Genomic DNA, 68,486 nt, shown 5'->3' with positions numbered 1-68,486 from the left:
TATCATGTTTTTATCTGTGTACCGTGAACTTCCAGGTAATATGAATTTTACTGAATAAATCTTTGAATTTTCTGTCATTGTGTAAGGTATGATATTTTGTAAAACTTTAGTTTCTACGACTTGGATCTTTACCTTTTATTTGAATAAAAGTTTTCTTATTATTGATTCCTGATCATTGAATTCTATATTATTCTGTTTCTATTTTGTCTAGGAATTTTGGAAAATATCAGATAAATGATAAAAGAACAAAATAAACTTTATTCTGTTCTTTATCCCTACTCATTCAACTTCTAAAATATGACGCTAGAGATTTCTTCGGTTAGTTTTTACGGTCAAAGTCACAAACTTTTGCAAAAAGTGGAAAAAATCCACCAAAAACTTGTGTCGGGGAGTTAAGCTGAAGATATTCCTTACACCAAGTGGAAAAGTTAGAACATCAGTAAATTTTGTTCTGTAATACAGATGTACAAAAGTTGATATAGCGGGTCCTTTTTATGTGAGGGCAATTACGGTCCGTGACCAATATAAATAACACTGAAACGTTTATAAAGTTGTTGTGAGATGTGTGAGTTGAAATGAAATGAAATGAAATATATTTATGTTGTATAGGCCAACGACGGCACTTACAAATTGTCAGTTACAATATTTTCTTAAACTTCTACCAGATCGGAACATGACCTCTACTGAGAAGATCCGGTAAGAAACTCAGTGGGTTTGTCTTTTTTTTAATAATAATTATTCTCTTTTTTTTAATGCTATCATTTTTACAAATAATTAATAAAGCATTAGCTCCAGTATCTTGCTTTACATTTATCTAAAAAAGAAGTTTGTTTAGTAAGATACGCTACACTTTGATATTTTCTTAATTAACTAATAATTTTGTTATTGATCAGTCCCAAGCGGTTTTATCGTCAATATAATCAGAAATTTTATAATAAGCTTTACAACTAAGTTTGATTTTGATTATGGTTTTAAATTTATTAATAGTATAATTATGGTAACATTTATAAAATAAACTTTGACAGAATATGGATTAAAATTGATAGGTCTGAGCTCAGCCACAGATCCACACTACCCAGAGAAGTAAGCTGGAATGCCTCGGAAATAAAAACAAACAACCGCTAGTTGTGTTGCTTTTAAAATTACATGCCATTGCAACAAAAATAGATCAATATGCTTCGGTAATGCGTCATTTAAGAACTTTAAAGTTGTTCTTTATTTATAAACTTCTCAGTAGGTAAGTAATATAATTGAAGGTGGTAGAACCTTTTGTGGTTCGCCTCCGGCGGCACCACAGCCACACCTATTTCTACCTAATAACAGCAGTGATAGGCGCTGCTGTGTTCAGGTTTGAAGTGTGTGGTAAGGGAGACAGACTTTTCCGAGGCGTTCCAGCTTAGTCCTCAGGGGTAGCGGCGCATCTGTGGCCGACCTCAGGTAGGAATATCTAATGCTGGGGTCGATTACAGATGTCCATGGGCGGCAGTAGCCACTTACCATCAGGTGGACTGTATGCTCGTCCTATATTATAAATAAATATATATGTATTTCTTATAAAAGATTACAACTGTACTGTAATTTTACACTATGATACGTCGCTTCCGTCACATGTCGCGTGTAACTTGTTCATGCCATACTGTCATAAAAGAGTCTTTACTTTATAGATAAAGTATTTTTATGTAGATTCATTGTTCCGGTATAAGTAGTCTATTTAGGCGAAGGTTAACGAAGGAACAAACGTAATACTTACCACAGTAGACGTCTTTTACTTAATAAATCTTTAAAAAGACAATTTTCTTGTAACAGTAAAACTACTAAGTAAAACAAAACCAATCTATAAGGCAATACGTAATTTTTGTTCCATTTCAAACATTTCAAAGTTAAGTAGAAATAACGAATGTCAGAAAGAGAAATAGCGCGTTCATTTAATTTCAGAGGGAAGGGATATTCAAAATAGTAGCAGTTTGTGGCTCGGGGAAAATAGAGCGAGCTACAATGGCAACCGAATAAGATAGAAAGATCCTTCAGTGAACAACTCTCTCTGCATGACGCAAATGATTGCAATCCAATTTACATAGGTACATTTTACAATGATATTATAAAATAAACGCTTTCTACACTCACAGGCCCACACTAGGATTCCCTGTATCATGGGTGTCATTAACACACAGAAAGATGAGTACACGAACACCCAGACCCGATAAATGATGAATTTAGATATCTGTCTGGCCGGGGATCGAATCCGGAACCCTTTGCGCGTCAGACCGGTATGGTGACCGATCCGTTACTCGGGTCGTCGTATCAAGCGGGATTTTATTTTAGCAATTAATCTCAATATAAATCGTCAGCAATTGGGATTCAAATGGGAACAAATTCAGTAAATTCAGAGCTGAAATCACTTAAGTGGATTCAAAAGAAATGACGCATTAATTCTCCGGAAAGGGATATTCAAACTAGGAGTTGTCGGTTTGTGTTTTGGGGAAAATAGAACCAGTAACAAATGGCAGCCCAACTAAGATAAAAGGGGCCGTCATTTTGTAGAACAGCTCCGGTTCCGAGGTCGGCGCAAATGCCGACCGCAGTCTGCTCCAATAATATTAATTTGATTGATAGTAATTAAGTATTGGTTTTATTTTAACTAATAGTAAGTATATTTCATTTAATATAACTTTAGACAATAGAGTTTTCTTGATAACCAGTATTTTTCACGTTTTACTTTTTTTTGGCGCAAATCAAGGCACAGCCGCGCATGTACCTAATACTTTAAGAAAAAAGTTTGATTCAATACAACAGTGAATACTTAGTTGAACGGGCCAAAATTCAATTGACTAATTGTGTAATTGTTAAAACTGTTTCAAATTAACAATCTCGACCTTTAGAAAACGAGAATCTTTTTCAGAAGTTTTAGTTGTTGGAAAAGAAATTGGACGAACATTTAATTTCGAAGGAAAGGATATTCAAAATAGTAGCGGTTTGTGGTTCTGCGAAAATAGAGCGAGCAACAAATGGCAGCCCGACTAAGATAAAAAGGGCCGTCATTTTGTTGAACGACTCCCGCTCCGAAGCCGGCGCAAATAACCAGACCGATTTAACATGTACTCCCTAAGACCGTTTGTCCACCGCCATCGTCACCGAACCGATACCGAGAACGAGATTATTTCGGACCGATTTTAATATGAAATGACGGCGATAGTTTGTCCACCGCGACCGATATCGTTTTATTTATTTTTTTGCTGTCACGCGTGTGATGGCAGTGTATGGACAAGTTCCAACGTGTTTTGTATTGCCGGCATATCGGCCCGTCAAAATCTCGGTGCCGATTTAGCTTTCACGCCGATCTACTCGAAATATCGGCGACCGGGATGACGGTGCTCGGGTGACGGACGTGCGGTGGACAAGCGGCTATAGTAAATGTAGGTTTGTACCGCTACTTCGGCGCCGTCATTAATTATCGGTATCGGCTCGGTGACGGTGGCGGTGGACAAACGGCGTACCAGTATAATAGAAAGCTGGAAACTAAAATATGGTACCACTAGGGCGGGTAAATTATTCATTAGCAATTAATTTTATCTATCCCATGCTGATCCGGGAAGTTACAGAATGTGTTGTTCTAATGCATATTGTAACAGGGAACGGATTAAGTTCCTTTGAAAGATTGAATTGTTAAAATTGTTGTTTGTATCTTGAGTTTAATAAATTTACTAAAATTTAAGGTTTCATACATGTACCTACCTATTTTATGGTTATATACTTTCCGTGATACAAAAGACATCTGCAAATTTTGTCTACAGAATACACACATAAACGGTTTCTATGTGCAGTGTGCTACATGAAAACAAAAACAGGTATTATAGATGAAAACAATTGCGGAAATCCTGAATCTGTAATGCGCTGAGCGGAGGTCTCATTAATACCTGATCAGAAATTGATTTTTAAATGTAACAGGGCAATAACAGAGTGTTAAATTTTTTGAATGTTTGCGACTTATAGACCACATTCCATCATATTATGGAAGTAGGTATGAAATGAAATGTTGGAAGGTGGTAGAACCCTTTGTGGTTCGTCTCCGGCGACACCACAAAGGTGTGGCGACACATAGATGTAGGGCAGAAATAGTTCTGCCCCATAACAGCAGTGTTAAGCGCTGCTGTGTTCTGGTTTGAAAGGTGTGGCTAGGGCATACTTTTCCGAGGCATAAATATATTTTATCGTTTGTGTAATAATGTTGTGCAAATCCTAATTTTAGCATTCAGTGTAATAACCACACCTTCCTAAAATAACAAATTTATACTATCCAATGAAAATACCCTAGTTGCTAAAGCGAACTTGTTATAAGCGCATTACCGGTCAGATATCGATATCAAATTCAGACGATACCCAATAATGATGATATCGGCTAAGCTTCCTCAACAAACTTTCCGATCTAATCGTTTCCTCGATAGCTTAAATGGGCGCCAACAAAATGTATACACATAGCACATAGATCATTATCGTCGCATATGCCATAGGTTTGGCAGGGCCGGCGATTCCCTATTGTGCCGACTTTCGTATCGGATCGGCGTTCGGCACTGATATGGGATGTTTTTGTTTGTTCGTATGTGACGATATACTTTTTTGTGTTTTCATTAAGGTAAGTGATAATATTGTAAGAATGAACTAAAGGTCGCACAATCTATATTATTTCATATTGCTAAATGATAATTTTAACGCCATGCGACAAATATTTGTATTAACGACTGACGTACGTGAGTACCTACTAAAAGTTGCATCAAGGACATCAGAATGTATTATCTCCAAAATTTAAAATATTACATTATTTTGATTTATAGTTCACGCCTATCTTTACTATGTAAATCCTAGGCATCCTAGGTTACAAATTTATTTAACTTGATTTATTTGTGACGAAAATCATCGTGATGATAGTGTCTTTAAATATATAGTGAAAACTTGCTCCTTTATTCTTCACCTAACAGAATAGTTAAAAAAGTAATGGGTGTCAGTAGCATAACTAAATTCGATATTCCAATACTGGTGTATTTGAATGTCGAAACTGTTAAAGTAGGCCGTACAAACTCAGAAAGGTAAAGCGGTGTCATCGCTACTGTTCGAGGTAACTTTGAAACTGGTTAGAAAATTTCGTTCAGTCCAACTGGACTGAACGAAATTTTCTAACTAATAGTAACTAACAGTAATGGTAACTACCATTACTGTATTTTACAAAGTTTTTGTAAATGGTTTTGAAATACTGAAACACCTTAACATTTAACTGTAGTTTTCTTACTTGCATTGCTACTACTTTTTATATCCTGAGCATTTTTTTTTAACTATAATAGTATGTCACCAGTAGTCACCTGGTCTTTGTGACTACTCTAAATGTAATAGGAGTCATGCCTAAAGTCGACATAAATAATTAATAATACTTTTATTGGTTTCTGCTTTACTTAATGTATAGATGTGTACCCAATGTCTTCGGTACGATAGACTCAAATCGTAGACGGCATGCCCGGACATCGAACTGTCATTCGTAATCTTTATGCGATACTACCCCAAAGGACTAAGCTAGAACCCTTTACATAAACCTGTCATATATCATTCAAATAATATAGACATACACTACACATATATTGCATATTGATATATAGCATTAAGTCCGCCTTTTGTTTTGCTCAATTTAGAATAAATAAATAAATATACACTCGAGAAAATTCGACATTACGCAATGACCTTTCAATAATTGTATATTACAATACTACTGAGAAATGCGAACAAGAACTGAGTTCAAAATACTACCGAACCGCTGTGAGCGCTCGATGAAACTCTCTTTCAGCGGGCACTCTATATATATTATGGGCCCTGAATGTATAGGGTTTCAACCTTTTCTAAGTTAAATTTAGGACATCTTTTACCAATGTCCCTTGTTGGATATTTAAGGTATATTTTGTGAAATTGTAGTTAATGTGAAATAGTTATATATTTCCTCTTTGTCTTTCTAAAATATTAAAGTAAATTAAAATGTGTGACATTTTAAAAAATAGGCCTTGCAAAATGAGTTGAGTAAATCATGGTATTATTTTTATTATTACTACGCATACACATACTCACGTAAACACGCAATATATATAGCAAATTTCAGATAATAGTGGGACGAAGACAGTGCCGGATCTTCCAGCACACGTCCGCTGCCCGCTCGCGCTACAACTAACTAAACCTGCGCACAACAACTTCAGAGTGGACTAGAAGTTTGGCGCGGACTTTCCTTTAAATTATATTCACACCTAGCTTTCAATACGTCTTGTAAAATTAGTGAAGTAAATAATGGTATCATTATTTCGTTAATTTTTCATGTGATCGAAATATACGCATACTCACACATACACACGCATTAGCATACAATACCGACTGTATTATATTACAAACATCTATTAGAAAAATATTAATCTTGGCTTTAAGGTAAATATTAAGTAACATTAATAATGAATAGACTGTGGATATTCCTAAAAAAACCAAATAAATAAAATGGTCACTGCAGGATTGTTCCGTAAAAAGCGTTTGTGGGAGGCATCCTTCGCAACAATAAAGTATAAACCATACACTCGTAAGTAATAACAGGGATACACGGCGGGAACTAAATACATATATTATGTTTCTCCGCGCCTAAATGAAAGGCAACCTATTGTTTTGTTTCTTAATTAATTTTGTTGTAATTTAGGGGGGAAACTGAGGAAAATTCGCCCAATTATGAATTATTCACACGGGGATTTAGGTAGCGTTTGGATGTAGGGCGCTTTCATATATTGTTTGATGCTCACGTGTAAACAGAATCGTAATACAATATTTACGTTATTCGCTTAGTTATGGGAGCTGGGCGTCGAGGAAATAATTGCAGTCTATTTCGCGAACAAATTAAATTTTTATTTAAATTTAACACAAATTTTACACAAGTTTTAACAAAAATGAAATTAAAAAAATAAATTGATGGGATAGGTCGAGTCACTTTCCGCGATGGAGGTGAACTGATTCCATGGTGGACGGCCACCTGTACGTGGGACGGCCACCCGCGCGTGGGACGGCCACCTGCGCGCCTCGTCAGCGTTGGCCGTTCCGCGAAGGCCCGATGCAGCGCAAGCACGATGCAGCGTGAGAACGGTGTAGGGCTGGCGCGATGCAGCCTTAACGTGTAGGGCTGTCCCTTACACGTAACTTCTCCCGCCCCAGCTGAGCAACTATTTGCCTACGTTTAGTGCAAATATTGCGGCCTTCTTGTCCTCTCGATTGAGGTCGGTGAAGCAGAAGCGATCTGGTCGGCGATGTGTCGCCAGGAGTTCTTCTTGCCGGCGCCCTCGATGCCGGCGCGCAGCTGCGTGCGCATCGCGATGATGCGGTCCACTATCAGCTCCACGTCCGGTAACCACTGCTTCCTGAGGTCAGGCGCGGTGAGGATCTCCTGCACGAGACATGCGCCGTGCAGCGGCGGGCTGGAGTACATGGTGTGCACCATTATTAATGAATTTCGGGTCGACGCCGGTGGGTTTGCGGGCACACGCGTGAAGCAGGATTTTTCGGGGGTTTTGGAGATATCTTAGTTGCCCCACATGGGCGTGGGCATCCAGATCTCCTTTTTCCTCGCATAATGCTTCGTGATGAATTCTAGGCGTAGACGGAGGGTGCCAATGCGGGACAATGTAGTACTAGCTCCATCTCGTACTTGCACATCGTATTTCGGATGTAGCGAGCTGAGCAGGGTTCCCCGACGTCCGGATCTCGTTCAATGGTTCGGTTTCCCGTTTAATTGCGATAGTCCGAAACACGCACAAACCGGGAACTTTCGACTGCGCCAGTTATGGGAGCTGGGCGTCGAGGAAATAATTGCAGTCTATTTCGCGAACAAATTAAATTTTTATTTAAATTTAACACAAATTTTACACAAGTTTTAACAAAAATGAAATTAAAAAAATAAATTGATGGGATAGGTCGAGTCACTTTCCGCGATGGAGGTGAACTGATTCCATGGTGGACGGCCACCTGTACGTGGGACGGCCACCCGCGCGTGGGACGGCCACCTGCGCGCCTCGTCAGCGTTGGCCGTTCCGCGAAGGCCCGATGCAGCGCAAGCACGATGCAGCGTGAGAACGGTGTAGGGCTGGCGCGATGCAGCCTTAACGTGTAGGGCTGTCCCTTACACGTAACTGCTTCCGTCATTCCTAAAGACCATGCTTGTTTTGATAACCCTTGTTGAATGATCTGATGAGTCACTTCCATTAAAATAAGTAAAAACAGGGGTAGTGATGATGAATTCCACCCCATATCTAAAAGATCTCATTATCAGATCATACTTTTTTTTTTGTTGACGAGGAGGAAACCTTCAAAAGGTACCCGACGCCGGGTTATGTGGGATTTTTACCGCACTAAAACCCCCCCGGTGGCCGTCCTCAGCGTTTGGTGGAGAACTCCGGGATCTCCAACGGAACACAACCGGAGTCCTCCTAACGCGATGCCCTTCTTTCGGGCTCTGCCCTGGGGGGAGCAATATACGCCGATGATTACAGCGATATGCGACCACACAAAGCGCTGTCCTTCCCGGGATCGCTTGCTGGACGATTTGAGCTCCCACTCTTGCCGCCCGCAACCCCGGAAGCTCCTTTTAGTCGCCTCTTACGACAGGCAGAGGATACCGTAGCCCTATTCTGGTCCCGGTACTACAGGGACAATCAGATCATACCTATGGCAAGGTATAAAAGTACCACAGTGACACACCCTTACAAATAAAAAAAATTAAACTGGTCCAAGAACGCAAGTTATTCAAGTATTTAACAAAGCATGATTTTCCAAGTTGGCAGGAAAACTAGCGAACATTTTCCTTTTTTTTTCGAAATGGGACCCCTGTGAAACTAACCTCATACTAAAATAGCGTTTAAATCATGTCGATCGGTCGCGGCATCGCGAAATAATCGACTCGACGAGATAACCTCTTTCCTATGGGAAGTCGGCTAATAAATGGTCATATTTTACGATGAAATACACATAATTTGCTTTATTGAACATCGATGATTATTACAGCGCACCGCAAATGGCAATGGGCGGGGCATGTCTGCCGGAGGGATGATGGCAGATGGACCCGAAAAGTCCTCGAGTGGAGACCAAGACGAGGCAAAAGGAATGTTGGGAGGCAACCCGCACGATGGACCGACGACCTGGTCAAAATAGCAGGCCGCCATTGGATAAGAATGGCGAGCGATCGAGCAACATGGAAACACCATGAGAAGACCTATACCCAGCATTGGGTGAATAATGGTTGAAGAAGAAGAAGAAGATGATTACAGTTATATCGCTGTTAGAAATAAGTATGCCTATAATAGGACTTTTCTTACAATGGCAAGGACTAAAGTTTAAGTGTATCGCTTGCCAGAATAGAGCACCGTTTAATTATACCTATTCTATGCCGCTTCGCCATTCTGTTGTATTAGTAATTAGTAGAAACTTCATTAATAGATGGGCTTCGTTTAAACAGTAGTGTAATTGGTTATCGTTATTGGTTGTTTCAGAAATTGTAAAAAATACGAGGAGAGCTTTTAACATTATGAAGAAAATTCACAATATTTTATTTATTATGTTGGTTGCGTAACACAAATAGCTATTAAACTTTTCTTGTATTAGTATTGTGACATGCTGTCATATGAAACTAATTAAAAAATTGATAGTTTTATTTTAATATATCAAATTAGAGTCAATAAATAATTATTAGTTAATTATCTACATGTATGCCGGTATCTTAATGAAAATTTCCGATGTTAATGAATGCTGGGATATCTGTCAACTACCCCAAATAGAACAGGAAACCCATGTCAGGTCGATAATGACTTTGCTGTCCTTGAGGTCTTAGTTGAAAGGCAATTAACAATTTATCCTACACAAGTTTCAAGGTAGAGTAGTATCAGTGCTACCGAAGAAGAATTCTACCTTTTTATAATATAGGAGTACCTAACAGACGAGCATGCAGTCCACCTGATGGTAAGTGGCTACTGCCGCCCATGGATATCTGTAATCAACCCCAGATAGGATTAGATATTTCTACCTGAGGTCGGCCACAGATGCGCCGCTACCCCTGAGGACTAAGCTGGAACGCCTCGGAAAAGTATGTCTCCCTTACCACACCACCACAAACCACAACCACACAGGAACCACAAAGGGTTCTACCACCTTCAAAACCTACTACCATTCAAAACCCGAGACCCTCTAAATCTTATGATCCCTGCTTTGCCACGCCACGTCACTTTCTGGAGACGTCTCCCTAAATGTAATTACGATTCCTAATAACGTCTAATCGTAATGAAACCCGACTTAAAAATTTCATTTACTTTCTACGAAACGAGTATTCAAAGTTCGTCTAGTAAGTGAGTGCAAAAAATCTTCTTTAAAACGACGGCTAGACTTGCACTTATGTATCTACGAAATGAGAGCTTTTATGCGTGTTATAAAAAGGATGTAAGCTGGAATTTTATTCAGCTTAGAGTATTCTCTTCATGCATCTCGTAGATATTGCGAGCCAATTCTGATGTCTTGCTAAATCTTATTAGGAATAACCTTTGTTGGAATGTTATGGAATTTTGAAATCAAAACGTTATATTCGTTTGTTTATTTTTATACAGTAGCATTACCATGAGTTGGCATAGAGACGCCACTATAGAAATGGTAAATAGAAAACTATTGTCATTTTGCTAGTGAATAACATAACTACTATCGTTACGGTATTTCTTGACAACGTCTGTCAAATTAATGACTCATGGGACCGAATTTGTATGGCAATAGATCATAATGACATTCGCTAGCGATTTGATTTCGATAGGTTTTTTACGTATCGAGTTACGTCACTACGGATTTTAGTTCTACGAGTAATCACCAGAGGCGCTGTACAATTTTTCATACATTTATTTTACGCAGTCGCTAGCGAGTAATACTTTTGTAAACTCATGGTAGTCCTACAGAACTGTATGTACCCTTACCATGAGTTTTTACGTTTTGACAAATATGGCTGTTTTGGTATTTGTTTACGTATTGGCCAATACAATTTCCAAGTTCTCATATAATACGCTAGGGGCGCTGATTGGAAATTGGATTAATTAGATAAGTATAGCACTAAGGAATCGAAACCATCGTGGTTTGAACCTGAGGATCCGAGGTTCGAGTACCAGATCGGCCAGGATCCCTGATATCTGGAAGTTATATGCGTATTACGAATTAATTATTAATTGATTCAACGTTGAAAGAAAACATTGTGAGGAAACTTTTACCTGAGACAGTAATGGGTTGATGACATCGTGTTATTACGTCCGAAATCTATTGCAAAGTATTATAAGGTGACTTCCTTAAAATTTACATATTCAACCACATATGTTGTAGATATGACAAGTAAATATAACACTTTTAATTTAAGTCTTATATTTTCCCATCTTATTTTATTGTTGACCAAATTTAGATATATAAGATTTATGTAGCCAATGGGAGCCAAATCAGACAGTACGTGACAGGTAACAGTGCCAACATCCAAATGAGGATCTGGCACGCGCCTAGATATTTTCAAGTTCAATTAACAATGCCTTTCACAAATAATTTTATCGTCTGTGATGGCTAAGAATCCATTAAAATTATTTTGAAGTTGACTGAATGTATTTAGAGTTTAATTAATAATCATATTTCTCATTTGTTTTTACAGCATATTTATCTTGCCTTGTTCGTATGTACTCGTATGTAAGGGTAAATATTTGCAACTAAAATTTTAATAAGTTAATCCCAAGGAATTAAGCTAAAAATTTGAGGTGAAAATTGTTAATTGGTCACAATACAAACTTCTATAATTTTATTTAGATTATCTGTGTAACAATAGTCACCTTTTGTATGTTAGGTGTCCTATTTGATCGCCTGATAGTATCTCAATGGTTTAGAATCTAGGTTTATCTCTGTGCTTGTGAATTCCAAGGAGATCAAGAATCTTCGTTGCGTCTGAACAGACGTCTTTGGAGATCACGAGTCATTGGAGATCGAATACCAATAGGTAAATACTCTCGTTAAATTACTCGGTTAATCCCTAACGATATCCGGACTAGAGAAAACATATAAGCTTAAAGTAATAATTGATATTAGAAATTCATTAGGAATCGCTTGCTTTAATACTGAAGAAAAGCATTGTTAGAAAATCTATTGGTATGCCTGAGAGGCATGTAAAAAAGCTCTTAAATATTCTTTAAGTTTACCAGTTTGCAATTGGCCAGTACAGTGGATTATGCCGTAAACTTACTTTAAGGCGATCCATCCTGATCCTGTCTCGGCAATGGGACAGTAATATGTTGACGACAGAAAGCGCTATTCACAGTAATTTCAGTTATCCAAATGGACATATATTCTCCAGAAACAAGATAGTATTATCCACATTTCCAAGATGCATTGTTAGCAAATAACTTAATACGCGTAACACAACATGACACAACATTATTATCAAGTAAAGCATTTAGGTTACGTGGAATTCAAATGAGGACTTGTTTCTAAGGCAGAACTGTTTTAACCGAAATTCATAGCTGCATTTTGTGTGTAAAGTTGTACGTAGCTTGCTTGCAAGGGCCTTATCAGAGTCGCGATTTGCTATGTTCTAGCGTGGTGATCCGTCAACGTAGTCGTAACAACGTGTATTGCTTACTGAGCGGTGTTTACATTGCGGTGAATGAAGCTGCGTTTCCGTAAAGTGAACAATAATGAGTGAACATACTCGTAGTTATTACGATGTGTTTTGCGTTTTATTATTTGCTTACATGTGACGCTGTAGCTGCAAGTAGGCAAATTATAAGAGTCGCGATTTGCTATGTTTCTAGCGTGGTGATCCGTCAACGTAGTCGTAACAACGTGTATTGCTTACTGAGCGGTGTTTACATTGCGGTGAATGAAGCTGCATTTCCGTAAAGTGAACAATATTGAGTGAACATACTCGTGGATGTTACGATGCGTTTTGCGTTTTATTATTTGCTTACATATGACGCTGTAGCTGCAAGAAGGCAAATAATAAAAAGCGTACTTTCTTCGGTACGAAGCGTGATAGGCGAGTTTATACTCGTAACATTGAGTCAGGAAGGCGCCACATTGTTTTTTAATTTAAATTACGTTAGCTTACATGTAACGGTTCATTTGCACGCAGATTAACTGATTATCTGACACTAATGCATATATGTGTGTTTTATTATGTGCAGGGTAGCAAGTGTGAAATATACAGGAGTATACAATTTTGAGTGATTGCAGCTGTCACGACATTGTCACAACGTACTTAATGCGTTTGACGCGCTACGTGTACCTTTAAAAACAATCAGAAATCGTCGCTGTACATGTGATTACGCCCTAACATTGCACAAGACGAACGAACGCCACTAAAAATAAGGAAGTACTCCTTCATTGTAACTACGACTTGTATACGAAACTTTTCTTTTAAAAATACTGCCTCGAAACTGGAATGGAGGTGGGGAGGTACTAACTATACTTTTTTTTCTAACATATGAGGAAGCTTTCTTGCAATCTAGGAGAAAATATTTAAAGCTCGTAAAGATATTATGACGTTGACTTCTCCCAGTAATTAATATATAAATAATATATAAGACATTAAGCCGATTAATGAAGCAATAACTAAAAGTAAAAATAAATATTACAAATACATATATAGTTTAGTAATCAATTAGTCTTTCTTTTTTTAGGACATTTCAGTTTATTTACAGGGAGCCAATGATATTAAGATCGTAGTGTTCTTTATTTAAAAACATAGTTTCAAAAGTAGCAGCACTTTTAGGTGGATAAAAGCTCACAGCTTCCATGGGACCGCCCCAAGCAAAGCTATTTAGAGCGATATTGCATTTTTTAACAATTTTTGTGAGCTGCATGGCCGAGATTATGTAATCTAAAACTTTCCTGCAGTGAATACTTAGTTGACCTTTTATTTTTATTAAACGACTACCTAAAAGAATACCTACTTAGTAAGTAATTTTGTTACAGGATAAGTTTTGATTTGTTTTTCTTTTATTTTAGTCAATTGTATGTTTTTCATATCGTTTGTAATAGACACACTAACGTAATGACTATATCTAAATACTCATATTGAGTTTGAATCGGTGTCCGTCTAAAAGTTTTCAAGGGTGTGAAACCTGTCAATACGGACCTGTCAACCTGTCAATACTTCATCAACGCGGTAATCTTTGACCCAAACCTCTCTCACTCTGAGAGGACACCCATGCCCAGTACCCTTACCATGAGTTTTCAAAACATCCCACAATTTTACGTTACGTTTACTCAATTCATTATTCTGTTCCGCTTGCTTCAGTAGACTGAGTAAACGTAACAATAAGTAAGTGCTCAAGTCTTTTTGTCTGCCTCACATGTTCGCAAAAAAGAGTGACAAAACATAAAGTGCCATTTTGTCAATTTAGACATTTAATTTTACGTTTCTGACACTATAGTTCTGATACAATCCGCTAGGGGCGCTGATTGGAATTTGTATGGACAAATACGTAAACAAATACCAAAACAGTCATATTTGTCAAAACGTAAAAACTCATGGTAAGGGTACAGAAGTGGGACAATAATAAGTAGTAATGGTATAAGGGTTCACGATGACTTACATTAGTGAATTTCGAGTTCATTTTAAAACGACGATGAGGATGATCGTATTATTGAACAATCCTCGTTTAAGTATCATCTAGCTCATTGCTAAGAAATCTTTGTATTGTGCTAAAGAACACATTGAGTAGGGCCATTGTACCCGGCGAATAGGGATGGCGATCTGAGATCGATTAATCGAAGAATCTATCTTTTGGGACAACTATTCGAATATTTTAATCGATCTCCAGTAATTGATCGGTTCAATGAATGGATCCTTCATCCTAGAAAATCGAAAGTCGATCTTTTCAAAATTGGTGGACTATGTTATAGACATTATTTTGCTGATGGATACGTATTTCATTGCTTGTTTGGTCCTGATGATTTTTTTTCGCTATCTTCGCCCATTTTAGTTGAAAAGGTCATATCGATTTTTGGAGAATCGATTCTTTGGACCTCGATTTTTTTGTGATTTTTCGATGATCGATTTATTACACTTCGATTCGAATCGATTCAAGAATCGATATTTTTCGAAAATAATCGCCATCCCTATCGGCGAATACAAGATTTATTTTATTACGAGAGAAGAACCCGAGTGATTTATAGATTACTAATAGAATAATGGCTTTTATACGTTTTATACCGTGTTAACGTTGCGATGGCGATAGGCCATTTATTGCAAATTTATTGGCAATAAATGTAGCCGGCAATATCCTTATAATTATATTAATCGTATCAGCATAACGGTTTGAGTTGTCATTATTTTTATGAAAGTTAAGTATCAAACCGGAAATCGGTTAATGTATAAAAGTCAAATGTGATGTAATAAGTTTATTTTATTCTTCAGGATGTCGATGGAGTGCATACAGCATAGTGCTACAATTACCTTTATATATAGCCTTTGAAAGTCTATTGGGCGTAGGCCTCCACTAACCGCCCTTTAAATGTTGAGAGCTACGTCTATAAATTTTTAATCATCGTAAATCGGAATCGCAAAGGTAAAATTTTGATGTGTAGAGCGGAAATTGTTAAGATTTTCATACAAAAATAATAATAATCCCGCTTCACACTTACCCTATCGAATAACAATTGATAATATGTCGTGGATAACATTTTTCCTATCCATATCCGGTCTACTACTAATATACGAGCAATATAGCATTATGTATATGTATATTATTATTATGTTTATGTATATTATAATATTATTATTTATGTGTATGTATATTATTATTATGCTAATTGTAGTACCCTTTTTTTTTCTTTTTTTTTTTACGAGGGGGAAACCTAAAAAAGGTACCCAGTGTCGTGGGAGCAACACGGGGTTATGTGGGGGTATCTTCCCGCACTAACTCCCCAGGTGGCCGTTGCCAAGAGGACTCCGGGGGATCTCGTACGGAACGCAACCGGAGTCCTCTGAACGCGTTGCCCCTTCGGGTTCCTCCTAGGTGAGCTTCAGGACTCACCATACCATCTGGTGTTTTCGACGATATGCGACCACACATACCCCCGTCCTTCCCGGAGTTGCTTGCTGGACGGCTCGACCTCCCAATCTTCCGCAACCCCGGAATCCCCCTTTTAGTCGCCTCTTACGACAGGCAGGGGATACCGTAGCCCTATTCTAGTCCCGGGACTACAGGGACAGCTAATTGTAGTACCTAGTGGTGTTTTGCTCTAATGGGTTGGTAATGCTGAAATGCATACATAACACATGTCATCTTAATCCTCAAGGGTATCGCCTAGATAGTGTAATCGACAAGGCATAACTCACGTCCCATTAACAGTTATAAATGCTAATTCAGAGGCAGGAGTGATCAATCAATATTAGATAGATTCGAAGTTTGTAGAATATTTTGAAACCTAAAAAGTATTTTTATTTGCTATATAATACTTTTTAAAGAGTAATAATCTTATGTTATTAACGAGTTTATGTTGATGTCCAGGATTCGAGTCCCACGGCTCAGATTTTTGTAGGTCTTTTGGTTTTGAAAAATAATTAACATTAGCAATTTTATTTATTGTATAATAACAAAAAGAAGAAGTTTAGTTATGTAATTGTATAGGTGTTTTTACTCTTGAAATTATTTAAGGATTATTTTCTAAATTGATTGATTATATTATTAAATTGTATCATAACCATGCAGTTTGTTTATTTACTTTGTCAATTTGCAATTGCACTGTGTGTTGCAATTTTCCTGAATTTTATTTATTTTCTTTTTTCTTTCAATTACAATTAAAACATTAGAAAATTATTATGATTCAGAACTAACGGAGGATTTTTTCACAAAAACGCTCCATGAGTTTTGAGTCTAACTGTGTCACTACATATGAGTTCAGTCTGTTAAAAGGACAAAGAAAAGAGTAACAATTCTTCAGCCAATACCGGAAATTGGAAAAGTATGAAAGCCACTATAATGCGTCTACCGTGAGACCTATTCATTGCTTTGTTGTGTTCTGACTTACACGCCATTTTCTTTTTACTTTCAGATTATCAGATTTATAAGAAGTGGCATCTGTATCGAACTATACGAGAACTATGAAAGTGAAACACGCGTATAAGAATGATTCTTAAGACTAAGCTAATATTTATTTATTATAGGTTATGGGAAAACATTGAGACTAATTTTTTTTTACCTCCTTTCAACAGCGGGATGGGCTGACAACTAATGTTGTTATTATAAAAATATTATATCATTATAAGACAATATCAGCATCCTCGGGAGAGTATTTAGCTATTTGAGAACTGCCGAGCAAAGAGGACCCTCGGGACACGAATCTTCCCAATGCTACTCTCCCTAACCTCCATATTCGAAGTCAAATCAGTCACAATTCTTGGAGTTTTCACAACTTAGAAAAACAAACATAGGCTCTTAAACATATTTCAACTATTTCATTGTATTATCATCATATCCTGTTTGAAGCTCGAGTCTCTTTTCAGAATACAGTACACATTCTGAAAGGAGACTCGAGCTTCCAGTTTAACAGGTAAATAGTAAAGCCTCTACTAACTTCCTATCAAACTGGCGCTGTAAGTAGAAGCTCTATAAGTAAGTAGCTTAGATAAGGAACTTTATCAAAGTTCTCTATTCAAAGCTAAGTATCTGCTAATATGAGGGTATGTATATGTATGTAATATTATAGTACTCAAATTATTGTTTGTATAACACCCGCATTTTGAGTTATACAGTGAAATTGACTGACAAAACGGTGTGGTCTGAAGTAGTTCCAGCTCCATTTGTACCATTAGGTTAAGCTTAACATTGTATAAAACATTTTTTAAAAAGATGTGTGTTATGTAGTTTCTTTCGCCACTTCTTCTCCATAACGAAACACCTTGTGAAGTGGTGGTAGTTGTATTGACACTCAAAAAGTGCTCTGTAAAGAACCTATTTTGAATTAAAAAAATGTGAGCCGTCACGGGACGCCTGGCAGATGTGAAACATCGACATTATTTTGTAAAAGTAATATGCAGAAAAGAACATATTGTGATAGGAACTAAATATGTCATAATGATAAAATAAAATATTACGATTGCGCATGCCGACGCGTCGCCACACCGTACACACTACTGCATATAGACTGTATATATATGTTATAGTCAAAGTCCGATACACAGTCTCTTCGCGGAAGGACTGGTTTATCCTAGGTTTGGCCAAAGCCATCAGGCAATCCCCGAAATACATTTCAATTTCGCCCTTTGCCTGAAGTATTTTTAGTCAAACCCAGGAAACTCCTAACTTTTCCGTCAAACGTCGAAAGTAAATTATTCTGTTTCGGTTTTGGCCTAGTCAATCCTAGAAGCGACTGCAAAACTCGGTCAAACGTTGATCTGAACATGTTTAAACAGGTTCATAATGTCTCTCGCGGTGTTCCGACCGATTGTTTTGTCATTTCATGTTCGTTCATTGAGCGTGCGGGCGTGTAATTGTGTAAAATTCCAGATGAGTGAGGTTAGTTTAGGTTAGGTTAGGTTAGGTTTTTTTAAATTATTAAAACAATAAACATCAAAATTTTAAAAATGTTATTTTTTTATACCTAATCTTACAAACTAACCTCCGTATATTCCAAAGCATTTATTTATTTATTTTATACTTTATTGCACATCGTACAAAAGGTGGGCCTAATGCCACACGGCATTCTCTCAAAGCATCTCAAATATAAAAGTGAAAATCACGTAAGCTGACCAATCAGGTGTCAGAACTGGCAGAGTTAAGCGGTTCTTAAGACTTGAAAGCTGCTTAAATGATAAAATGCTTCCAAATATACGAAGATAAGACACTTCATACCTATATCGGAGTTTGACTCGTCAAACCCCGATTTAATAAAATTGTGATTTGACGTTTGCCTGACCAAATTAGTCTCTCCCAGGTTTGACGAAAATTGTTTAGTCAAGGGCCGAAAATTTACATTTGTTTGGGCTTTGACTAAGTCATTCAGTCTGACCTGAGGATTGACCAGTCCAACCTAGGAGCGCCGGAGCTTCGGAGTTTGCCTATAACATATACACTACACTGTCGCCACGGCATGCGTCGCCACGCCAGAAATCGGTTTTACGTGCGGCTATAGATGTTTCACATCAAAAATAATTAACTTACTGATGACTTGATGGTGTGTCATAGTGTGATTTTGCTTTCTTTGCAGGAGGCTGATCACTTTCACTCTCTAAATTATCACGGTCAGACATTTTATTATTAGAAAAACAATGACATTTTATACTTATAGACAGGTTATACCCGTACTAACTTGACCGAAAACTTGAGCGAAACTCCATTGATAGCACACATGCACGTTTTTTATTTTACTTACCTTTCACTACTTAGACAAATGTTCCCTAAGGGACAGAGCTATTAGAACAATGTGATAAAAAAAGACAACTAGTGTTTGACATTGCGTTTAAAGTGTACGCCAACGTAAATATTGACCATGGAATATAGTGACCAATGATTACTTCAGTCAAAACGGGACATCGATTTTTTTATGTCAACTACTTTTTATTTGAAAAAATATGGTTTAAAAAACTAAAAACACGTTATTATGATAAAATCAACTAAAAAGTAGAAAATAATTTTCAATCTAGGGATTATTTAAGGAACAGTAAATAGTATAATTGAGGAAAAAGTGTGGGGCGCTTTTCGAAAACTGATAAATGGAGCACCCCATGCTTTTTTCACAATTTTACTATTTATTGTTATTTAATTAGAAGTTACTTAATTAAACGTTACTAATAATTCAAGATGGCGGAAATTTGCTTTTAAAACATTGTTATTTTAAATTTATGGATTTTAATATTTAGTTATCATTACTGTTATTTGGGAAAACGGACCAATTTTGTGTCCCGAGGTTCTTTTCGGAGACAACGGGACGAAGCATCGAAAAAAGGGACTGTACCGTTCAAAACAGGACATATGGTCACTTATCCATTGATCCGCATGCTTGTCAAAGACAAAGAAATAATGGGACAGAAGGTAAAAAATATACAAAACTGTTGATATGTTTTAGTGCGCCGTTTACGTAGAAATTTTATAGTACATTTTAACTAAATAATTTATTATATAAATATATAATTTAAAAGTCTGATACAAAATATGTAGATTTTATGGTTTATTCTATTTTATCTTTAAATAATGTATCTATACAGATCGATTGGTTTAAAATAGACAATTTAAAAATATAATCAATTTTTTATTCAAAATAGGTTTTTTTATTCTTTTTTAATGTAATTGCATCTACCACCACTTCACAAGGTGTTTCGATATGGAGAAGAAGCGAAAAATTTCTGGCTATACAAAGATTGTTTATCAAGTTCAATAAAGACGTAGATAGGTTACTTACAAAACAACCAGCGCTTGTTAGTGGCACTCATCGGGAGAAATACACACTACTTTATAAATATTATATTTAAACAACACACTAATAAATAGTTAAGAGTTAAGAGGAGCAAGTAGGACGGCATGTTCGCCTCTTAATGTGCGGGCGATAGGTGCGCCGGCGGTGGCATCCGCGGCGCGCGGCCAGTCGCCCCACTCCTCGACCACTTGGCCTACGGCGGTGGGCAGAGACGGACGCTCGCGATAATTTGTAACCGATCCCAATTAAACAGTTAAAAAACAGTCCACTTCTTTTATTTCGAGCCCTATGCATATTAGGTTGTCCCTGTAGTTCCGGGACTAGAATAGGGCTACGGTATCCCCTGCCTGTCGTAAGAGGCGACTAAAAGGGGGCTTCCGGGGTTGCGGGCGGCAAGAGTGGGAGCTCGAACCGCCCGACCAGCGGCCCCGGGAAGGACGACGGTATGTGTGGTCGCATACCGTCGTACACACCAGATGGTGTGGCGAGCGTCAAGCTCGCCTGGGCGGAGCCCGACGGGGCAACGCGCTAAGAGGACTCCGGTTGTGTGGAGATCCCGAAGCCCTCTACGCAGCGCAGAGGACGGCCACCGAGGGGGTTTTAGTGCGGTAAAAATCCCACATAACCCGGCGTCGCTCCCACGTTGTCGGGTACCTTTTGAAGGTTTCCCCTTCGATAACAAAAAAAAAAAATAGGCATATTAGGTGCTCTAACACGGCACGTCTAACTGAATATGCAAAAAAAGGATAAACATATAACTTTATGCGTGGCAATCATGATGACTATTCGTTAAAGATGAGTTTAAGTCTGATCCGTCTATATGAATTAATTGAATAGCTACCTATAATGTGCTTGGTATAGAGAGAATAAATTCGTATATGCATTAATTTAATATGGTATTAGTATTAAGGGAAAAATACGTAATTCAGTGCGTGTCTCTGCGTGAATGTTGCATGGAATGGAGAAGGGTGTTCAAGAGTGTTTTATGATTAACTACTAGTATGATTTTTGGATGCAGGCAAAATAAAAAATAAATTCTTTGGTTTTGTAAGATTTAATTATCATCGTCCATGGTATGTTCAGAGCAAGTCCGACTCTAATAATTTGGATGCGAATCGTCTTCCCTTCTTACCTTGCGAACAATGTCCAACCACTTTAGTCGCCCTATTTCATTTAATGGGAACCTAAAACATACACAGAAATACAATCACTACACAGAAATAGTATTAGAAAAAATATCGACTTAAACATCAAATTAATAAATATAACTTTCAAATTAGTAAATGATTTGTGTAGTTTCTTACGATATATATACCAATAATGTACCTTCTGGACTATTTATTAATTTAATCTATGATACATGGATACGCACAATTCATAACGCTTCTCTTTTACACTTAGTAATATGCCCATCTTTTTATTCGCTCTATTATCTGTGACATATATTTACGCTAAATTTAATTTGAATTATTGAAAAATCGATAATAACTTCTTGAAATTGAAATACTTACGAATGATAAGTGATTCCACCACCTTGGGTGATTTTTCCGCTGTAGTTTGTGCAAAATATCATGACACAAGACGGCATTTTTAATCACTTTTCAACACAGAAACTTTGACATAGACACGACCATTCTGAGAGGCGCGCGGCCCGTGACTAAGTTGTCATAGGCCAATTAGCCCATGAATCATGTGCCAAATTTCGAACGTGTATGACTCATCTACGTCTTTATTAGTAGTATATCGATGTAGAAAAATAATTTGTTTTCAAGCATTGATCTATAACCTGAAGTTACGCCGCAAGCGGGCAAAACTTGAAACATACAAAATACGTCAAGTGGTGTAAAACGAGTTAAAACGACTCCAGTCGCTCTCGCGCGGCGTAGTAATACACACTAATGTCACTGAACACGTTAAACGTCATTATTTTGAATTTTAAGCCTCAAAATGCAAGCAATGCGTAAATGCAAAAATTATGCTCGAAAAAGAAACAAGCTTCATGGAATCACCTATCACACGTAAATAAAGAGATATTATTAAATTTTGTTTATTTTTCGTGTTCGATCCGCCATGATTACGTGAGTAACCAGAAAGAGACAAATTATGTTTTTGTCAATGAAAGTGATAAAGACGCAAAATGCATGGTCATAGATCAACAGAACAGAAGTGACATTTTATGGAAGCTCACGATGTTCATATGTCGTATGTTATAGTTTAAGATCCCACTGCTTAATTTTTATATTAGTGTGTTTTTAGTCAAAATATAACTTTTTATAGTTTATTTTAATAAAATAAAAGCGATATATGGGAAATTCTGTATCCTAATCTCTAAATTTTCTTCGATACCTGTGGTAAATAATAAAAAATATTACCATAAAATTTATATAGGATAGTATACGGTATTTTAAAATTTCTTTAATTGAATAAATTAACCTAAACATAATTTAATAAACAATCTTTGTATAGCCAGAAATTAGTCCTCAAAAAGACCACGGTAAGATTCGAATCTTATATATAAAATTCGCATGTCACGATGTTAGTTACTTTACTCCTGCGAAACGGCTTTACTGATTTTCATCAACATTTATATGCATATTCAGTAAGTCTGAGAATTGGCTACTATCTATTTTTCATATCTCTTAAGTGATAAGGGTTGTTCACCCTTAAATTTTTTTTTATTTATATGGCAACACAATGTTTGCTGGGTCAGCTAGTACATAACATTTATAAAATGTACACAACTTTGCAATTAATGGTCGTGTGTAAAATAAAACTGAAAATAATAAACATAAATTAGTAAAGATACTTCGCCGCCTTGAAATTGAATGAAGCCACAAACGGCTTATTAGTAAGTTCTTTTTTTTAATTCTTGACAAATAAAAACATTTTTAGAGAAAATTTACAAATAAATAACTAATACTGCGTAATTTACATAATAAATAAATAATTATTTCAAATATTTTAGGGACATTTTAGCACGGAGACGTGGCAAAACTTTTTTACGCAACTATTTCAATTCTCAAAACTGGGTACATTTTCTTGTTAGGAGTGAGTAATCTTTACTAATCTATGATAATAAATATAAACAATTTTTAAATCGTATATTTTGAACCAGTCGATACATCTGTATGCATTCTTTCAAATTATATATTTATATAATAATATTTAGTTAAACTGTACTATAACATTTCTACGTAAACGATGTACTAAAACTATTATCGACAGTTTTGGACAATTTTTACCTTCTGTTCCATTATTTTATTGTCTTTGACAAGCATGCGTATCAATGGGAAAACCACCATACGTCCCGTTTTTAACGGGACAGTCCCTTTTTTCGATGCTTCGTGCCGTTGTCTCCGAAATGAACCGTTGCCATTGTCAATTAAGTAACAGTAAATATTATAATTATGAAAAAAACATGGGGTGCTCCATTTATCAGTTTTCATAAAGCGCCCCACATTTATTGCACAATTATACTATTTACTTTTCCTTAAATGATTCCTAGATTGAAAATTATTTTCTACTTTTTAGTTAATTTTATCATAAAATCGTGTTTTTTATTATTTTTAACTATATTTTTTCAAGTAAATAGTATTTGACATAAAAAAATCGATGTCCCGTTTTGACTGAAGTAATCATTGGTCACTATATTCCATTGTCAATATTTACGTTTGCGTACACTTGAAACGCAAGGTCAAACACAAGTTGTCTTTTTTTATCACATTGTTCTAATAGCTCTGTCCCTTATAGAACATTTGTCTATGTAGTTAAAGGTAAGCGTCGCCACGCCAGAAATCTTTTTTACGTGCGGCTATAGATGTTTCACATCAAAAAATGATTTGATTTGATTTGAAATCTTTAATCCACGTAGTGTTCATCTAAGTTAAGATTTTAGGTATATCTGGGTCTATATTTACTGTAAATAATATTACCATGAATTTATATTCTATGCAAAGCGAAAAATAATTACATATATCCAATTAGTGAACATATTTAACTTTATTTAAACACACAAATAAAGTAGTGGATCATCTTTAATAGATGAAAATAAAGTTGAAGTTACATTGAGTCAAAGCTTAGTACTGAGTATAAGTTACTGTGTCATTAGAATGATAGATATAAATCGAGGTTCAAGTGTACATGTTCCTAAACCCAAAATAAAAAAAAAAAACAACAAAAAATTCTAAAATAAATTTGAAATGCATGAAAGTCAAGTGAACACTTGACATCTTTATTTGTGTTTTAGAATAACGCGGCTGGCAGACTGACGCCGTAATAATTAAACGCGCGTGTCCCTGCATAACAAATGGCTATGTTAATTCATGCGCCGATCTTATGAGTGGGACATTAAAAGATCCTTCGGGAAACTTTGCCCTAATTTAATTTAATTATCAAACAAATGCATAAATTGTTCCCCGCTTTGTGTCGTAACCGAATTATTGTGTTAATTACTTTTTTTTAATATGTGCGAACATTTTTTCGCAGTATATCGTAATTTAGGATTGAAATATGAATGTTGTTACATTCATATTCGACGACTTCGAAGGATTCGAAGGACTGTTACAAAAATTCTCGACGACGTTGCTTTAAGTTAAATAAAGTAAATATTTGTTAAAATCGCATTAACTTGAAGGCTAATTATTTCATTATAGTCGTGTGAATCTTTACTCCAATAAAGCTGTTGTCGAATTACGTTGTTTACGTTAATAATAATCAGTAAAATGTTTATTATCTATTACACACACACAAACACATGATCTAAAACACCATAGATAAACTGAAATAAAACCAACCCATTAGGTGTTAACACGACTATTAGACAATTAACAGAATACATAGAAATATTTAAAAAATGAGCTGAGATTATGCGACAAATATCATTAACAATTCGTAAAGAAGAATATTTTAATAATAAATTAATATCGTTTAACTCTTCGTCAACGTGATCTAATCATCCATTAGCCAAAGTGATTTCGAAATCCATGCCGGAAATTTCGGAACATCAGAATTCAGTGTCTGCTCTTATATTATACGTATACAAGTACTGTATTCATGTTAATAAAAAAATTGGTTGTCTGTAAAGTCGGTTTACTGACGATAGTTGAACGTGACAACGTCATAAAAAAATACTGATGAAATGATTGCATTTTTCAAAAGAAAGAAATAATTTTATTTGTTTGATAGTAGGAGAGAGACAGATGTCGAACGCTGCCGAACGACTCTGTGTGCCATTGTACCTCTTTGTCGCTCGTTCCGCGCTCTGGCTTGCACTTCAAGCCTTAAATGAAACGCCTCAAAGCGAGGTAACGCCGCATGAGTCATGTTTTTGTGGTGCGTGCAGCCGGCTCCATCGTATTATAAGACGTTGTCACTTCAATAATAAAGTTAGACAATCGGTCCCCCAATCAGGGTGTCCGAGATTCTAATCCCAATTATACCAACTTATCACTTGCTTAATGGTGGAGGTAACCATATTAAGGAATCCTGCATGAAATGAAATGAAATGAAATATATTTATTTTGTATAGGCCAACGGCGGCACTTACAAATTGTCAGTTACAATATTTTCTTAAACTATTACCGGATCGGAACGCGACCTCTACTGAGAAGATCCGGTAAGAAACTCAGTGGGTTTGTCTTTTTTAATTTTAAAAATAATTATTCTCTTTTTATTTTTTTTTAAATGCCATTATTTTTACATATAATTAATAAAGCATTAGCTCCAGTATCTTGCTTTACATTTATCTAAAAAAAAAGAAGTTTGTTCAGCAAGATACGCTACACTTTGACATTTTCTTAATTAACTAATAATTATGTTATTGATCAGTCCCAAGCTGTTTTATCATTAATATAATCAGAAATTTTATAATAAGCTTTACGACTAAGTGTGCTTTTGATAATAACTTTAAATTTATTAATTGACAAATTTCTGATTTTGATGGGCAGTTTATTATAAAAACGTATACATTGACCCACAAAAGAATTACTTATTTTGTGGAGACGAGTAACATGTGTAGAAAGGTTAAGTTTGTTCCTTGTATTTACATTATGCGTGTCACACCGTTTTACAAATTTATCAATATTTTTCCTTACATAAATTAGGTTTTCATATATGTATTGGGATATAACAGTTAGAATATTTATTTCTTTAAATAGTTCTTTTAGTGAAGCTCTTGGAGGCAGGCTGTAGATAGCTCGTATAGCTCTCTTTTGCAATATAAATATATCATTTAGGTGTGACGAGCACCCCCATAGCAATATGCCATAAGTCATAATGCTATGAAAGTAACTAAAATAAACTATTCTAGCTGTTTCTACATCTGTTAGAAGTCTAATTTTTTTAACAGCATATGCCGCCGAACTGAGTCTACTCGACAATTTATCTATGTGGCAGCCCCATTGCAATTTGGCGTCAATAGTAACACCTAGGAAAACAGTTGACTCCACGGGATCCAAAACCGTTCCATTTAATAACACATTGGTTTCAACATGCTTCACGTTGGGTAACGAGAACTTGATACATTTAGTTTTCTTCTCATTAAGAAGAAGATTATTTATGTTGAACCAATGGATAACTTTCGAGAGAGCATTATTTACTTCGTCATAATTATTTAATTGTCTTTTAATCTTAAATAAAAGTGAAGTGTCATCAGCAAACAATACAATCTCGTGATTATTCCCTACATAGTAGGGCAAGTCATTTATATAAATTAAAAACAGAAATGGACCGAGTATTGAACCCTGCGGCACGCCCATTGTAACAGAAGCACCGGGCGATTTTGTACCATTTACATCAACCTTCTGAATTCTATTATTTAAGTAAGAAGTCAAAAGGTTGAGAGCCTTGTTCCTGATTCCGTAGTGGTGTAATTTCCTGACCAGTGTCTCATGGTGGACACAATCAAAGGCCTTAGATAAATCACAAAACACACCAAGGGCATCACGCGAATCATCCCAGGCCTCATAAATATGTTTTAACAATTCAATCCCTGCATCTACAGTAGAGCGATTCCATGTTTCAGTTCCAGAGCATGTTTTAGAGTTCTTAAAAAGTTATTAAGGGTTGTGAAATTTACCAATTCGTACTTGACCACACTTGGCAAGACACCTAGACACAAAGGTGTCTTGCCAAAATGTATAGACACTGTCAAAGAATAAACAACATAATTAATCTATACTAATATTATAAAGAGGAAAACTTTGTTTGTTTGTTTGATTGTAATGAATAGGCTCAAAAGCTACTGGACTGATTTTAAAATCTCTTTCACCATTCGAAAGCTACATTATCCACGAGTAACATAGGCTATATTTTCTATGAAATATATTTGATAAATAGATTTTGAGGCGGTACAATATTTGCCGGGTCAGCTAGTACTAAATATGTGCATTACACATAGTTTTCAATTTCATAACTAGCATTTCTCAAATATTTTATCAGGGCGTAGAATAATACTAACGGATGGCTTGCTAACTTTTAAACACCGCAACCCAAGTATGAGATTTTATTCCGTTAGATTGTGTCTTCACTCAAACTTTACTGTCTTGCGTTTGCGAAATAGACGAACGGAATGAAAAAATAAAACCGAGTGAAATAAAAGAGTGTCTGAGCCTATTTCAAATGTAAATCTGTGTCATTGTAACGAGTCGGCTCGCCTGGAAATAAGACGGAGGTCGGGAGATTGTCGCTTCTTGCTATCGTCGACTGGAGCGTTCTGGAGATCTCAACCCTCCGCGGGATTTGCGACGAGTTTATGTGAGAGGGAAAGTTAAACAATGCGAGTTGATGTGCCGAGACGGGTAGGCATCTCTAGTACTTACAGCGAACATTCGGATATATCGTTCAATGTCGCTGATCCGATGTGAGGCGGTATCCGTCTATATTACATAAGGGTTCGACTGTCTCAACCGTTCACTTTAGGAGCGCGCCATAAAAGATTGATGTGACTTCTGCAACGCTACGTTTTTATTATTGGTTAGATTTTTACATATGCAAAGATACGGATATATTTTTAATAATATGTTTATCTAACTTAGTTATTACATTGTTGTAACATCAATAAAAATCATCAACAAAAAGTGTGTCAAAAAATACTGATAATATATATGTATCCGTACAACATACACAATACTTTAAGCGAATTAACGGTTACATTTAAAGTAAATTATTATTTAAATAAATAACCAGCAGTGTATACTAAAGTTTATTAATAAAACTTCATAACTTCAGCCACTATCCCCGTGTATTTATTCGTTAATACCGCAAACGAGCCGCGGTACAGTGTAGAAGTTTGCAGCATTAAGTTGAAAAGGTTTATTATTTTTAGTTAGCAAACACCGCCGCAAATAAAGAGCGGTTTACTCAATGTCATTATTTCGCAACTGCAGTTTGGGAGCGTAAATATTACGTACAGTCAGCTTCAGAAGTAGATGAGGAGATGAAGAATTAAAAAATAACTATACATAATTAGATGAATATTGTAAAGTGTCAGAAGTAGATGAACACTAGCGATAGCGTAGCGTAGCGATGAACAATACTTCAAAAGTAGCTTAACCCTTAATCGGCCATGGCTTCAAACAAGTTGATTTTAATATACCAGTACGAGGTTATATTGAGATTAAAGACTTGAATACTAAAAGAAAAATTAGTAGGTAGCAAGTAGTTTTTTTTTTTTGCAGTTGGAAATTATTTCCAGGTTATAGGGAAATAAATAAATAATTTAAAATTTAAAAAAATAAATAATTTCCCACAAAATATAACAGTTATATTTTGTGGGAAATTATTTCCCTATAGCCATGAACATAATAATTTACCACTTGACTAACTTTTGTCAGCGTTTTCACTCGTCGATTTTTATACAGGGAAAAAAAAATGCAACATTAAATTAATTATTTATTATAATATTAAACAAATATAATTAATCAACTCTTTTGTATTATTTACTTATGATTCTAATAATAATGTAAACATTTCGTAATCCTTAAGGGATATAGGAAAACAATTTCCCACTTGAAGATTTCATACACGGCTATAGGGAAATAATTTCCCTCTATTTTCGAATGAGAAAAAATACACCAACGTAACTTATTTCGTACGTTATCTTTATAGTAATAGATAAAATACATGTTCTACTTTACGAAATAAAAACAATTGCATACTTAGAGAAATTTTTCTGGGCGTAGTTTAAAAAACTATTTCAAATTTTGGGAGAAAATGACCGTTAAAATGAACTTTTCACTTTGAATGACCATTGACATTGACAGCTGACGTTTAGAAAGAAGTGTTGGTAGAAAAAAACTTAGAAAAAATACCGATCTTAATATACGTTCGATTTATTTTATTATATCTGTAGAAATAAAAAAAAAGAAAAATAAGTTTGTGGGCAACTTTGAGGTGGAAAATAATAGTCCTATGGCTTATTAAGGGTTAACACCTATACATGTCATATATGTCAGAGCGCCGAGCCTCGCGTCTGACCGATACAGAAATGCCAGATGACGTTCCTTCATAGTGCACCAACTGCTCTCGGTTCCAACAAAGAAGCACACAAGAAAATAATAAATTCGGAGCCGATGGATTTACAAGTCCACACGCCATCAACGTCAATTGTCAACTCACTCTCAAAAACGAAACAATAATCATAGTTCTTATAACAAAAAGGCGACACTTGCAACCCCATCCGGAGTTACCCGCTCCAAAAATATAGTCTACTAAAATAATTGTTAATGAAGTCATTTGAATGGAAATCGTAAAATAAGATTAAATAGCTTCAACTCAAAATTAACTAAAACTAATTGAAAATAATAGCCCGCGCCGTTATATATATGTCTAGGGTGAAAAACAATTGGAAAATATGCCGTCACATTTTTTTTTAATTTATACATTAAAGTGGTCTCTAAATCTGATGTACACTTTGGAAGTAATTACGGATAATTTAATAAGTTTTCAGTATCTGGAGGCACGGCAGTGCCTCCGCCAAGTCGAGCCAATACCATATTTACGCGTATTTAAAATTAAAAGTTATTTTGATTAAAAATGCTAAATTGAACTTGGGCCATGTTCCGTGCCGCTGAGCGTAGTAACCACCAAAACTTCGATACTATAATAAAATACCCGATCACATCTTGGAACTCACAGAAAATAAGTTTAAGCATGTGAAAATGAACGCTATGTAAGCGTTCCATAAACAAATTGATTATTGGACGATAATGGCGATAATGAGATGACCAAGCAACCTAGAAGTTATTTAAATGACTAATATAGAAATCTGTTAAGTCTGGATGTTTTGATGTTGTCATCGAGTGTCAATTTTGTTAAACGCACTATTGTCTCTCTGGTTTATTCAAATTACTGTGTTACTGTGTGAAATCTATTTATTTTCGCGTAAAATTATTAATTTATTTATTATTTGATAGTTGTGCCAAACATTTTAACGTGACACGGTGCTTTTATTCCTATATTTGATGCATTTTCAGGGAAACGTTATATTATGCCTAAAATCAAACATTAATACCTTAATATAATTGAAACGTAAATATCATAATTTAGAAGGTGGTAGAACCCTTTGTGGTTCGACTCCGGCGGCACCACCGCCACACCTATTTCTACCTAATAACAGCTGTTTTAGGAGCTGCTGTGTTCCGGTTTGAAGGGTGTGGTAAGGGAGACAGACTATTCCGAGGCGTTCCAGCTTAGTCCTCAGGGGTAGCGGCGCATCTGTGGCCGACCTCAGGTAGGAATATCTTATCTTATCTGGGGTTGATTACAGATGTCCATGGGCGGCAGTAGCCACTTACCATCAGGTGGACTGCAAGCTTGTCTGCTACTCTTACATTATAAAAAAAAAAAAAATTCGTAGAACCGATAACATAAGTTTCAGAAATATATAATATTGAATATTGAAACGGCCATTATCTAAATGTTATGATAATAATTGTTAATAAAATTGATAAACATGATATGATACCAATATTAAAATTAGGCTGCCAATTGTACTGTGCGGGACGACGCGAACAGCTGACTCAAGATTCGACGTAATTATAAGTTTGAAATTGTTTACTTAATTTATAGTTAATAATAGTTCATAAGTTGTAATAAATAAAGACTTCATTATTCGTAACTTACGATCAGCTGATTAATATTGTATAGTTCAATGGCCGACGCTAAACAGCTGACTCCAACTCGGTCAGCTGATCATAGCAGTAAGACGTAGTTACGTAAACAGCTGATAGTTTTTAATGTAATTTATTGATGTTTTTATTATGTTTGAATAGTGTTTTACTTATGTTTTATTGTTAATAGTATATAATAGGATTTAATAGAATAGGGAAAATAGATAATAGTTTAAGTTTTGTAAATGTATTAAAATAAATATTTCGTAATAGTTTATAGGGCATAGGTATAGGTGTCATTTATAATAGGTTTTGCAATAGTTTAGGTTTTAATAGAAGTTTAAATAGAAATATGTAAATTCCTAAACAAAGTAAATAGATTATTATTATTATTATTGTGAATCATCGATTCAAGGCCACAGTCTGAACAGGTTCGTACAGGTCCGTACAGGTTTAGACATAGAATAACGGGAAATAGTTGTAATTGGCCAAAAGGCCTATATTCCTGCCTAAACCTGCTTCTAGTTGTGGTACTTGAGTCGGGGATATAAATAGGCCAGATTTTCAAATTTTCATTCAGTACTGGCAATAGACCTATGGAACAAAGGAATAAATGGAACAAGAACAAAACAAGGGATTTCAATTCTTCCAACCCAGCAATTATAGTAATGTGCCCCTGCACATTTAATGGTCCTTCGAAAGCCGGATATTGAAGAAATTGAAGAATAGTAAGTAATATTATCGTTCCAATTGTCATTTTTGTGTATTAGCAAGAAGAATGCCGATCACACGCTCCGTGGGAAAAGAACGCCGAGACTCGACGGAAACGAAGCCCTCCTCGTCTGACGCGACCACTGGGACCTCCGCTACGGGCACAACAACAGAAACGTCGGCCACGGGAACCACCGCGACCGACACTACTGGGGGAACCTCCGCTACAGACACGTCCGTCACGACGAAGGGTACAGTAGCGTCAGTGGCCACTGGCACCACGATGGCCAGGCCGGCTGCGACCATTTTCAAGAATTCCGTCGAGCTCACCGCCAGTACTGATTCACCTACAGTAATACAGAAGCCTTCAGAAGCACATAGTCAGCATGGTTCGCGCGCTCCGAGTCGACGCGCCGGATCCACGCGTTCAAGGACAAAGGCTTACAAGATAGCCAAGGCCAAAGAAGAGCTTATACGTCTGCAAGTGGAACTTGCAACAGCACGCCTCGCCGTTATAGAAGCAGAAGACGACGATGACGACGTCTCCGAGTACTCAAAAACAGAAGCCGACACCAGGGTCGACGACTGGTTGGAACAGCAAGCGCAACCGAGGCTAGCCATAGCCGACGAGCCGCACCTACCTCTCCGCGAAATAGAAACAGAAATAGAAGCCATCACGGAAGAGACAAGGCCGGTTCAGCAGAATAATAGTACAGCGCACCATACCCAACCAGATCCGCGAGTACATACAACGGCGGGAGCTCAAGCACCGGCGGGAGTCCACGCGCAGCCAGACTTCTCTCAACTTACGTCAGCGATAACACAGGCCATCAAAGCTAGCCAGCGGTCCTCAAAGTTTGTTGAATTACCGACTTTTAACGGTAATTATCAGGACTGGCTACCTTTTAGAGCAGCATATATGGAAACTGAAGAGTCTTTTTCAATAGTAGAAAATATGGGTGAAATTGAAGGTGGTAGAACCCTTTGTGGTTCGACTCCGGCGGCACCACCGCCACACCTATTTCTACCTAATAACAGCAGTGTTAGACGCTGCTGTGTTCCGGTTTGAAGGGTGTGGTAAGGGAGATAGACTTTTCCGAGGCGTTCCAGCTTAGTCCTCAGGGGTAGCGGCGCATCTGTGGCCGACCTCAGGTAGGAATATCTAATCCTATCTGGGGTTGATTACAGATGTCCATGGGCGGCAGTAGCCACTTACCATCAGGTGGACTGCATGCTCGTCTGCTACTCTCATATTATAAAAAAAAAAAAAAAAAAAAATATTAATAGGTTAAGAAGACATCTTATAGGAAGAGCTAAGGAAGCAGTTGAAAGCTTATTGATCACCAACGCGCACCCATCCGATGTTATGAAGACCTTGGAAATGAGATTCGGTAGATCGGAGATGATAGCAATGGCCGAAATAGACACATTGAGAACACTGCCGCGCCTCTGCGAGTCGCCTAGGGATATTTGCGTGTTCTCCACTAAGGTTACAAACGCCGTGTCTACACTTCGGGCATTGAAATGCGTCTACTATCTCTACAATCCGGAGGTATCTAAGGTAATGGTGGACAAGCTTACTCCTACTTTACGTTACAGATATTACGACTTTGCTGCAACACAACCGAAAGAAGAGCCTGACTTATTGAAGTTTGAAAAATTTATGAAGAGAGAAGCTGAGCTGTGCGGACCCTATGCACTCCCCGAACAGATGGCACCGCCGATGTATAGTAATAGACGTCCTCAGAAGACACATACAGTATTAGAAAAGCAGTCTACAGTTATACAGAAATGCCCCGTATGTGAAGAAACAGGTCACATCGCGACGGACTGCAAACAGTTTAAAGAAGCAAACGAAAGCACAAGATGGGATATAGCAAAGAAGAAACGACTATGCTTTCGGTGTCTACGCTTCAGAAACAAGACTCACAACTGCCGAACGAAGCCGTGTGGTATTAATAGTTGTAAGTATTTTCATAACAGGTTACTACACTTCAACAGAACAGAAAAGGCAGAAACAGAAGAAAAGTCAACAGAGGTCATCAACTCCGCGTGGACTACAGCCAGACCTACAAAGAAGCAAACTTTTTTGAAAATAATCCCGGTGCAGGCAACAGGTCCCAAGAATACGGTCAACACTTACGCGTTATTGGACGATGGATCTACAGTTACGCTGATAGACGACAGCCTTGCCTACGAAATAGGGGCAAAGGGACCCATCGACCCATTACGTATAGAAGCAATCAACGAGTTGAAAACAGCTGAAACAAAGTCAAGAAGAGTTAGCATCACACTCAACGGGTTGAACAATCACACAGCAAGCATTCAAGCGAGAACTATCAAGAACCTGCACGTATCGCCGCAGGAAATAGCAAGACAACAGATTGAAGAATGTGAACACTTGCGAGATCTCAGCGACGTACTTTCCTATGAAGATGCGAAGCCTACCATACTCATCGGTCAAGACAACTGGCATCTCCTTCTAGCATCAAGAGTGAGAAGGGGAAAGAAGAACCAACCGGTAGCGTCTCTCACGCCACTTGGGTGGGTACTTCACGGAAGCCACAACCGAATTATTGGACGTACCGCTAACTTCGTGTCACACATTACAGAAGCGCCGCAGGAAGATAAGCTTGAAGATCTCATGAAGCATTACTTCGCAATGGACTCGCTATGCATCAACCCAAAGAAGCCACAGTCGGACCCTGAAGAGCAAGCCTTACGTATCTTAAAGAAAAATACAACCCAAACAGAAGAAGGAAGATACGAAACCGCTCTACTATGGAAAAGAGAAGAGGTCGACTTGCCTAACAACTACGACAACTCGTTGACACGTCTTATGCACATAGAAAAGAAGCTTGACCGTAATTCTCAATTAAAACAGAAGTATACAGAACAGATGGACGCGCTTATCAAGAAAGGATACGCCGAGCCTGCACCGAGGACGAAGACTCCCAATAGAACTTGGTATTTACCGCACTTCGCGGTAGTGAACCCAATGAAGCCAGATAAACTCCGAGTGGTACACGACGCCGCAGCGAAGACTAAGGGTGTCGCACTCAACGACTTGCTGTTGAAAGGTCCAGATCTACTGCAATCACTTCCAGGGGTCGTGATGAAGTTCCGACAGCATATGGTTGCAGTAACAGCTGACATTAAGGAAATGTTCATGCAAGTGAAGTTGAGAACAGAAGACAGAGACGCTCTTAGGTACCTGTGGCGAGGGAACCGTCGTGACGATCAACCACCCGAGGAGTATAGAATGACATCACTCATCTTCGGAGCTTCAAGTTCGCCGTCAACAGCAATATTCGTCAAGAACTTGAACGCTAAGAAGTATGAAGAGACCGAGCCAGAAGCAGCCTCCGCCATTATAGAGAAGCATTACGTCGACGACTACCTGGACAGCTTTAGAAGCCTCGAAGAAGCCATACGCATCACTTCAAGCGTGCGTGATATACATAGAAGAGCTTGCTTCGAGTTGAAACAATGGAAGTCCAACACGCCCGCGCTACTACGAGCACTAGGGGAACAGGAGTCGTCACAGGACATAGAACTCTATAAGGCGGGAGAGCAGCTGGAACGTGTGTTAGGCTGAATCGTATGGAGACCGGATACAGACGAACTTACCTTCAACCTCAATTTAACGCGTGTGCCTCGTGAACTTATAGATGGGAAAACACCGACGAAGAGAGAAGCCCTACGTATAGTTATGTCGCTTTTTGATCCGTTAGGCTTTGCTTCACCAGTTACTATAAGAGCTAAGCAGATTTTACAGGAACTCTGGCGGCGTGGGACATCGTGGGACGAGAAAATAGAAGATCACATAGCGGAACAGTGGCGCGACTGGATGGTACATTTGAGAAGCCTCTCGAATATAGCAATACCAAGAAGATACCTACAGTACAGCGACGCTACATCCCTTCAGCTCCACGTGTTCACCGACGCCAGCGAGTCAGCCTACGCAGCGGTATTGTATTGGAGAGCAACGGCACCCAACGGCGACGTCAGCATATCACTAATTATGTCCAAGGCCAAGGTGGCACCTTTAAAGTTAACATCTATACCTAGGTTAGAGCTACAAGCTGCAGTGATGGGAACTCGCCTCGCCGACGCCGTCGTTAAAGAACATCAACGAAAGCCGGACTCAAGAACGTTCTGGACGGACAGCCGCACAGTACTCTCATGGATCAAGGCTGGTTCGCGCTCTTACAAGTCGTATGTGGCACATCGCATAGCGGCTATAGAAGAAGGTACAAAGGTAAGTGAGTGGCGCTGGGTGCCAACGAAGTCCAACGTGGCGGACGATGCCACAAGAAATGTCCCAATAGGGTTCAATAAGAACCACAGGTGGTATAGGGGACCGGACTTCCTACACGAGGATTCGAGCACCTGGCCAATAGAAAATTCTGCGTCGTATCCATCAGAACCTACAGGTGAAGAAAGAACACACAACATAGTAACAGAACGAGGTCTGAAGCTGGCTGAAGGTCTACCGGAGATGTCTAGATTTTCAAATTGGGATAGATTACGTTTCACTACAGCAAGGGTTTTACAGTTTATACAGCTTTGCAGGACGTCTAAACAGCGGGTCAATTACAAGAGGACTAGACGAAACGCTCAAGCGGACCCCGACTGGCGACGTCAAAAGAAGACACCGGTGGCTCCACAGGTAAAGCATAGAAAAATAGAACAAGCCAAGTGTTATATCTCCGTGCCCGCAGAACTCCTCCGAGAAGCAGAAGAGTTATTAATGCGTTCATCGCAAGAAAGTTCATTTCAGGTTGATATAGATAACATGAAACGTCAGAAGCCTATAGACAGAGATAGCCGATTACATCGATTAAGTGTCAAGTATGAAAATGGTGCCCTGAGACTCCGAAGCCGCATCGAAGCAATAGAAGCCGTCACAAATGAGGTCAAGAACCCCATGGTGTTGGACGGTGACCATCCTACAGTCAAACTATGGATACACAGCATCCATAGACAGATGCACCACAGCGGAGTCGAGGCCACGGTAAACGAGTGTCGACAAAGGTATTGGGTTTTACGGTTACGTCCGGTGACGCGAACTATTATACGACAATGTCTCAGATGCCGCATGAAAACTCAAGCACCGCCGTACCCGAGAACCGGAGACCTACCATCGTGTCGCTTGGCACATCACAAGCGACCTTTCACATACACAGGAGTCGACTACTTCGGGCCGCTTACAGTAACAGTCGGGCGTACCAATCAGAAGAGGTATGTAGCTATCTTCACCTGTCTAACCACACGTGCTATTCATCTAGAAGTTACAGCATCGCTCACCACCGACTCTGCGGTGATGGCGCTCCGGCGGATGATGGCGCGCCGTGGACGTCCGGCGCAAATATGGTCGGACAACGGCACCAACCTGAGGGGCGCTGACAAGGAACTACCTCTCACCCACGTGTCAGTGAGCGCCGAGGACCCAGAAGCGCTTACACCGAACCATTTCCTACTCGGCGGGAACGGAAGAGTATCGACCCCGGGAGAGTTCAACGACCGCGACACCATATGCAAAAACAGCTGGCGTGCCGCGCAGAGATTAACCGACATATTCTGGACAAGATGGCTTCGAGAGTACCTTCCTGAGCTTCAACACCGGCGGGAGCCCCACGGAAGAGGGGCAACAGTGAAGATCGGCGACTTAGTACAAATATTGGATAGTAACCTACCTAGGAACATATGGGTTCGAGGTCGGGTCATCGCAACATTTCCGGGTCCAGACAACATAGTAAGAACAGTCGACGTGGCAACCAAGGGAGGAGTTCTACGCCGGCCAGTGAGGAAGCTGGTAGTGCTGCCTATAGAAGACGTCGCCCCAGCACCGACAGAAGATGCAACACAGCTGCACGGCGGGAGAAATGTGCGGGACGACGCGAACAGCTGACTCAAGATTCGACGTAATTATAAGTTTGAAATTGTTTACTTAATTTATAGTTAATAATAGTTCATAAGTTGTAATAAATAAAGACTTCATTATTCGTAACTTACGATCAGCTGATTAATATTGTATAGTTCAATGGCCGACGCTAAACAGCTGACTCCAACTCGATCAGCTGATCATAGCAGTAAGACGTAGTTACGTAAACAGCTGATAGTTTTTAATGTAATTTATTGATGTTTTTATTATGTTTGAATAGTGTTTTACTTATGTTTTATTGTTAATAGTATATAATAGGATTTAATAGAATAGGGAAAATAGATAATAGTTTAAGTTTTGTAAATGTATTAAAATAAATATTTCGTAATAGTTTATAGGGCATAGGTATAGGTGTCATTTATAATAGGTTTTGCAATAGTTTAGGTTTTAATAGAAGTTTAAATAGAAATATGTAAATTCCTAAACAAAGTAAATAGATTATTATTATTATTATTGTGAATCATCGATTCAAGGCCACAGTCTGAACAGGTTCGTACAGGTCCATACAGGTTTAGACATAGAATAACGGGAAATAGTTGTAATTGGCCAAAAGGCCTATATTCCTGCCTAAACCTGCTTCTAGTTGTGGTACTTGAGTCGGGGATATAAATAGGCCAGATTTTCAAATTTTCATTCAGTACTGGCAATAGACCTATGGAACAAAGGAATAAATGGAACAAGAACAAAACAAGGGATTTCAATTCTTCCAACCCAGCAATTATAGTAATGTGCCCCTGCACATGTACCTTAGATTATTTTAAAATTTTGTATTTGCTTTTTAAATTTACTGTACAATGAAGAGTTTTGTATTGTATTGATAATATAATCTGTTCTACTCGACTGCGGAGGAAAAACATTGGTTTTTCGACCGTGTACATATACTTACGTATGTACCCATACTATGTATGTGTCCTTATTTGGCCCTTTTACCTCGCAGCCTAAACGACTTAACAGATTTTAATAGATAGGGTGTAATTAGTATCGTCTAAATTTTAGAAGAGACATCGGGTACATTACTTTAAGCTAAACCTTTTAAGCAGCGTAGAACTTTATTTAATTAAATATATATACTAGTATATGGTTTTTAACAAGACGATTGTTTTTGACAAAGGGTTATATTTAACTATCTGCTAAGAAACAGCCATCATCAGATATTTTACATCGCGCCGGCAGACAATCGTTAAGGTACAAAAGCGTACCTGTCCAATCTCGACAATAACAACAGCGCATCGCCGTGGAGGGTTTCAAGTTTTGCACAATGCCACCGCAGCCATATAATAAACGATCCAAGATATAGCTAAATGATTTGATGTCTAGCTCGAGATAGTTTCATTAATATAGACGTATACTCTGACCATGATATACATGCATATTAGGTACATAAACATAATTTTGTGAAATCTATTTTTTTTACCACGGTTTTCTTGGCTGGACTTGTATGTATCTGGGTATGTAACGGATTTTTTAAATTTCCTTGTGTGATTTTAGCAAGGTTTTTAGTTTTTAGGGATCCGTAAGAAACATCAAAAACGGAACCCTTATAGGATCACTAGTGCGTTTGACCGTCAGACTTTCAGTCCCTTTGCTCCTAAAGTACTGAACTAAATGCATCGTGTGGAATGTCATATGAAGGGGTTGTTGTAGAGATTTCAAATATATTTTTGTTATATTGTCTACAATACGTAATTTTAAGGTAATTCAAGAAAGAAGACGAAAATTGACATATCAGATAGCTATATTTAACATTCTGCTAAGAAACAATCATCATCAGATATTTTACATCGCGCCGCCAGACAATCGTTAAGGTACAAAAGCGTATCTGTCCAATCTCCACAATAACAGCGCATCGCCGTGGAGGGTTTCAAGTTTTGCACAATGCCACCGCAGCCATTTAATAAACGATCCAAGATATAGCTAAACGATTTGATGTCTAGCTCGAGATAGTTTTAATAATACAGACATATTTTCTGACAATGATACCTACATACACATAATGTATGGAATACTAGTAGAACCATATTTTTAGAGTCTATTTTGAGCACGTTTTTATTAGCATGACCTGTATGTATTTGAATATATAATCGAAATTTTGAACTCGATTTTTACGCACTCTGAATGGTCCGATTGATTTAAAATGTTTAATACTTATTAAGTACTGATGACAATACATGATTTAATTTTTTTTTCACTGTTCTCATCAGGGTCGTCAGGATTAACGATTTTCCTTGTGTGATTTCAGCGTGGTTTTTAGTTTTCAAACTATAATTTCTTTGATCATACAGTTCACCTGCTTAATCAAACTTAACAGTAATAATATTAACTACTACTATTTATTTATATATTAAATTACTTAGAATTGAGCATATGATTTTTTATTTAACTAGCCCAGTTTCTTAAGCAGTAGCCCTTATCATAATATCACGCCTTGTAAAATATACCGTTAGCGTAGCTACGGAGCCGACTACAATTTTCAACGGCCGACACAAATTGCAAACTAATCATAGTCCAGCAATTGGGTCGCTTAGAAGAGGTCGGTTCCCCGTTCCGCGAGGCGCCGTAACTGCCGCCCTCCAATTAGCCGCCCGCCCTTGTGGGCCGATAACTGCCCACGAGACTTATCTATCCGACCGAGTGTTATGTACCGGTAAACGCCACTGGGATTCACATTCAGCTTCACCCTTATAAATACATCCCTACGATTCTATGGTTATTTGTTACAGCTGTGATGAATAATGTTGTTCTTTTTAGATCTCTAGTCTCTGGTGATGAATCATGTTGTATTTTTTTACACTTCACTCATTGAGGATTGAGGGGGAGCAATATGTTTTTATAAAATTATGTCAAACAAATTATATTGATTTTATTTTACGTAGAAAAGTCGTTACATACATATATGTATATTACATACTAAATTTACTAGCGAGTCTAGTCTTTGCTAACTACCGTTATTAGTTTAAAGAAGACATTCTATCATTCTACCTGGACATTCTATCTGGATGCACTATAAGTGCATAATGTATATTAACTTTCGTATATTAACTGGTGTTGTTCAATTGTACTTTTACTAAAGTTGTCACAAAATCCCATGGAATGTTTCGGAGCGGGTCCTTAGGACTACAACGAACGATAACAAGAAATGCCAATTATAAACCCTTGTTTTGCTTCTAGGAAAATGGAACAATTACAATAAAAATAACAAATTCATAATAATTAATCATAATCATGTTTGCATGGCACCAAAATATAAATTTGTCTGTATTTCTATAAGCGTTAATAATGGAAACAGGAATATCTTTATAAGGAGAGTTTTATTTATAGACGTAATACTTTTAGGACGAATATATACATTTACTTCATAAAAATAAAAATCAGTAGCCTTACCAGGAGTTTTTACGTTTCGACAAATATGACTGTTTTGGTATTTATTTACGTATTTGCCCATACAAATTCCAATCAGCGCCCCTAGCGGATTGTGTCAGAACTAGGAAACCGTATTGGCCCATACGTGAACAAATACCATACAGTCATATTTGACGTAAAAACTCCTGGTAAGGGTACAGTTCACGGGGGTTCCACGGGGGCGGAAATAAATATACCAATTAAGGACCTTTTGCCCAACGCACGCCATTATTCAACATCCGGGGTGAGTTACAAAACCAATTAATCTTATCGCTTATTATGCATCTAACAGACAGGTAATTGGCGTGATCAATATTCTATTAGCAGATTTTTAACGAACAATCTTAGCGAGGTAATTAATTGGCCTGAATTAACTTTGGATTAGCTGTATTGACTCTGTTTTCCTTTGAAATTAGTGTTTAACTTATGTTTTTGGGATTTAATTGCGATCTATAGACTTGTAAATTAATTTGATATCAAAAATCAAATGATATGTTTAAGCGAGTCACGTAACTAATTGTCTAAGTTAACTGTAACTTAAATTTAAACTTTCTTTAAATATATTTCCTTTAAATCTAATGAATCAAGTCAAAGATATTTCTCTACAAAATAGTTGAAAGGAGAGCGATAGACGTAACTTAAGAAAACTTATATTTACAGGAAATTAGAAGCCGAGCGACCGAAGCTTTATACCTTATTTAAACCTTTAAGTAAGTAGTCCACGATCTAGATTACATTTAAGCATTGAAATCTGTTTTTTGTACTAGATATATTAATGTTATTATACGTCTTGTTTGATATTTGCAATACACAAAAATAATAAGAAATCAACAGAGGTGAATTAATCCGTAAAATAGGACAGGTCATGTTTTTTTTAATATTATTTATTATATATTACAAATATTACAATCTTGCCATTCTGTAAATTCACAGTAAGTAGACACCTATATTTCATATTTTTTCAATTTCCGCCATTTCAGACATAATGGGCTCATTGACTGCGAAACGTTTTCAATATTTGAATTTGCTCATTTAGGCGCTTGCCTACCTTGTCGAGAGGAAAACATTTTCAATTATGTATTTTTGATAATACGAGAATCATGTTGATTCCTTATTTATTGTAAGATCGATTATATTCATATATTCGTAGATATCGTGTGATGATTAACATTTATTATTAATTTTTACCTTCGAAAGATCGAAATTCTAGTAGGCAGAAATAGACAAATTTTGATGTTTGGTACGGAAGACATTGGAATTGATTATTAATAAATGGTGTAACTTGGAACTCGTCAAAGTAACTTCTACTGTAGTGTGTACTATAGCATACCCTTCACCATAACACCCTTCAAACCAACATACAGCAATATGGGAAAGACAGATTACACTGTAGATTATACTGTTTTAAAATATGTATAAACAGTTTAATTAGGAAACCAGATGATACACGAGGAATAAAATGTTCATTACTTATCTGAGTATGTATTTCAAATGAAATACAAATATAAAAATACATCATACAAATTTAACATCCCCTCAAATAGATTAATGATTTATTTAATTTTCTTTTTGGCTCGTCCCTTTGATGTGTGTTTGTTGGTAAATAAATTAGAAAGCGTAGCGAAATTCTAACGTATTTACAAACATTTTTAATATGTTTCATTAGCTTCTCTTATATGTAACTAAAATGTATTTCTCATAGTAATATACATTTTAATATGTTTATATAATTTAACCTTAATGGACCTTATCATAGACCAATTAAATGCATTAAAGGACTTTTCAATAGTAACTAGGAAAGGTTTTGGACTAATTTGTTGTTTTGACACGTTCAATATATTATTACACTTAGTGTGCCTTTCCATCCGAGATATGTGAGGTAGCTAAGCGGAGTGCTAGTTTAAAGGTACAAAGGTAATTGGTTCGATTAGCAATCAAAACGTGTTTTTTTTTAATTTTTAAACTATTATTATTTATTTTTATTTTTTTAGTCTGTGACAAATTCAGAAATTCAGAAATTAATTAATCTAATATGGATAATGGGAAACTGTTATCAAATTATTGCATTGTCATCGGTCATTTATACGTGTGCAAAGTTTCAAACTAATCAGAGTTTTGGAATTTGGTGAAAATTGAGCTCAAAGTTTCCGTTACATACATACATACAACCCAAACTAATAAAAACGTGTTAAAAAGGTTCAAGCCTAGCTAAGGCTAGCCTTGACATACCTTATTTTTTCTAATACGTAATTTTTGGAATAATCAGTGATTCCTGGGATTCGAATCTAGGGTCTCTTGGGTCGAGGGCGATTTCCTACCACTAGGGTATGACTACTGATTTTTTAGCTGACATTTTGCACTTATCTGCTACAGGATCAAATATGAAACTCTGATAACAAGTTCAATATGACGATCACTGCGGAAAAAAGCTCGTCAATGGTTGAAAAAGTTTATTTTGTTTCGGCTTACGTTTTTGGGGTAGTCCCTAGGCGTTACGTTCTAATAATAGTACGGTTCGGTGACCAACCCTTTGTATCGGCCGTAGTTCTCACATTGTGTTCGGATCTGATCTTATTGGACCCAACTTCAATGAATAGAACCGTCAGTAAATAGCTTTTGTGAGTCTTCTACTTTTCAAGATTTACTTAATACTATAGGTACCTGATACGTTACAAGAAGTGGCAGTAAATAGCCTTTGTAATTTAAATAAACAGGTACAAAAGGAAACCCTTAAGCGGTAGAATAAAAGGTTATACTTGCTTATATAAAAATATAGATTTATTAAAAATCTGGATTGGTCTCGAAATGTTATCTTTTCCGATACAACAGCAGTTTGATTTTCCATTACACAAGGAAACTTGATTTATTTTTATAATATAGGAGTAACAGACGAGCATATAGTCCACCTGATGGTAAGTGGCTACTGCCACCCATGGACATCTGTAATCAACACCAGATAGTCCCGGAACTACAGGGACAAAGTCTTATTGAAACCTACTATATAATGAAACATTGTGGTTTAGAAATAATCCCCCGTAAAAAGACTGTATATTAGTATTCAATTCATCTTACTGGGACCTCCTTAAAGCAATAAATCATTTAGTATTCTGTGACTGCAGTATTCATTTATTATTTAGCACGATGGAATTCTTTGCAGCCAAGTTAAATCGTAACTGGAGGAAGTATTTTTATTGAAAAATTAAGTGGCAAATAAGTATAAAAAATCAGGCGCTTTGAAAAGAATTTCTGAGATTGTAGTACTCTGTGATTTTACTAGGTTAACGTTATTAGCCTTTTTTTATAATATAAGAGTAGCAGACGAGCATGCAGTCCACCTGATGGTAAGTGGCTACTGCCGCCCATGGACATATGTAATCAACCCCAAACAGGATTAGATATTCCTACCTGAGGTCGGCCACAGATGCGCCGCTACCCCTGAGGACTAAGTTGGAACGCCTCGGAAAAGTCGAAGCCTGTAACATAGCTGTGCGTTGTTTCAACATACAGGCACTGTTGGACATGGGTCTTCTCCCAGATTTAGGCTATATTCTACTCAGAAGGAATTCCAGAAATACAATATATTCTTCCATAATCATCAACATTTACATTAATACATCTTTATCCATTTTATCATATCTCCATTATACAAGACATTGCAAATATCAGCTGACATTTCAAAACTCCAAGCAAGACTGAACATTCTAAAATATAAAAATTTTTTCGATCGTAAAGCACTCTCTGATGCTTCGCATCATGAGTCGTGCAATAGAAAAGTATTTAATAAGTGACATAAAGTATTAACAACCAGCAATATAAATGGATCAATGCGATGTGCCTGTGACATTTGGCCGAATGTTACAGGTACATCGCATTTTTCATTAATAAATGCACTTTGTTTATTCATATTTAAAACACTTTGTACACAAATTATTTGTACCATAAGCCATAAATCATAATGGCGTTTTGATTTTGTGCTGTCAAGTCTGTCAGTTGTAATTGTACGTTTAAAAATAACAAACACTCTTTTACGTTATTTTATCAATCCAGAATTCAACATAGCTTATGTTGATAAAACATATTATTTGGATAATATGGTAATATAATTTTGAATTTTATAATGGGAATATAAAATATACTTCACGCAATTTTAAGATTTCTGCACGGATTATAAAAAAATGTGTATTACTGCCATCTGTGTTCAAGTTGACGATTAAGGTTATCAAATAAAATAATAAGGAATGTAAAATAATACTTTATTCAATTATATCCAATATCCATATTTTTCTATTGACAGTCAACAACTCGGTTGCCTGGAGACTTGATATCCAACAGTCCTCCTCCGCTATTTTCATTTACACCACCAGGGGCGCCGGCAGCATTTGGTCAAGGTGACGGCGCACCAGTATGCCATTTTCAGTACTGACTTCATAATGGAGTCTACCTAATCTTCGGATGACGACTCCGAACTCCCATTTAACTCTTGGGTTGGTGTAACTGCGGACTTGTACCTTATCACCTTGTCCGAACTCCTGCGTTGGCGGTGCATTGTAATGTAATCTGGATAGTGGGGCGGATTTCTTAAATAAGGCATGCATATAGGTTCTTACCTCTCTGCCGAACATTAACTGATAGGGTGATAACTCTTTTGTATTAGGTGTACGTCTCAAGCGTGCCTTGACAGTTAACAGTTTATCAAATAAACTTCCGCTCTTGCTGATATAAAATAACATTCAGGTATTAGCCGATTATTTTCTTTTTGTACATTCAAAAATTTAAATTCAAATTCGTACCTGTATTTTATTTCCTCTTCTAAATTTTCTTCTTCTGTAAGCCATTCAATTTTTTCTTGAATCGCGTAGAATTTGTTCAAATTTTCTTGTAAAGAATTCAGTCGTATATTTATTTCTTCAATGTCAATTTTTTCTATTCCCGAAATGTAATTTTCGGTTCGTTTCATTAACCCACGTAATGTGGCTCGTATTTCCTTATTGTTTTTTAGTTCATTCGACATCTCGTCGCCAATATCAAATAAAATAATAAGGAATGTAAAATAATACTTTATTCAATTATATCCATATTTTTCTATTGACAGTCAACAACTCGGTTGCCTGGAGACTTGATAGTTGGATATCAAGTCTCCAGGCAACCGAGTTGTTGAAAGGTGTTACTTATTTTCGTTACGGAATTTCTCGATTCGGTCGCCGCGCTCAAAGCCCGCGATAAAAGCTATGCAATAGCTTAATAAAGTTGAATATTAAAGGGGGTCTCCCTACAACAAACCGGATTTTTTCGGCATGTTTCGATCTCACTGTTAAACCGTACTTGGAAGACGGTTGAAATTTTTACAATCCATTTAGTTCTATAACTGATATTATAGTAAATACAAATAAGAACCATAAAACATATTTTAATACAGTTATTTTAATTTTATTATACGTTGTATACGTATCATTCATCATCACCCCAACGCTATTCTGTGTCATATAAAGAAATATTGTTGAAAATAATAAAATGAATAAAAATAAGTAAAAAATAATGAACATTTGGTGGTACGGAAGCCTCCATGTGCGAGTTCGACTCGTACTTGGCAAATTATTTAAAGAACTCTCAGATATTTTAAGAACTTTCAGACCTGGTTGTTGCTACTTTAACGTTAATGTTAAACACAATTAAATATCAACGTAAACGTTATGAGCCAGCGTGTTCATTATTGTACCTTCTTCTTTCTTCGATATTATTACTTTTATTCTTTATCAATTCATATTATTTCTTAGTAATATGTCGCTTTCTATTAAATATTGTGAAATTTACCAAAATCATGAGGCATTCAAATTTATTCCTCATAATATACTGTTTAATATAAATGTCTATGGTCTCATCGGTCTGTCAACGAGTGTCTCATTTAATACTTTTGTAACTAAAATAATCTAAAGTAATTTGTCTATTTTTACTTCAATGCAATGTGTTAAATTATATTGAAATGTTAACACCATAGTAGCTATGTGTAGCAAAAGAAATAGTCGTGCTCATTTTTATACCATCCCATTTTTATCCCAATCTTACGAGAGCGACATTAAAGATCTTTCGGGAACTCCGTCTTAACTTAATTCAATTACTAAACGAATTGCTGCGTAAATTGCGCTCGATTGCTTTGTTTTCCGTATTCTATATTCATTATATTTATATATATTTAATATTATAATATTTAAAATAATTATATTTATATTTAAAGGGTACCCGACGCCATGGGAGTGACGCCGGGTTATGTGGGACTTTTACCGTACTAAAATCCCCCCGATGGCTGTCCTCGGCGTTTGGTGGAGAACTATGGGATCTCCTACGGAACACAACCGGAGTTCTCCTAACGTGATGCCCTTCTATCGAGTTCTGCCCTGGGGGGAGTAATTTACGCTTCTCTCACATCCCCTGGCGATTACAGCGATATGCGACCACACAAATCGCTGTCTTTCCCGGGGTCGCTGAACGGTTTTGGCTCCCATTCTTGCCGCTCGCAACCCAGCCCCTTTTAGTCGCCTCTTACGACAGGCAGGGGATACCGTAGCCCTATTCTGGACCCGGGGACTACAGGAACAAAGGCAGATGACCCACCTGAAGAGTCAATGCATCAACTTCTTCGAAGGACAGCTCTTTTTGCATTTTTCGTGAAGAGCCCCATGTTATTACGAAACTCGTACTCCGGGAATACCTCGGGAGGAGGTTCATTCCACATCTTGTATGTTTGGGACAGAAATGTATAAAAGTGTAGTAATCTATATATTTTTAATATTTTATATATTTTTAATGTTCCATATCTTCGAAAATGCCTCATTAAGAATCTTTTTACATATCTAAACCGATGAATACGTTTAATTGGTTTAGATAGACCTCATTTTTTATGATTGCACCAATTATTTTTAATGACTATCGGATTCATTTACTAATGATTGTCGAAGAGATTATAACTTAATGAAATTACTTATATTTTAAAATCACCTTATTAGTTTATTCTGAAATTTGTAAAAGGGAAAATAGTAAAAGAATCAGTGTCACGTTGAACAAAATGAAAAAATAAAATCAAGCGAAATAAAGAGACTATTGGAGCCTATTTCAAATGTAAATCCGTGTCGTTGTAACGGGTCGGTTCTCCTGGAAATAAGACGTAGGTCGGAAGATTGTCGCTTGTTCCTATCGTTGACTGGAGCGTTTTTGAGACTCTCGATCCACAGGTTTTGCGATGAACTGAAGTATTTTTATAGTTACTCCAAACGATTTAGCAGACGGGCTACCTGACAGAAAGAAGTCACCGTCATCTATGGACATTTTAAAATTGGAGTTGCTAATGCGTCGCCGGCTTTGGAAGAAAGCTTTTTTGCTCTTTGAAGATCATCATGTCTTTTTTGATGTGACGACAGTGATTCTTAGGTCACTTTTTAACCCCTGAGAGCTAAGTTCGAGCACACCTCATAGTTATATTCCATAACAGCTATTGGAGCTAAAACACAAAATAATATCGTTATAAAGTATTTTTTTGTAAATTAAATAAAAGGTAAACGTAAACTACTTATGTAGTTACTCAAACTTATGCTCTTTATTCCTCACAAGTGGATCAGGGAGATGTATTAGAAATTTGGAAAGCGATATTACATGGACTTATCAGGAAGATTTGAGTGAATATCGGTACTCGGTACATGATATCGTCTATAACCCTTGGTTAGATTATAGCTCCATAAAAGATTGATATCGCTTTTGTACCCCTACGAATATGATATGGTATTGTTATTGCCAGTTGACTTGCTATATGTTATTGCTATGCTAAAGAAGTTTTCTGATACAGTAAAATTAACGTATTCATTTGTTTTTGTAAAAACTGCTATTGACCCTGCTAGGCACGGATCTCTATGAGTACGAGAAAGGTTTATGCCATAGTCCACAATAGTGGTCACGACAAAATCGACCTCCATATATTTCTAGCAGTGATAGCCTAGTGGTTAAGAAACTCGGCCTCCCGATCGAGGGGACCGAGGTTCAAATACCTCTGATTTTTCGAAATTATGTGCATATTTGAAATTAATTAGCACTTGCTAAAACGGTAAAGAAAAGCATCGTGAGGAAACCTGCATATCTGAGAGATTTATAAAAAAAAATCTTAAATACTTTCACTCTTAACGCAAATTATTATGATTCTGATACCCCCAGGATGAGAAGCCAAATTTCCATCATTAGGCTGTTGTTACTGCTTCGTATTAAATACTCAAATTTTTAATGTTGTTAACTCTATTTTATGCAAAGAAGACATTTATCTTTTCTTTCCTCAATTTCCGACGCTTGAAAGATAATGGGCTTATTAAACGCCTGCCGTTTTCAATATTTGAACTGGCTCATTTAAGTATTTACCTTTTCTGAAGAAAGGTATTTTCTTTCTTTACTTTCATATTTATGAGATGAAACTGGCCTTTTCGTATGTTGACGGTACCTGGAGTACCTTTAAATTATTTAGTAAAATTCAAGAAATTATTTTCTGTTTTTAGCCCATGAAGCCACTTGAGCTTGAAGTAAACTTAAATAATAAATTCTCACATTAATTCTAAGAAATATTATTTTTTTATTATTTTTGTCCTTTTTAGTAGGTTAATATTTTAAACAATTAAATATAAATTGTACATTTTCAACAATGAAATAAATTCTTCAGTTCTCTTTGTTTCATTTAATTAATATGTGTTTAGTCACAACTTTTACTATGTATATTTTGATTTTTGGGAGGTAAAAAATTGATACATGAACAGATTCATGGGCAGCAGCACACACTTGCCATCAGGTGGACTGTGTGTTCGTTTCATATTGCAATATAATAAAAAAAGAAATGTTTATTCATATAAAGGATAAAGTAACAGATGGATAAAATACTATTACATTTATTACATTAGAAATTTGATAAATATTCATGTAGACTACACACATATGCCAAGTAACACATGTTTTATATTCACAGAAGCGCGAGCTTATGAAAGATCCATAGCAACTCTCACGCCTCATAAAACTGGTAAATCAAAAACGAAAGCAAAATATAGACACTTTCATTTTTATTATTACAGTTATTTTTATTAGAGTGAGATATAAACTTTATTTTCTATTTATGGGCCTTATTTTTTCAATCATGAATTAAGTTTTCTTATTGTTTTTTTATAACATAGAAGTAGCAGACGAGCATGCAGTCCTGATAGTAAGTGGCTACTACCGCTATGTAATCAACCTCAGATAAGATTACATTCCTACTTGAGTTCGGCCATAGATGCGCCGCTGCCTCTGAGGATTAAGCTGGAATGCCTAGGAAAAGTATAGCTCCCATATCAAACTTAAAACCAGAATGCAGAAGCGCTTAATTCTGCTGTTATGAGGCAGAAATATTACCATAGGAGTCTGACATCTACCACCACCTTCAAATTATATTTTTGATTATGATCAGTTATATTTAATTCTTTATCAAAAACTGTATGACAATCTAACATAACATAACGTTTTTCAAGTAAACAATATTCTTTACTATTTGTGCAATGCCAAGAAGCATGTAGGCGGTCTCGCAAGCTATTGCAATGTTGAAATCTTGGCAGAAAGCTTGTTCTTAATGAAATTGTGTAGAGATACCAGGCCGAAGAAATCCCGGCGGAGTTCTTAGCACTTACGATAGATAAGTTCAGTTGAGCCGTTATCGACATATAAGGCAGTAGGGCTAATTGGTGAGTCGTTACACTAGAGTACAATAAAAATCCGGGCCGATTGGCGGAGACAAGTTTCGTGTAATAATATCGTGTTCTAAATAGTATTAAAAAAAGTTTGTTTAGTACTTTTATTTTTTAAATTATCTAAAGAGCTTATTATGTTATTCTTCGTTTTAATAATAGGAACTTTAGAAATTTCTATAATTTAAGCGAAATTATATATTTACTTTTTGAAAAAATCCAATTGTGTTTGGAATAGATGTAGATAGGTATGAAGTTCGTACTTCTATATTATCAAACAAAAGGACTGTAGCACTGAATATAAACCTAAAAACCTCTTATATTCAAAACTATGCAAAATACATCAAATAATAATGATTAACAATTATTCTTCAACGTATTGCCTCATGAATTATTAACGCTTTGATTTGAATTATTGTGATTAGCTGACCGTACCCTGATAGCTTAACTATGTAAAATATACTAAATAATAATAAATAATTAACAATTATTCTTCAACGTATTGCCACGGTAATAGTATCTGTAGTATTGCCTCATGAATGGTAACGCTTTGATTTGAATTATTGTGTTTAACTAGCCGTACCCTGATAGCTTAACTTAAATAATAATAAATAATTAACAATTATTCTTCAACGTGTTGCCACGGTAATAGTATCTGTAGTACTGCCTCATGAATGCTAACGCTTTGATTTGAATTATTGTGTTTAAATGGCCGTACCCCGATAGCCTAACTATATAAAATACAGTAAATAATGATAATTAACAATTATTCTTCAACGTATTGCCACGGTAATAGTATCTGTAGTATTGCCTCATGAATGGTAACGCTTTGATTTGAATTATTGTGTTTAACTAGCCGTACCCTGATAGCTTAACTTAAATAATAATAAATAATTAACAATTATTCTTCAACGTGTTGCCACGGTAATAGTATCTGTAGTACTGCCTCATGAATGCTAACGCTTTGATTTGAATTATTGTGTTTAAATGGCCGTACCCCGATAGCCTAACTATATAAAATACAGTAAATAATGATAATTAACAATTATTCTTCAACGTATTGCCACGGTAATAGTATCTGTAGTATTGCCTCATGAATGCTAACGTTTTGATTTAAATTATTGTGATTAACTGGCCGTACCCTGATAGCTTAACTATGTAAAATATGCTAAATAATAATAATGATTAACAATTATTCTACAACGTATTGCCACGGTAATAGTATCTGTAGTATTGCCTCATGAATGCTAACGCTTTGATTTGAATTATTGTGTTTAAATGGCCGTACCCTGATAGCCTAACTAAATAAAATACAGTAAATAATAATAATTAACAATTATTCTTCAACGTATTGCCACGGTAATAGTATCTGTAGTACTGCCTCATGAATGCTAACGCTTTGATTTGAATTATTGTGATTAACTGGCCGTACCCTGATAGCTTATGTGGAAGTCAATGTCGTATAATTTAAGCGGACGTAGTACTGTTAGGGCGATTACAGATGGACACATTTATTTTATTCGTAACGATATAACAGTAAAATAAATCGAAAACGTATTCGATTTTAGTAAATACAATAGTTTTGAGGTAACTGTATAAAACAGATGTTTGATAAAGTTAGATGAATGACTTTTAAACTTGGTACGAATTCGTATTATTTTATTCCTCGTACGTACTTATGTATTTTATTCATTATTATATCGTATTATTTTAGTGGTAGGATGAAATAGGACTATTTCAAAAACCATTATGCTAGGTTTTGCTACTATTTCATTAATAGCGTAGACTGTATAAGAATTGGCATTGTATCCATTAAATATATCATTTGAATAGAAAGGCCCAATTGCGACAATTGTGTATTTGACGTATCCAATACAAATTATTAAATTTTGTAACCGGATTCTCCGGAGTACACATGTTAGTTTATCATTTATATATTGCTGTATTTTGGGCCATTAATCCTATTGAAACTGTTAAAGCTTAAATTTTAAAATTCTATAAAAGTAATATTTCAGTATTTAGGTATTCGATTAATAGAGCCTCGTCCAAAAGACATAAAAGTTCTGTACCATAATTGTGGTAAATCTACATTTATAATCAACGTGGATTTACCTACTGAGCTATGAGGAAAATGAAACTAAGTATAAATATAGACATAACAAACACAGCTAAATTTTACATAATTTCGTGTTTTTGAAATGTCTCGCAAACTAAGTAATAAATATTTTATAAAAATAACATAACAGGTTAAATAACAGGACTCATTCTGATATAACAGATATTATAACATATTCACAATAACAGTGCGTCGCTTCGAGTGAAAGCACCCTTACATGTCGACGTTAGATATTACGTGCCAAGACAGTTATGGGTCCAGGTCACCATTGTCTATCTTAGATGCACAGTACACTGAATCAAGCCACAGTACCTACGTAATAATGGAACAACCTGACTGTGTTTACTGTGACATAAATAGACATGATCCTTATCTTGTCCTTAAACAAAGACTAAGTATTATTAGCCGACTACAAATAATTGAGGAACTATTATTAACATGCTTCAAAAAGGAGGTGCATTCGACGGCTATGTGTGTATATACAATACATACATACGTAAGTTTGTGTGTCCGCCATTATCTCAAGTTTTTGGATGGGGTTTTGCTTTTTGAAAACTTATAAAGACTATCTTGTAAAAAGGTGTTAAAACCCATATAAATTAACCGGGCTACCTCATCCACACTTATCGTTTGACGTGAAGCAATTTTGTGAATTGAGCTATATAATGTACATGCCGACTGGCTTACACATGAGGTGACCATTAGAGTTCTCAGAAGTGATCGGCTTCAGATAGACCTCGTTCTACTCGTATATGTACCTACATAGGTAAGTTCGTTATCCAAGTACATACTTGGATAACGAAGCACATACACTACATGGTTAGTAGTCGGTGTCGCCCATTATCTATACTAATATTATAAAGAGGAAAACTTTGTTTGTTTGTTTGATTGTAATGAATAGGCTCAAAAACTACTGGACCGATTATAAAAATTCTTTCACCATTCGAAAGCTTCATTATCCACGAGTAACATAGGCTATATTTTTTGATTTTGAGGCGGTACAAAGTTTGCCGGGTCAGCTAGTCACCTATATAGATGTCAATGGACGACACTGACCACTTACCATCAAAGAGACCGATTGGTCGTTCGCTATTTCAATCATGTAACAACTTTATCCTAAAGAAAATTTCAATATTAAAATGAATGCTAAATGCTAACGTCTTGAAAGATAATACTCTTAATAATCACGATAAGCTAGCAGCTTAATATAATTAAATCCCTACTTCGTCTGACTTGAAATTTAATTACAACATCGTAATTGAGTTGAAAAATGTCATTTATGTTGCCTTTTAAATCCTATTGGAAATAACGGCTTTATTTTATGAGTGTATGGCCGAATTGTATTGTATTTATCTAGATAAATGACAGGCTATAAAAAGCTTATGACAGAGCCAAACGGCATTGGCAGACCGAAGCTATAGCGGGTGACATTTAAATTATTGGTGCTCTAAATCCGATAGCAAGTAATGGACCGGCTTCGATGGAGGTCTCACTCAGACTGGCACAGATTTTGAGAGCAATATGACACAAGCTATTGGACAAAGGGATTGAAAATTGTAAGCTTCTAACGGACCTAAGGTATTGCATTGTGCAAAAGTATTTTATGTTTGAGGATTCGTGTATGTTACAGAATCTCTTTCTGTTACGAAAACTCACTAATTCGATTATTTGCAGAATTACGCGTAATTGATATAATTATCCGAATCACAATTGTTCTAATACCTACTTAATTTATTAGGTAAATAATTTAACGCCATGTATATCATCATCATCATTATCAACCCATTACTGTCCCACTGCTGGGCACGGGTCTCCTTTCAGAATGAGAAGGATTAGGCCATAGCCCCCCGCGCTGGCCAAGTGCGTATTGGTAGACTTTCCTGACGATGTTTTCCTTCACTGTATATATGGATACAAAAATGCTATAGACATATGTTGTATGTTGGTTCAAGCTTCATGTAAAATGCAAGTGTAATCCCCCTTTCTAAAAAAATCGTCAAATACATGAAACGCCTGAAAGATTATATAAGAAATGTTAACTTTATACACATCAAAATGGATTATTCAGATAGATATAAGATCTTAGACTGACAGGGATCGAACCTGAAGGCTTTTATGGAGCACTAAGTATGAAACTACGCAAGTTATTAATACGTATCACTAATGTCTGTACCGTCAGAACTGTCGAACGTGACGCAAATAAGGGTTTGAAGGCTCATACAATATAAATATTGTTGCAGTCACAAAACATCTTGGGAAACTACTATTTTTCATACTTTACGAGTAAGGCAGAGTAAAATACAAGTTTCAATCCCTTGTCAGGATAATACCCCGTTATAACAGATAAAGTCTGCCCATGCCGGTACAATCTAGCATCCATCATGTTTCTTTATAAGCTACTCTTATGTATTTAATATATTCACTTACCTTTAAAATATTTATTGTGTTATATGCAAATAATACTTATGTTACGAGACGGTTTTTACGTTACTTATTGTAAATATTGGCTTTTAGATTAAATATACAGTTATGTAGAACATAATATTTCATATTGGGATATAGATATGAAATGTTTGTATGAATTTTTGAAGATATATCAAAAGATACGCCAGACTTGCCTTAATTTCCTTTTTGTTACCTTTCAAATTGTATCTCTCTATCTCTCTCTCTGAGTAAATTTTCTTATACTGAGAGATGGATGGACGGATAGACAGATGAACACGCTTACAGTACCGTTAGGATGAGTTTCTACGATTAGTTATCATACAGTCCGCTAGGGGCGCTGATTGGAAATGTATCGGCAAATACGCAAACAAATACAAAAACAGTCATTTTTGTTCAAACGTAAAAACTCATACTAGGGGTACCGAATGAAATTATAAGAGTTTTCATTTCGATTGAACTAAAAATCCTTTAATTTTAAAACCAGTAGGATCTTTATAATTTCTTGAGAAAGTTAAAACGATTCTAACATTTGAACTTAGTCTAAAGAACAAATTTCAAAGACAGTAGCGTCAGAAACACACACCTAGTGCCTAAACAAACATTAAGTTTCAAACTGGCTCTTGACACAAGCGGTAAGTGAAAAGAAGCTGAAGTTTTCGCATTATCTCTGAGTAGAGGCTAGAAGTGTGGAACTTTGCAGAGGATGTTTAAATTGTCGCTACACACAAACTGTCGGCGCTGCAACGCCATCTGTGACCCGCGGAAGCTTCGTGGAGGTGAAAAATGAAATCCGTCTATTGCGAGCTGGGGGAGCTGCAATATATTCTAAACGTGTGCAGTCAGTCAGCAAATAAACCTTTAGAATAGATTTCAACAATCAATCTAGTCGAAGCCTTTGGAAAGGTATTTCATAAAATGGTTTGTGAAAAAATGTAATTTGATACTAACTAGAAAAACATTTTCTAGTTAGTATTAGAGTTTTTGCTACAAATGTTAATGTAAAATTTACGATATCAATAGAACTATTTGTAATAAATACTTAAAATGAATAAATTATTATTTTACTTCAAAATCGATTTTTATGAATTCATCTTTTTTGAAAAACGTAGCAAATATTTTGTCAAGAAATATTTTAGGAAAAAAATAATCTGCTAAAATGGGAAGCTTCATATTCAACTTACTGGACTTACTAGTACCAATTACCTCAATCTAATCGTAGTAATACTACCAGTCCAATGCTTTCATGTGATTACATGAAAGTAGTTAATTCGTGACGGAAACTTTGTTGCGGTTTCCGGACGCGGTCCGCTGCGATCCGGTTAACCGCACGACTGCGAATTTCGAAAACTTAGCTAATTTAAAGATTGACCCGACAACTTGAACAGGAACAAGAGGGCTAGCGCTGTACATAAGTGTGATTTGGTTAACTTTGGACTTATTATTCTACTATTATAAGTTTTCTCACTTAGTCAAAAGAGAAAAGAAATGCTTTTTATGGGCATATACTGGGTGAATTTTTCATATTGGCTTTCAGGGCCAAATCCGAACCTAATAGGATTAGAGAAAAATGCTGAAATGAGTCACGAGGCCGATTTTGATAAAAACTAAAACTGCATCATTAGTTTTTTAAAATATCTTTTTTCCTAGCCTAGGGAATGCAACGAGTTCATTTTGAAAAAAAAAAACACACCCTCTATATTTTTCCATTATCTGATAGTGTCGCTTATAAGGATCAAATTATGGGAAGTAATGTTATGTGACAAATTAAAGGAAAATGTTTTTTTTTAAGAAGATACATATTTTCTATATTCCTTTCAGTATTTTTCGCTAATCCATTTAGTTTCGGATTTAGCCCTGAAGGCCTATTTGAAAAATTCACCCTGCATAGAGTAATGAGTTTATGCGCATAATTCTATCAATGCCAAACGTTTTTGGATGTTTATGGCATGATATCTAAAATGATGTATCACTGCTCTTCATTAACACATTTGTGCACTGCAACTTATAGTGCTGTAATGCTATAAATAAGTGATGGTGACTACCTGGTATAAAAAATGATAATAACAATAATTCCGCTTTCTATACTCATAAACACACAGTTTACTCACGTATAGCCACTTAATATAAGCAAGTTTGATCGCATAAACAAGAGTTTAAGATTTTAAAATTGTAGACTACTAAAATATTAGTGTAAGTATAAGGTAAATGCTATTCAGAAGTTGAGTCAGGCCGAACAAGTGAGTTTGTAACGGGCTGTGGGCACAGTTCGCCACTTCATCGGTAAACCGCCGCTCTTGAATTTCACCAGTTGGGAATTGGAAATCGGGAATAAGTTGATCGAAATATTTAGTTTTAGATGGCTTTTGCACAAATATGTGATTTTACAATTAAGTGATGATTTTTTAAATTGTACCTCGAATTAGTCTATTCGCACTACACATATTGAAACTGTTATAAAATGGTAGAAATTATTTGTTGAGTAGTATTTAATATTTGTTTAATAATAACTGTTTTTATTAAAAAACAAATTCTGTTGCAATTGTCTGTTTCTAACCTGTATGGTTATGAAAACAATAAATGAATATAAAAAATTCATTCATAGGGCGTTTATTATCCACAATAGGGTTAGTCATCTTGACATATCTTTTTTTCAGAAATTAATTACTTATTTTACGGTTAAGAAAGTATCGTGAAAAAGCCTACATGCTTGAGAATAAAATGAAAGGCCTCAAAGGCCTGTGAAGTCTACCGATCCGCACTTGGTCAGCGTGGTGGATTATGGCCTAAACCCTTTTCAATATGGGAGAAGGCCAGTACCCAGCAACGGGACAAAATGACTTAACGATGATAGCACAATCAACTAGACTTCAAAGTATCTCGAGTCATATTACATTTCCATTTTCCTAGACAAATCATTTGACAGCACATATTTTATTGCTAGCCCGGGGCAGGGCGGAATCAGATTGGGCTGAGCTGGTGTGCTTCGCGATGCGTTTTATACGATTTAGGTGAAACTTCGGGTAACTTCGTGTTTCGTCTTCGCCTTAATAAATAACGAGCCACAAATGTCACATGTCTTACGTCTCACTCAAGTTGTTTCATCAAACTTACGAGTATCCTATGATTGCATCTTCTTGATAATGTAAATGTGTAAAAATGTTTTAAACAAAAGTGGTACGTGACATACACGCTACATATTTTGTATTAAATACTTACTAATAATATCTTAGTTAAATCGCTTTGAATAAATAGATAAACTCTTTATTATCGGTATAGCTAAGATAATAAATTCATTAAATAAATAAATTAATTAAATAATAAGTTCTAATACTTAACTAGACGGAGAATAATTTAGTAAAATCATAAGTTGACTTAAACGTAACGGTATCGTAAAATACATAAGTGGTTTGGTTGATTTTCGACCATATCATAAATTTCCATAATTTTTACTAATACGAATCGTCAAAATATCTACGAAAGAAAGAAAAAATCGGTGCACGAATAAGAGATAAAATCGTACCGAACTATTTGTAGCCTGTTTATATATGCATAATAATAATACAGTAGTCGTAAAGGTACAAGACACGAAAAAACAATTCCTTACCCAACCATTTTATAACCATAAATAAATATAATCAATATTTTAATTAATCACGATGATAATTAACGTTATTCATTTGTAATTTTAACTCTAGTTTATAATGCGTAAACATATTAATACTGTAAACGTGTTTGTGTCAGATTGAATTACGTTTTCTCTTAAAGTTTGTTTAAGTAAAAGTTAATTTAGTGTATAGCATTCGTTAAAATGACTAAAAGGAACAATATTTTTGTTTGTACAGAAAACGATTCATGTTCAAACAAAACTGTTTTCTGAGCAAATTGACATTGTTTAGTTTGTTTTGAACGCCTCCATTATTTTCTTCAGAAAATCCGAATCTTTATTTACAATATTGTACTACTAAATCAACAAGGAGAATGTACACGGAAATATAATTATTATGTTAGAAAATGTTTCTAACGAAATAATATCTAGGTAATGGGAAATTTGTCCCTGTAGTTCCGGGACTAGAATAGGGCTACGGTATCTCCTGCCTGTCGTAAGAGGCGACTAAAAGGGGGCTTCCGGGGTTGCGGGCGGCAAGAGTGGGAGCTCGAACCGCCCGGCCAGCGGCCCCGGGAAGGACGACGGTATGTGTGGTCGCATACCGTCGTATACGCCAGATGGTGTGGCGAGCGTCAAGCTCACCTGGGCGGAGCCCGACGGGGCAACGCGCTAAGAGGACTCCGGTTGCGTTCCTTTGGAGATCCCGGAGCCCTCAACGCAGCGCAGAGGACGGCCACCGGGGGGGTTTAAGTGCGGTAAAAATCCCACATAACTCGGCGTCGCTCCCACGTTGTCGGGTACCTTTTGAAGGTTTCCCCCTCGACAAAAAAAAAAAAAAAGGTAATGGGAAATTATTTGTCAAATAAAATGTAGATATTGAATATTTGATATAATTCGTCATGACTTTATTATTAACAAAGTAATTATTATTAATAATAGTAGTAATAATTTTTAATAAAGTGTACCTATGGTATTGAACGAGCGTAAGCTGTGGACCATCCCCAATTGTGGAGAAAAGATGCGTGCTCAACGTATTGCAGGGAAACCACTTTCACACCAATTAGAATAAGAACCATATATTCCCAACCAATTAGAATAAGAACTCTAGATGAAGTCTACCGTAACTATCCGTGAAGTAGAAATCGGGACTCGTGAATTAAGTAATACCTTAGTATTGCTATGAGTCCTTATCCTTACTAATATTATAAATCCGAAAGTAACTCTGTCTGTCTGTCTGGTTGTCTCTTCGCCTAAAACACTGAACCGATTTTAATGAAATTTTGTACAAAGATAGACTGAGACCCGAGAAAGGACATAGGATAGTTTTTTCCCGGAAATCCCACGGGAACTAGGGATGGCGATCTAAGATCGATTAATCAGAGAATCGATTTTTTGGACCAAAAAAATCGCTTATTTTAATCGATATTTTGATAAAGTGATGATCTTTAGCAAAGTTGTTGTCCATGAGCCCACGAAGGTTCCAGAGTTGGTACGACCAATTTTCGCCAGATGACGCCACTGTCGTTCCAATGAAGTTACGAATTTTCAGTTTTATGTATGTCATATTATTTTCTTTTAAACGCGGGCGAAGCCGCGGGCAAATACTAGTATTCATATAAACCAGGAAAAAGTAGCTTCGTAAAATAATATTTGAACTACGAAGGTTATAACATACATTTCCAATGCAAATATACAACTAATACACAAAATTTGCATGCTCAAGCGTATTTGGTACACTACGTCTCGAGAAACGTAATTTACCTAATGATTTCGACCAAAACCAACTCCGCACACGTCGACCCATGTCACATGTAATTTTCAGTTTGAAAACTCAATTTGCATCGGTAAATGACTGCTTGCAAGACTAAATGGACACTAAAACAAACAAATGTGCTAATAAGGTCAGTAGTGTTTTGTTTGTGGTAGTGTTGTAGTGTACACGGAAGTGCGTGTGTATGCCTAATTAAGTTAATTAAGTTTTTTATAATTTCTAGTTTTCGCTTAATGGTTAAATTCGGTAAAAATCATTATAAACAGTTTGAGATTTTTTTATATAATATAGGAGTGGCAGACGAGCATGCAGTCCACCTGATGGTAAGTGGCTACTGCCGCCAATGGACATCTGTAATCAACCCCAGATGGGACTAGATATTCCTACCTGAGGTCGGCCACTACCCCTGAGGACTAAGCTGGAATGCCTCGGAAAAGTCTGTCTTCCTTACCAATAAATATATTGCATGTTTCTTTGATTCTCTTATAAAACAAAAAATATACCTACTGTATAGTAATATTAAAATTGTATCGCTTTATTCTCCAAATAATTAAAATAATTAAATTATACCTAACTTACATTTATACGTGTCAGTCTCTATCAGCGTTATTGTTATATTTTGCTGATAAATAATAAAAACTTATCAGTATCGATCAACTATATAAGGAATTGTAATATACTGGATAAGAACGTAGTGGCCCCAGTCCACATCCAACGGTTGGGCTGGCACGGTGCCAACGCCTCTGTTCTTACACCAAGAATTTGCTGTGCACTGTAATCAATATATACCAGAAGTGTGTGATTTTCTTGTAGATATTTAAATTTATTGTTTAGACTCAGGGAGTGTTACCGCCACAGCTTCTGTCTTATAATAGCAGAACCATGCGCAGATATGTTCTAGTCTAATCGAGATGCAGACGCGGGCAAACGCCGTCAGAAGAGTGCTACTAGTTTACGTCACAGGGCCTCCAGAGTAACACAATTGCTTTTAGCCAGTAAGAGTCCGTCATATCTTCTCCACTGTCCATGCGGAAGAGATACCCAAGGAGTGTTTCTCCACGATAAAAAAAGAAAAAGGTGTGTTCTTGACTAAAGCGAGAGGCGCTTATGTTCGAGGTATTCCAACTTAATCTTTAACTCCTGTGAGATGTGACACAGGCTTGTGCCCTTCATTATTCACAAGCGGATCGACTAGGAATATCAGAATGTTACTTTTATTTTCGTATGTCCTGTGATATGCATACTGTACATAGACTTTTCGGTAAGTTTTTATTAGCAGTGACCATGTCTATTCGCGATACTACGATGCGATGATCAACTCGATGCTAATAAAAATTAGTCATCAGGTGGAACTTTTGACTTAGGTATCCATAACTTACAGACAGCAGTGATAGCCTAGTGGTTAAGAAACGCGGCCTCTCGATCGAGGGGTCCGAGGTTCAAATCCCAGTCACGCACCTCTGATTTTCAAATTTATGTGCGTATTAGAAATTAATTATCACTTGCTTAAACGGTGAAGGAAAACATCGTGAGGAAACCTGCATACCTGAGAGATTTATAAAAAATCTTAAAGGTATGTGAAGTCTACCAATACGCACTTGGCCACCGCGGTGGACTATGGCCTAATCCTTCTCATTCTGAGAGGAGACCCGTGCCCAGCAGTGGGACAGTAATGGGTTGATGATGATGATCCATAAGTTACGTCCTAACAGTCGCTGTATCGTCCCAGTGGAGCATAGCTCTTATAGAACCTCTCATGAATACCTAATGTAGGTTAAAAATACGAGGAAAAACAAATCAATAAATCACGATTTCCTTTAACAGGCATTAGAAATCGCTACGTAAATTAAGGAACTAAAAAGTGAACCGTTCGTCTTTCCGGACAGATTGATCGCAGGCGCGCTTAAGCTCGCATATTGAAGAGATCTCTAGTAGAGTAACCGGGAAAACGTACATTGTAAAAAGTTTTTGTATAATGTAGAAGTAGCTGGCGAGCATGCAGTTCACCTGATGGTAAGTGGCTACTACCGCCCATGGACATCTGTAATCAACTCCAGATAGGATTAGATATTCCTACCTGAGTTCGGCCACAGATGCCCCTGAGGACTAAGCTGGAACGTCTCGGAAAGATCTGTCTCCCTTACCACACCCTTCAAACCCGAACACAGCAGCGCCTAACACTGCTGTTATTAGGTAGAAATAGGTGTGGCGGTGGTGCCGCTGGAGTCGAACCACAAAGGGTTACCACCTTCAAAAACCATGCAGTTCACGTGATAGTGGCTACTGCTGCCCATGAACATCGGTAACCAAAGACATATAGGATGGAAATCCTAGCTGAGGTTGTATTAGACTATGCATATGCATTATAGCATAAGTCCGTTACCTTTCGTACTTATGAGATTACGATTTTAAGGTGGTAGAACCCTTTGTCGTGGCCATATACCATGTGAACTGCATGATATTTTACAAACGTGCAAGAAATTCTGAATCACGTAGCACATGCGTTATGTTACATCAAATGAAAACCCAACTAGTTAAAAATGAAACTCCGTATTTCCGTATTGTTGTACAATATTTATGTGTCAAAAGATTTTTCCATTGATTTTTCATAAAAAAATATCAATGATACGCGATACAATGAAAGCAGCCCGCAGCGGAAACCGGCTCGATCATAAAATATCAAAGCAAATACGAACGATTTGAGCAATTCACCTATTCGTACGAGTTTACGCTCTCATATTTAAATGTAACTGCAAAGACTTTGCCTTATAAGACATTTGTTCTATTGATAGTCAGTAAACGATACTTGAGTGTAAACAAGAGTGTAAGGTAGCGTTAACGTAAACGTAATGTAATAACGTAATCGTAAGATAGCGCTGCCGTGAACGTAAAGTAATAATAATGGCCAATTTTTACAAGACATTTGTCCTATTGATAGTCAGTAAACGATTCTCGAATGTAAACAAAAGTGTGAGGTAGCGTTAACGTAAACGTAATGTAATAACAAAATCGTAAGATAGCGTTGCCGTGAACGTAAAATAATAATAATGGCCAATTTTTATAAGATATTTGTCCTATTGATAGACAGTAAGCGATACTTGAATGTAAACAAAAGTGTAAGGTAGCGTTAACGTAAACGTAATGCAGTAACGAAATCGTAAGATAGCGTTACCGTGAACGTGTAAAGTAATAATAATGGCCAATTTTTAACTTACTTTTAGAAAATAATAAGTTTTGTTTGCTTTTGTAGAAAAATATTGCACGTTAAACTATCTGAAGCTTGAAAAGAAGACGAAGTGATAGGACATAATTCTGTATTGCTGTATTTATTTATGGCTCCTTTTAAGTAATTTTATTTTTCTCGGAAAAAGAAGAAGGGGCAAATCGGGTGATAATAAGTAATTTTGGTATATTGGAATAGAGTAAATAAATATGGAAATACTTGTTTATATTTTTTTAATCGACTTCAAAAAGGAGGTGGATATTGAAGCGACAATATGGTATGGGTTCTTTTCTGGTAGGAAAGCTAAGGAGTTCTTTGCAGGCAAGCCAGTATTTAGTTAATAACGTTTACTAAAAAAGTAAAGTAATATTAATTCTTAACTTTTTTTTTGCAAACTTATAAGTAACATATACATAAAGTATGTAGTTGTCGTTCGAAAAACTTGAACAGCAGCAGGCACTTTTTTGTTTGCAAAAGTTATCCTAACAAATACGAGTATAACTTGAAGAATATTTTAAATTCAATATTTCTGTATATTTTTCATCCTTGCACTGTACAAAGTAAGCAAAATAAAACAGACATAAATAATCAACGTAAAATATACATAACTATGTACATGTTCGTATGCGTTCTTTAACCAAGTCCTACATAGTTACGGCCGTAGACATTTTCTTTGAAAAATCCGTGAAAGAATATCACTCGGCAGTAATGAGACTAGTTCCTATCATACCTTCCGGAGCATTGACAAAATGGAGCAATATCGTATGCGCCACGTTCTTTCGTTATCAAAGCACGCGACTGTTTTGTATGAAAATATGAAAATATTTTTCTTGAAACCAATTTTATTTACTTAAACGTTCATAAATGTAGAGAGAAATACAGATTGTTTATAATATAGGAATAGCGAGCAGGCAGTCCTCATGGTTAGTCGCTACAGCCACCCAATGGACATCTGTAATCGACCCTAGATAAGATTAGTTTTCTACTTGGCCACAGATGCGCCGCTACCCCTGAGTACTAAGCTGGAATCCTCGGAAAAGTATGTCTCCTTTACCACACCCTTCAAACCAGAATAGCAGCGCATAACACTGCTGTTATTAGGCAGAAATAGGTGTGGCCATGGTGCCGCCGGAATTCATCCACAGGCGGTTCTACCACCTTCAAAATTTAGTCCTAACGTAAAAACAGAAACAGAAAATGAGCGGTAATAACTAGGTGGTAATAACTAAATGGTATAGGAAAATAAAGGGAATATGTTACGAAGGCAACAATATTTTGGATCTGGTATAATTAATTCTGTCTAAATGTTTAAAATCGTAAGCACTATATAAATCCCACTTGAAAGGTAATAAATAATACATTTAAACTTTACACGATCTCACAAAGACTTGAATCTACGAAAAACATTTACAGAGTAAACTTGAAAAGCGCTTAAGCTTTGCTAAAACTTTACATTACCTAAAAGCAAGAATTATTCAACAAGACCTGAAGGAGGCGAAGGGTCTCAGTCGGTACGTCTCAATTGTGTAACAGAGTAAGTTCCGAGGGTCCGGGGCTTTTACGGCCAATATTATTGAGCTATAAACCATAAAGGCTCCCCGCTTTATAAACGCTAAAACAAAACACGAGCGGCCGCATATTTCTCCTTTATACACTCCAAGTCACATTACGCCTCCAAACCAAATGAAGTGAGATTTTTTCAAAATCCCCAACAAAGCTACTGTATGAGACTGTTCACACGTACCAAATTATATAAACCATAATGACAGTTGTGTGAAAAGTATGTAAATGTGTTGCTTTATTCATATAATTCACATCTTGCTTCGAAATCAAGTGTGCTTGATGACTGACCAAAACACAGCTACAAGCTTTGAAGGTGGTAGAACCTTTCGTGGGTTGATTGCGGAGGCAACACCGCCACATTTATTTCTGTCTAATGTTTATCCCTGCTGTGTTCCGCGTTGAAGGGGTTGGCAAGGAACTGATTCATATAAGTAATTCCAACTTAATCTTCAGGCGTAGCAACGCATTTGTGGCTGATCTCAGGTAGGACTCTCATCTCTACATTGGCTAATAACAGATATCTATCCATAGGCTGCCATTTATTATCAGGTGGACTGCATTGTCGCTTGCTACCACGATATTATAAAAGCTGTAGCAATGCGATTCACAACGACTAAAGTCGGTATGCAGTGGATGCCGCCATTTTGTCGTTATTGTAGTACTTGTGAATACGCGCAAAGAACAGACGGAGCGATAATGGAAATCTCGAGAATCAATCAGCGCTTAATTGTTACGCTAGAAAGTACTTAGGTCACGTGTTGCCTAGGCCTTCTGTTGTTGACACGCTATTTATTAGACATTAACGTATAAACCTAGCGTGAGGGAATTTTCTCTTTAATCCCGGACCATGAGACCTAGAGGGCGGTTTTGAATTACTTTGTATAGAATTTCTAGCCGTTACGACCGGTCTGATGGTTATAGAATATAATACGTTGTTAGTTCTTAATTAGGTGCTTTTAGGTATCAATTACGTATGTACGTTCGAAAATTATATAATTGATTCATAGATTAGTAAAGATTACTCACTCCTAACAAGAAAATGTACCCAGTTTTGAGAATTGAAATAGTTGCGTAAAAAAGTTTTGCCACGTCTCCGTGCTAAAATGTCCCTAAAATATTTGAAATAATTATTTATTTATTATGTAAATTACGCAGTATTAGTTATTTAGTGGCATATTTTCTCTAAAAATGTTTTGATTTGTCAAGAATTCAAACTTACTAATAAGCCGTTTGTAGCTTCATTCAATTTCAAGACGGCGAAGTATCTTTACTAATCTATGAATTGATTTGAATAAATAAATAAGATGTTATTTTTAAAATAGTTAAAGATTAATAATTTTATATGTAATTTGTAGCTGACCCTGTACCCTGTGGAGGGTAATGTTTTTAGATAAGTTACAATTGTATGTCTAATTTTTTGCATGCTCTACATCTTAAACGACTTGATGGATTTTAATCTAAAAGGTGTTGTTGGATTTCGTTTACAATTCTAGATTATGGGAGTGGTAGTATGGTATTACTGGGTATAAGTATAGTAGTACTGGGTTTATTTTTATTCTATAATAATTATCCAAATAATTTATCACTCTTTATTGATATATTTTTAATTACTAACTAAAAATGGACTTATTTACAAAATATATACAAGAAAATTATAAATAAAATAAGCCATCTAAAATTGCCGTGTGAGGCATGGTTCCCAAAACGCTGGCGGCGTTTCCTTGCTGCACGACAAGACTAATTCTTTGTGCAAAATAGCCGCCAGCTTTTTGGTCACCGGAAGCAGTGACAAGTTTGGTCGACATATCTGACATGATTTTTTTCATGTCAGATGACCATGGACCCATTGTTTCTAAAGCAAGCGCCGCAAACAAGTAATTGTCTAATAAATTACTATATTTACGACGCTTGAGAGTCTGGGCATGGTCGGCTGCAGCCCCCGCTTTCACTGAAGTATAATAATTAGTATTATATAATAACCACCTACTAATATATTGAATTAAAAATTAAAAATGGGTAAAAATCTTTTTTATTTGTTGTTTAACTGAAGTCAATCTTTCTATTTTAAATTCTGAAACCATCTATATGTAGAAAGGTTTCAGGCATAACCAACAAAATTAGTTAAAACCAAACGAACTTTCGTTACAGTACGCAAAAGAAAAGATAAATGTTCACGAATTTAACCTCGCTAAAAAATAAATGTCCGTGGGTTCGTACTATTTGGGAAAGCATTAATCACTTGCGCGAACAAATACATCGTCTATAATATGGCTACCTGCAGATCAAAAACAGCTAACGAAGCAATTAAAAGTTTTCAGTTCGATATACGTACAACTGCGATGGCCTTAGGCTGTACACACACTTGGTGTCGAAACGCTACCTACGTTTTT

General features: G+C 36.4%; 1 protein-coding gene across 1 annotated transcript; it reads left to right on the top strand.

Annotated features, from left to right (window-relative positions):
- The first annotated feature begins 32,355 nt into the window (after positions 1-32,355).
- LOC140749641 (uncharacterized) lies at positions 32,356-38,202 on the top strand. Its single transcript, XM_073082753.1, has 3 exons — positions 32,356-33,169; positions 33,596-35,872; positions 35,960-38,202. Exons 1-3 carry the CDS (start codon positions 32,356-32,358, stop codon positions 38,200-38,202), a joined length of 5,334 nt encoding a protein of 1,777 aa, XP_072938854.1.
- The last annotated feature ends 30,284 nt before the right edge of the window (positions 38,203-68,486 follow it).

Source organism: Epargyreus clarus, unplaced genomic scaffold (assembly GCF_041222505.1).
Source record: "Epargyreus clarus isolate Ecla_fem2 unplaced genomic scaffold, WU_Ecla_fem_2.2 ptg000018l, whole genome shotgun sequence".
In the NCBI taxonomy this organism is placed as follows: domain Eukaryota; kingdom Metazoa; phylum Arthropoda; class Insecta; order Lepidoptera; family Hesperiidae; genus Epargyreus; species Epargyreus clarus.
The sequence above is the reverse complement of the archived record's forward strand: the minus strand, read 5'-3'. Positions and strand labels throughout refer to the sequence as shown.

Excerpts from the sequence above, each read along its gene's own strand:
- LOC140749641 (XM_073082753.1), top strand. The coding sequence starts at position 32,356 with ATGCCGATCACACGCTCCGTGGGAAAAGAACGCCGAGACTCGACGGAA. Across the intron at positions 33,170-33,595 it reads TGAATTACCGACTTTTAACG|GAAGAGCTAAGGAAGCAGTT; the intron begins GTAATTATCAGG and ends GACATCTTATAG. Across the intron at positions 35,873-35,959 it reads GGCGGGAGAGCAGCTGGAAC|ATGGGAAAACACCGACGAAG; the intron begins GTGTGTTAGGCT and ends GTGAACTTATAG.